This window comes from Sphaeramia orbicularis, chromosome 6 (assembly GCF_902148855.1).
Source record: "Sphaeramia orbicularis chromosome 6, fSphaOr1.1, whole genome shotgun sequence".
Classification (NCBI taxonomy): domain Eukaryota; kingdom Metazoa; phylum Chordata; class Actinopteri; order Kurtiformes; family Apogonidae; genus Sphaeramia; species Sphaeramia orbicularis.
This window is the reverse complement of record NC_043962.1, coordinates 40,133,713-40,192,653: the sequence shown is the minus strand read 5'-3', so window position 1 is coordinate 40,192,653 and position 58,941 is coordinate 40,133,713. Positions and strand designations below refer to the sequence as shown.

The window sequence follows — 58,941 nt, the reverse complement described above, 5'->3', positions numbered from 1 at the left end:
TACCAACTGAGCCACAGCTACCATTTTTGATTAGTAGTAGAATATTTACCTCCGCCAAGGAGGTTATGTTTTTGCCAGGGTTTGTTTGTTTGTTTGTTTGTCTGTCTGTTTGTTTGTCTGTCCGTTAGTGTGCAACATAACTCAAAAAGTTATGGACAGATTTGGATGAAATTTTCAGGGTTTGTTGGAAATGGGATAAGGAAGAAATGATTAAATTTTGGTGGTGATCGGGGGTGGGGGGGCCCACGGGGGGGCCCACTGATCAGCCTTGGCGGAGGTCTGCGCTCTGCGAGTGCTTCTAGTTATTTATTTATTTACTTATTTATTTATAACACGCAAAGAAAAATATAACAAAACAAAGCAAATTAAGACATAAACAAAATAACATTTAAATGGACAGAATCTATCTTCAAGCACATACAAGTCTGAATACTGCATGGTTGAAAAGGAGTAGGAAGAAGTATAAACTTATTTAATCCTACCCCTCAGTGCTTTTACACTTTTATCATTAACTTAATACAACAATCAAACAATACTATTTCCCTAATTTTAGCATTGAACCACAACAATCCATAATCCAGTAACTGAATTATTCACAACAAAATATTTATGGCAGTAGAGTCATACAAACAAACTCAACAATTCAATCATTTTCGTCAATAATTACAGCATATTTATCAGTACATCATTCATAAACAAACAGGCCTCACTGTCATTATTAAATGCTGTACCTCTCAAGAATCAATTCTTTATATCTTTTTTTAAACTGAATTATGTTTGATATTTGTTTATCTCCACACACAGTTTGTTCCACAGTTTTACTCCACAGATGTAAAAGAAACAGAAACTTTTTAACCTAGTGCGTACTTTATGAATCTTTAAATTTAATTCTCCCCTTAAATCATTGCCTCCCTCTCTTTCACAAAACATTTCTTGAATATTGCCTGGCAGTAAGTTAATCTTTGCTTTATACATTATTTGAATAGTTATGAATTCCACAAGGTCGATGAGTTTTAAAGTTTTAGATTGTATAAATAGTGGATTTATGTATTCCCGAAAACCAACATTGTGAACAATTCTTATTGCTCTTTTTTGCAATATATAAATTCTATGTAATGAACTTGTAGATATATTTCCCCATACCTCCAAACAGTAACTTAAATAAGGTAAGATCAATGAATTATACAAAATCTGAAGTGATTTCTGATCTAATATCCCCTTTGCTCTGGCCAGGACTGAGATGCTTCTGGATAGTTTGTTTTGTAGATATTTTATGTGAGGTTTCCAGCAAATTTTATCATCGATTATCACTGCGAGAAACTTGATTTGATTGACCCTTTCTATATCTACACCCTGTACTTGTACCTATATCTCATTACTTGTTTTACAATTTGCCAAAAATCATGAATTTTGTTTTACACAGATTTATTGACAACTTATTTTTGTCAAACCATAATTTAGTTTTATTTAGCTCAGAAGGGATTATGTCCAAAAGTTGCTGTAAATCCTTACCAGTTCCTAGAATATTTGTGTCATCAGCATATAATATAAATTTCATTTGTTCAGGCACTTAACATATATCATTAATATACATTGAAACAGTTTAGGTCCCAACACTGACCCCTGGGGGACACCACACACAATACTCAAACACTCAGAATGACAGTCTCCCAACGTCACAAACTGTTTCCTGTTCTCCAAATAGCTTCTCACCTAATTCAGCACCACTCCCTTGATTCCATACTGTTCCAGTTTGTTGATTAAAATGCCATGGTTTACGGTATCAAATGCTTTTTTTTTTTTTTTTTTTAAATCAATGACAACTCCAACTGTGAATTTTTTATTGTCTATGGAATTTGTGATTTCTCCAATGACTTCAATTAATGCTAGTGATGTTGATCAGTTGGTTCTAAATCCATATTGACTGTCTGAAAGTAATTTGTGTTTTTCTTTGAATGCGTCTAATCTATCATTGAAGACTTTTTCTAGGATTTTGGAGAATTGTGGGAGAAGAGAAATAGGCCTGAAATTTGTGAAGTGGTGTCTGTTCTTGTACAATGGTATGACTTTAGCCATTTTCATTTGACTTGGAAATGTCTCAGTTTGGAATGATAAGTTGAAAATGTAGGTTAACGGTTTGGAAATGCCTAGAATGACCCTTTTCACAACTATCATGTCGATTTCTTCACAGTCATTAGATGTTTTACTTTTACATTTATTAACAGTTTCTATTATTTCTTTTTCATCAGTGGCTTTGAGAAACATTGATTTTGATCTATTGATACTACATTACTCAGATCTGTTGCTGAAGCAGGAATTTTATCTGCCAAGTTTGGGCCAACATTAACAAAGAACTCATTAAACGTGTTCACCACCAGGTACCTATTACTGACATTGAAATAATTTTCAATGAAATAATTTGGGTAGTTCTCTTTACTAGGAGCATTTCTAATAATACTGTTTAATACATTCCATATGCCTTTAATATTTTTTTTTTTTAAATCATTTTCTAGTATTTTATTATAGTATTCCTTCTTGCATGTTCTCATATTAGTTAACTTATTTTTGCATTTCTTGTATTTATTTTCTGCCTTAGTTCTATATTTTATAAACTCTCTATATAGTGTATTTTTCTTTTTACATGCATTTTTTAACCCCTTTGTGATCCATTGATTATCCTTATGTTTTCCTCTTCTACTATATTGTTTGATTCGACAATGTGTATCATATAAAACCTTAAATATTCTTAGAAAACTATCATAGGCCTTATCAGCATGTTTCTCTTTATATATGATCGTAAAGGTCAAAACAGGCTTGTTCTTTGGAGTTTGAGAAAAACTGACTTTTTAAAGATATGTGGTAGTAAATCTACTGAAATAAAATGCAACAGGCAAATGCAAAATGTTTTATTGTGTAAAAAAACATATATAAAAAGAAATACAGTTCAATAAAAAAGTAGAAAGTTCATATTTGTTATATTTTCCAGTTATTTATCATGGGTGCAGGAAATGTTTTACGCGTGTAAATTAGAGTAGATATTTACAAAATACACTAAATAGTGATTGTGTTTGAAATGAAAAAGAGGGACTTTTTTCTATTCACAATTGATAGGAAGGTTACTATGTTTGTCTTGAATGTAAGCAGACAAACTGCAAATGCAAACTGCACGATGAGTAAACAGGGAGTTTCCTTGCTGGTGTCACACATGCTCAAGCTGTTTTAATATTTAAATGTTGGAATGGGCACAGATCACAGATTTATATGCATATATACTCCTGACCAAAAGTAAGAACACACATTTGACCTGGACAAATCCTAGCATTAAAGATATATGAGTGTGGATCCATTAAATGTTAAAAGTGTTCACATAGTCTGTCATAACCATGGGCGACACGGTGGTGCAGTGGGTAGCACTCGTGTCTCACAGCAAGAAGGTCCTGGGTTCGATTCCAACACCAACATTCCAGAGAAAGGGGGTGGGACCTTTCTGTGTGGAGTTTGCATGTTCTCCCTGTGTCTGCGTGGGTTCTCTCTGGGTACTCCGGCTTCCTCCCACCATCCAAAGACATGCACTAATAGGTTAATTGGTTAATCTAAATTGCCCATAGGTGTGAATGTGAGAGTGACTGTTTGTCTCTATATGTTCAGCCCTGAGATGAACTGGCGAAATGTCCAGGGTGTACCCTGCCTTTGCCCATAAGTAGCTGGGATAGGCTCCAAGCAACCCCCGTGACCCTAGTGAGGATAAAGTGGGTTCAGAAAATGAATGAATGTCACAACCATGATAATGATTATATTAGTGTCATTAATAAAATGAATTAGCTTGTCTGTAAAGGTTAATATCACATGCTGCGTTTCAGGTTAGAAAAAAGTGAAATACTGGAATACTGAAAAGTTTTTAAATGCTCGGTACGCGTTTTCTGCCAACGAGCGTCATGTGCAGCACAATACAGATCCACTGCTTCTCTTAGTACCTCTCACAATAAAGCCCTAAACATATACAATGTGACTGAACTAAGTCACTCAGCATTTCACTCAGAGGTAAGTCAATAGAATGGCTTCCAAGTTCACTTTCATTGTTTAGTGTTTTATATTCATGTTATGTGATTTTCTTTCTAGTGAAAAGCTGTAATTAAATGTCAAAACTAGGTTTATGGGGATAAAATACAATTGTAAAAGAATCAAATTACTCATACCATTACAATTAATAAAATGCAAATTTGTCTTTAAAAAGTTGAAGTTAATGTAAGCACACATGAAGGCCCAAGTTGTTTTTAGATATTCTATCCAGAAATGCCACCTACTGTGCATGAGTGGAAAGACTAACATTTGTTGAGCTACAAATCAACAAAAAGAAGAGATTTTCAGTTTTGCTTTTCATCTTCGTCCAGCTGCTGCAAGAGGCGTTTCCTAAATGCTCTCTGGATGACGGATGCTGCCACCTCTTCCTGTTTCCTGTGCAGGGTGCTGCTGATTGGTTCACATGATTCCTAAAGAGAGAATCACATGTGACTGCAGACAAAGTCATTACAGCACACGCATAATTACAAGAACACATGAATCGAATCGAATCGAATCGAATCGAATAGAATAGAACCTTGCATGGGTTGTTGGCCATGAACATTTGGAACTTTTCCTCTACACTATCTTTGAGAGTGTCCAGCTCTGCTGATTCTCCCAAAACCTGCATATAAATAAAACAGTGGGATACAATAGAAACAATAGAATTAAACAGAATGGAAGACATAAACAGTGTTGACAAGCAATGTGATTAGGTGGTTACCTGTGCACTGAGTGCAAAAAGGACGTCTCGACAGTGAATCTTGTCACCAGGATGCAGAGGCAGATCCATGTGGATCAGATTGATGGAGTTTGGTTTGGGGATCCTCAGAGGCTCTTGCAGCGCATTGCAGAAATCTGACAGCTTACTGAAAGACAAAGTTTTATGCTTATTATGTGTGTGGAGTATGTATATATGTGTGACACTATATCAGCTATTTTAACCATGTTCAAATGAATTGAAATGTGTAATTTAATTACTGCAATGGCATGTTTTTTCACATGACAAAATGTAATGATATGACAGTAAGCATAACGTGTATATAATGATCAGCTATTTCACTGAGTTACATCTTTATGAAAGTGTCTGGTTAATTACATGATTATAAAAAGGCCAAGTCTGTATGAGAATTATAATCTCTGATAAACCTATTGGTGCATACTGTATTTAGCTTGTCCTGCACCAGCTCACCTGTAATCAATAAAATGTGTAGCATCAGGATCAAACTTTTTCCAGGTTTTATAAAACATCTTCAGGTTGTTGTTGTTCAGAGGATCCCTGTTTGTCTCTGCAAACATGTTTAAGACTTCCATGATGACAACAATGAAGATGTTTAACAACAGAACGGAGGACACGGCCAAGTAGGTAACAAAGAAAGCCACAGCCAGCCCTGGATTACCACAGTCCCCGGTGACGGTGGTTCCTGGGTGTTGCATGAGTGGATCACAGTCGGGAGGAGTAACCAACAGGGGAAGGAGCATACCATCCCAGCCCGCCCATGTGGTAGCAATACACATATTGATTATACTGCTTCCAAATGTCTCAAAGTTATACATGTCGTCAATATACGCTCCCCTCTTCACGTATCCAAAGTGGAACGTAGCAAAACTAGTGAAGGTATACATGATGATGAAGAGGACGAGGCCGATGTTGAAGATGGAAGGAAGGGACATCATGAAGGCAGTTAAAAGCATCCGGATCCTCTTGGTTCCAGGGATGCGATGGAGGATACGGCCGATACGACCCAAACGGAATACAACGAAGTTACCAGGATGAAAAAAAAGATATAAACTCATTAGGTCCGAAATAAATAGGCCTGAGGAAAGAAGATAAGAAAATCATCCTTTAGTTCAGTATGTTTTTGTGATAAAAAAATTGCTAATTGGCAATAAAGTATTCAGTTGAGTGTAATGTTCATAGTATTGTAGGTATTTGATCCAAAGTCTGATGAATGTATGTTCTAATACAAATGAAATATAAGAGGATCACCAAAGTTAAAACATGTCATCTATTACAAATTTTCCCCGTATTTTCTGCCCTTATTCTGAAAAAGTTAACATTCCATTTGAGATGGAGGCTAATCAAAAGCCAATAAAAATGAATCTTCCACTTATATTCCTATTTACATGCACTTTGATTAAAATATGTTTTGCATGAGTGGTAGGTCTGACCGTTCAAACACCAGAACAAGTTTAGCCTTTCATTGTTTCAATCAGCTCTTTGAAAAGTACATGTTGTGGTATTTGGGCTTTTATAAAAACCTGTTGACTACTGTTGCATCTGTTTGTGACCAAGGTTAATCTGTAATCAGCAGTTTAGCATGTTGTTTCTAGCCATGTAGTAAAGTATACATGCAGTTTTTCAAAAACTTTTGGGAAGTCTTTGGAACCTGATCCACTGAAAGCTGTCCTTGGACTACCTAGACCACAGGTGTCAAACATGCAGTCCAAGGGCCAAAACCAGCCCACCAAAGGGTTCAGTCTGGCCTTTGGGATAAATTTGTGAAATGCAAAAATTACACTGAAGATATTGAAAATCAGTGGAGTCAAAATAGTTCAAATTCAGGTTTCACATACAGACCAATTCAATCTAAAGTGGGTCAGACTAGTAAAATACTATCATAATAACCTATAAATAATGAAAACCACCAATTTTCTCTTTTTTAGTGTAGAAAAAATAAAATTACATGAAAATGTTTACATTTACAAACTATTCTTTTATAAAAAAAAAATGTGAATAACCTGAACAAATATGAACAACCTGAAATACCTTAAGAGAAGTGTCATTTTAATAACATTCTGCTTGTTACTAGATGTTTTGTGTATTTGTCATTGTAACGTAAGTTGTAATGTACATGTGTAAATGATAAACTGAGGCAAAATATTGCAGTTATTTTTCTTAAGACAATTCAGATTGTTCATGTTATTCAGACTTTTAAGGAAACTTTGTAGATGTCAACATTTTGATAATGTAATCTGACTTTTTTTGACTGTTATTATTTTACTGGTCCGGCCCACTTGAGATTGTATTGGGCTGAATGTGGCCCCTGAACTAAAATGAGTTTGACACCCCTGACTTAGACCCTTTGCTATTAGTTCACGTTGGGGCACTTTAGGCAGATTAGTCTTCTTTGCAATGGGGATTGCAAAATAGTTATTGTTATATTTGATTGAGGTGGTGGTGGAATATCAGTGTTCCTGTAAATGGAGTTTGACTGCAGATTGGCCTACATACCTACTATGGACGTGATGGTCACCACAAAGTCCATGACGTTCAAGACGCTGGAGAAGTACTGCCAACGGAAAGCTATGATCTTCAGAATACACTCAACAGTGAAGATGAGAACACAGACGAAATGGAACCAGTACAGGATTTCTTCTGTTTCCCAGCTCATGTGGTATGACTCGATCAGCAGCAACAGAATGTTTACACAGATCACAAGTACCATGAAGACCTCAAAACACGGTCTGGTCACAAGGTAATACATCCAACCCCGGAACTTATTCTGTAGACAGACACACACACACACACACACACACACACACACACACACACACAAAAACAAACACATGGATCAACTGAGAAGGTGAATAAATCCAGTTCAATTGCATTAAACCGGAATCAATACCATTTGTGATCACTGAACTGTGACTTTGTACTTTGGTCGATAGGCAGATGAACTCACCTCAGGCCGTGGAGGATGTTTCAGAGTTTCTGGTGAGCTCAGTTTCTTTGCAGCATTGTAAAATTTCCTCTGTTTCTCAGTCAAAAAAAAACTTATTCCTCCAAAGTAAAGGCAAAGAAACAATTGAGACATAGTTAACTAACTGTGACAGAGGCAGACAAACAGAAACAGACATCATCAGTGAGTGGACACGTATCTTTTCTCTCTGCTGTTTGTATGCATCGAACAAGGCTTTGATGAGGAAGTTGAAGATGAAGAAGCAGCCGAAGATGTGGAAGAGGACGAAGAACACATACACATACACATTCTCCTTATAGTTTGGCTGAGACTCCACCTACACGCGCACACACACACACACACACACCATTACCATTATTGCTATACTAACAAGAGTTAGTATCATCACTATGGTTATTCATAACACTTAATATATCTTATGATGGTTCTAAAAGTCAGCTCTTATACAGTGATGGCACATCTTCTCTAAAATTCAGTTACTATCTTTTAGTTGGTGACACACAACACAGACACAGCTCCGATAATCCAATTCTCCCTTTGGTGTTGATGTGCAGAAGTAATGCTGCTATACCAGTTATTACTTCACTTGAAAAAGAAACTAAAAACACTGTATATACAAGACAGTAAACAAACCATCTCTAATTAATGTAAAAGTATTTCATAATTTTTCATTTTCTGGAAATGATATTTTAAAAAATGTGAATATGCATTATGCTCTTGGGGTGTATAAGGTTATTTTTTCCAGTATTGAATGTTAATGTTTTTGAGAGGTTGGCAGGCCTGTGAGCTAGTTAATAATCATGGGTCACCAGTGGATCATTGTGGCGCGGTTGCACAGGTAGAACTGACCAATTACATCACAGTGGGCTTTCTCAGGGGTAAAAGCACAGTGCAAAGTGTTTCATGGGGACACTGCAGCTGCAAATTACTTTTTCATGATTCTTCATCAAATCTGTTCATTGGATCTGTTTGTAAACAAATGGACTGTTTATGGTGGAGTACACTTCGAAATAGTTCACCTTGAGGGAAAAGTTTTAGGTGTATGATCATGGAAAGACTTACGGATTTGTGATACTTAGGCTATGACTCAGGTTTTACAGATTTGATGAAAAATTGGTCAAAAGTCATACGCAGCTTTAACTGTGGGTCAATTAAAATGACAAGTGATGATTTTAATGACATGTCATTAAAATCAGTTTTTGTCTTAGATATTCAGACAAGAAACACTGAAAATATAAATGATTATAATCAGAGTGTGGCATCTTTGACAAAGCGGAACCATTCCATTAGTTTTCCACAACGCATTCCTGTACTAGGCTGTCAAATAAAAGTTCTATGAAGAAGCAATTTGAGTTTCTGGAAGTGTTACTTATATTATCAGTGTGTATTGACAGGCTAAAAAGTGTATTTTCACAACCTTTTTTTTTTTTTGTTAATTCTTAAGCTAGATGCAAGGAACACCATCCGTTTCCAGATATTCAGTCAGTTATTATAAATACCAAGTTTCATAAAGATTGCTGTACCCATTAATGAGTTATATTTATCACACACACACACACACACACACACACACACACAGACTGACATGACAGGAAAAAAATACAGTTTCCTTTTCTTATTTGCCAGACAGATGGAAAAAGAGTTAATTCTTTTACCTTCACATGTTTCGGCTACAATCTGAAGCCTTCCTCAGAAGGGTCACTTGTTGTTCGTGTGACATGTACTTGTCAGCTGTTTTATCCTGGTTTGCCAGGCAACAGGGGGCGATTATGCCCCCTGTTGCCTGGCATCCCACAGAGGATAGCATCCCAGGTGTGGGATAAGGTTTAGGATCCCTCCTCCCTGTTCATGGTCCTCGGGGCCCGTTTTCTGATTTCTATGGCCTCCCTGATCCATTGGTGGTATTTGCTGGTTTCAGAGTGGATGACCGTGGCCTCTTCCCAGTCCATAAAACAGGCCCTGAGGACCATGAACAGGGAGGAGGGATCCTACACCTCATCCCACACCTGGGATGCTGTCCTCTGTGGGATGCCAGGCAGTAGGGGACATAATCGCCCCCTACTGCCTGGCGAACCAGGATAAAACAGCTGACAATGACACGTCACAGGAACAAGTGACCCTTCTGAGGAAGGCTACAGGCTGTAGGCGGAACATGTCAAGGTAAAAGAATTAACTCTTTTTCCATCTGTCTAGCAAATAAGAAAAGGAATCTGTATAAGTTTTAGTAGACAGTATGAACCTATCTGGACTTGGAAAAAAATAGGCAATGGCTACTGCCACAGTACAGTGGCATGAAATATTGGTTTGTCTATTGCCACAGAGCCAATCAAATGTTAACATTTGTACTAGAGCCAATCACAGACACTGTTACATGAACTCAGTACTAGTGACATATTGTGTATACTTCAGTGCATTCTTTTGTGCATTTTGCTACCACAGTACTGTGGCAATTGATGGAAGAAATGACAAATTAGTGATAGTATGTAGTATAGAATAGGAATTATTGTTGTAAATACTCTGTATGTTGTTTTATGGTGTTCTTTGCTCTGTGCAGTCAGTGAGATTGAGGCTGTAGAGTTTGGGTGGAGCCACATGTTAGATGCAGCAGTGTGCTGTGTTACTTTTCAGTTCTGTGTCAGTTCAGTGTATGGAGTGCAGTGCTCTGAATTCTGCACTCTGAATGTTGTCTCAGTGGCTAATTTGTATCAGTGTTGGATTTTACCTACTGGCACCCTTGGTGCCGTGCCCCCCCCTCCCTTTGAAAATCTACCGGAAATTTTTTTTATTTCAACCGGGAATTGAACCAGAGTCTTTCGCATTGCAGTCCAAAATGTTGCCTATTGAGTGAAATCTCCACTGTCACTTAGTCTGACCTATTTACTATTTGACTGCCTGATACTTTTTGGGCTATAACAAGTTACCAGTCTAGACATGATATAATGAGGGCACTGATTGGCTCTGTGGTAACAGACTAACTGATATTTCATGCCACAGCACTGTGTCAGTTGCCACTTCGAAAAAAAATATCCTGTTTGCCTTCAGTATACAGATTAGAAAGCTCTTCAATGTATGATGTTCTTGTACTGTTAGTACTAATATCAGTATCTATGTCACTGACCATTCTGGAATCTGTGGCTGCGTAGAGAATATCCAAGATGCCTTTAAATGTGGCCTGAAACAACAAACAACATAAAAACACAATTTTAGCTTAAGAGTATTAAAGTCTGACTTTGATTATGTTCATTAGCTGTGTATAATTGAATTACAAGTCCAAGTGATCGCTTTTTCCAGCAGCACTGTGAAAGTTTAACCCATAAAGACCCAGTGCTACTTTTATGGCAGTTCCCCAATTATTTTTTCTCTTTATTTGACCTTTCTTGAGGGATTTTTCTCCATTAATTGTAATACTATTCTCTGTATTTAACATTCTTTCAGTGAAAATCATGCATTTTCCTAGATTTAATTTACTGATCATAAAGATGTTCGTAAAAACTCACAATAAAGTTGAGGGTTATTGTATCAGAAACAGAGAAAACTGAAGAAAAAGTGAGTTTTTCAGTAAAATATCTCAATAACTGAACATAAACCAAGTGTGTCCATTTACTGTCATTGATCCAACTCCATGGGTTTTACTGGTGAATCAGTGTTGTAGAAGATAACAGTGTTTCCACAGTAACTATGGAACCTCTAAAAGTCCAAGTGGGTCATATCTGATGACCATGAAAAGATGACAAACTGCATACCAATTATTTACATGGATTGATAGAATTAGTGGAACAACAGGTATTACACAGCTTACATCAGTTGATGGTTTTGTTCGATGGTGGATGTTTGGGTCTATATGGGTTAATATGTGTGTTCAATAAAGACAAAGTATTTGTTTATGTGATATTAGAACATTGTGTTTGTCTGCACTTGTGACTAAGATCCAGATCGCATCACATTTTATGATGAATTTGTGTAGAAAATTGGAAATTTTTAAGAGTTCACAGAATTTTTCATGCCACTGTTTTATACATTTTGTGCTCAAAATCTATTGTGTTGTTTCACTGCAGTGTGTACTGGTTACTTCCTGTGTTACAACTGACCATATGGAACAGCGCCAGATAAGCATTCGCCACGTTGTCAAAGTTTATGGGTTTGTTCTTCCAGCGAACTTCAGTGAAGTTTGACTCTATCAGTGCGACACACTCGGTCTTGTTGTTCACATCCTCGATGGGGAAGTACTCTTCTGATGTCTCATTAAAACAGTAAAAGAACTTTCCTGCAAACAAGTTCACACCCATGACGCTGAACATAAGCCAGACCACCATAGACACCAGCAGAGCATCGATGAGGGCTGGAACGAGTCTGAGCAGGACCCCAACCGACAGCTGTCAACAGAGAGATGGGCAGATCAGTGAGAGACTGCACCAGAGACAGAGATGGATGAAGATGGTGAAAGTGAGAGTAGGAAAGAAAAAACAGATGCAGACATCTGTTTCCAGTGATGGAATGTTAACTAGTTCTTTTAAGCCTAAATTTTAACATGACTATCTGCTCCATACATTTTCAAAGAAGTCATAGGACTAGTTTTAATGTATTTGAGGAAAGTTATTGATAACTGATATTTTACATGATAGTGCACCTTCTCAACATCAAGACTAATTTCAAACTAAATGGCTGAGTGCGGTGGTCCAGAGGTGCAACAGCTGAAAAAAGAATCCACTATAAGAACAAAAAAAAAAAAAAAAAGGATTGTGATTTATTTAAAAAGAAGTATCTGCAAAATCAATGTACCCCTAAAATAAAACTTGTATAAAAAAAAAAAAAAAAAAACTATCTCCTAAAAAAACAACTTGTAATAAATAATAAATTTGTACAAAGAAATAAAATAAACTTGCGTATTTTTTTTTTTAAATAAAATAATCTCCTAAAATAAAATAGACTTCTACAAAAAAAGTGTCTCAAAAAAATTAAGCAACATCAAAATTAAATTCAATGTTAGGTTTTAAAATATGTTGTCCCAAAATAAATATTATCCAAATAAAAAAGACAATTACTCAGTTAAAAAATACATTTATTAAAAAAAAAAGTGTTTGAAAATATAAAACTTCATATTCCTCAAAAGAAGACCTCTTCTCTTTTTACCTCCGCCAAGGAGGTTATGTTTTTGCCAGGGTTTGTCTGTCTGTCTGTCTGTTTGTCTGTTCGTTAGTTTGCAACATAACTCAAAAAGTTATGGACAGATTTTGATGAAATTTTCAGGGTTTGTTGGAAATGGGATAAGGAAGAAATGATTAAATTTTGGTGTTGATCGGGGGTGGGGGGGCCCACGGGGGGGGGCGCAGACCAGAAAATGTCATCAAAACCTGTCCATAACTTTTTGAGTTATGTTGCACACTAACGGACAGACAAACAGACAGACAAACCCTGGCAAAAACATAACCTCCTTGGCGTGGGGGGGCCCACTGATTAGCCTTGGCGGAGGTCTGCGCTCTCTGAGTGCTTCTAGTTAAATAAGGTTCATCAAAAAAAAAAAAAAAAAAAAAAAGCATCATCCACCTTTTCAATTGGGGGGGGCTGTTTACCTGAAAGGTCTCTTGCTTTAAAATTAAGGCCACCTCAAAAAATAAAAGCATGGGCTGAAAATTTTTAATTTTTAATTTAACCTTCAGCTAATGTGGCTAATGCTAAGGAAGTAACCCACAGGAAGTGGAGGTCAGTGCACTAAAAATAAAGGTATTTTAAAACTGTATACATTAATATAGTTTGCAAAGCAGTTAAACAATTAAATAATGTTCCTGTGTCTGCTTAAGGTTAAGGTCCACCACAGTGCGCACAAAAGGATCCCTCTGTGCACAACTGTTCACCACAAAAAACACAAAACATCTTCTCTGTCTCCACAAAATAGACAGTTGTCCTTCTTGAGCTGGCGTTAGTTAAGTGACTCCGTTTGAGTTGAGAAGTGATCTAACTGAAATAAATGAGCAATGCCACGATAGTGGAGCGCCACAGGAAGTTCCACATCTCCTCCTCAAAATAAAAGAATTTTAGAACTTTTTGTAGTTAATTTTCATCAAAATAATATTAAATGTCAGGCAGTTGAACAAATTGAACAATTGCTTACTTGCACTGGTAGTTCACAAAGTTGCAGTCAACTTTTCGCATTAGCATTAGCTTAGCAATGAACCTTCACACAGTGCACACAAGGGCCATTTACCAATGAAAACTGACCCCAACCATACCCTAACCCTAACCTTAACCATTTAACACCCAGGCCTAACCTTAAGCAGACACGGGAACCTTATTTAATCATTTATCTGCTTTGCAAACTATATAAATGTCTGTATTTTTAAAATAATTTTATTTTTAGCTCACCGACCTCCACTTCCTGTGGGTTCTTCCTTAGGATTAGCACTGATTTTAAAGCAAGAGATCTTTCAGGTAAACAGAGGCCCCCTTAATTAAAAAGGTGGATGATGATGTTCTTTCTTTCTTTCTTTCTTTCTTTCTTTCTTTCTTTCTTTCTTTCTTTCTTTCTTTCTTTCTTTTTTGTGATGAACCTAATTTAAAAAGTGAAGTGTTTTCTTTTTTAGGCATATGAAATTTTATATTTTCAAATACTCTTTGCTCTTTAATAAATGTATTTTTTCATTGACTAATTGTCTTTTTTATTTGGATGATATTTATTTTGGGGCAACGTATTTTAAAACCTACCACTGAATTTAATTTATGATGTTGCTCAATTTTATTTTGAGACACTTACATTTGTATTAGTCTATTTCATTTGAGGATATTATTTTTAAAAAATCATACAAATTTATTTTATTTCTTTTTACAAATGTATTTTTTGTTACAAGTTGTTTTTTTGTTTTTTTTAAGAGATTGTTTTTTTCATGCAAGTTTTTGTTTAAGGGGTACATTGATTTTTCAGATACTTCTTTCTGAAAAATGACAATCTTTTTTTTTTCTTATAGTGGATAATTTTTTGGGCTGTTACCCCTCTGGGCCACCGAAGCTGGGACAAAAGACAAAACAAAAACAAAAACAAAAAAAAAGACGACACAAGAGAAAATGTAATGTTCATTACTTTACAACTTAAATGTTTACATTATGTGGCCTGAGGTACAGTTTGTTTTCAACAGAAACAGCTGGTAGAAATGTCCTAAAGGCTACACTTATACTTTTGTACTTTGATAACATTTCAGAAACTGAAGTTTTATATTTTTACTTGAGTAAAGGGACAAGTGGTTCTGACTGGACAGCAATGATGTTAAGCAGTTAAAATGAGACCAACCTAAAAATTACACAGCATTAAAATGTAAATGGTAAAATGGTAAATGGACTTCACTTACATAGCCCATTTTCTACACCTTCATGGTGCCCAAAGGGCTTTACAAAGCCTCACATTCACCCATTCACGCACACACTCATATATCAATGGGCGGCTGCTGCCAAGCACGGCGCTGCCAGGCCCCACTGGGAATGTGAAAACGTAACATACATATTAATGCAGCAGGAAAATAAACCCAAATGTAGTAAAACACTGATGAGGACCACTTCACAACACAATAATTATTACTTTTACTTAATTAAGGTTCTGAATGATATTTTACCTGAAGCACAGTATTTTCTGTGTGTGCTACTAGAACTTTTACTGAAGTAAAGGATCTGAATACTTCCCCCACCTCTGTCTGTCAGTCTGTCTATTTGAATCATCTGTCTCACCTTTGTGCCCTGGATGTGAGACAGGACCCTCAGAGGCCTCAGAGCTCTCAGGTACCTCAGAGATGGTTCAACTCCTGCCATTTCAGCCGACGTGGACACAAGCAACAACTGGAAGACACAGCGCACTTGGTAAAGTCACACTGACATAATCACACATTCTTATCACTCCTATTGCCATGGTTACCTGTTAACAGATCTTCAGCCTTTGAGGTCAAAGTAAACTTAATCAAAAATACTATCGATAGTTTTATATTTTGAAGAACTGGCTAGTAGTAGTTTATCTTTTTTATTTTGGTAACTTGACTTCCAGAACCTGAAAAATATAGGAGGTGTAACAAATGATGAGTAACTAAAATTGCCCAAAAGCACTTTCTCACTGGAAACTGAGGTATAAAGGTATTTAACTGTGTTGTGTATTGATCCAAATCTAGATCAGGTCCAAACATTATATCATTATATTTCAGTGCCAAATGTTTGAATTTTTAAGTGCTGTTGTAAATATTTAAAGACATTGGGCTTTACAGGTTGAATCCCAACTACTGCAATTGAATTCATCTCCATTAACTAAAGTAACCCTCCTCAAATAAATATTGGCATTTGAGTTAATTATTTGCATTTATTTAATGACAGCGTTCAGCTGTCATGCAGTTTTAAGACACTTCTGTCATAAAAATACAAGCAGTTGAGCTTTAAATGATGCTTGTGACCATTCAGCTTCCTTCAGTAACTTTCAATGTGCTCAGGTCTGGACATTTGAACTGTTTTATTTATTCTGTCCAGATATAGACATGGTATAGCTTTAATTTACCTGAGAGAGCTGTTAACCAATTAGTACAATTGTGTATTAGGGCCACTTAAGGTAGCAAGATTTTATTTTATTTTTTCAGGAAGAAGGGCAATGGAGTCATATTTTGAAAAGAAATTCAAAACTTTGTTGAATAAAGTCATTAAGTGATAAATTTACTTTAAAAAAGTCCCAAATGTATAAGAAAAGATTGACATATTCATGATAATAAACCATAAGAAAAAAAAAGTGGACCACTTTCTAAGATTAAAGAAATAATTTACCAGAGAGAACTCAGAAAAATAGGTAAAATCTTGTAAAACACACCAAACATTTTTATTGTATCTTATTTGATCAAAATGTCCCTAATACACCAGTGTTAGTTTTATTCTAAGTATTTATATTAATCGTGTGTGTTCTTACAATTGTGATAATGAAGTCAAAACAGGACCAGCCATTTGTGAAGTATTTCCTGAATCCATGGGCGACCCACTTCAGAAGCACCTCCAGTACAAACAGATAAGTGAACACCTTGTCTGCGTTGTCCACTACTTCCTTAAGGGTCTCCCTGGACACCAGATGGATGTCCTCAAACGCCTGTTCATACACACAGACAGATACTCATGTCACCATTTGGACAGGTGTTCATAGCAAAATGACACTGAGCAGGTGTGTTCCACTGATGTGATGACATTTTAGAAAACTTTACATTGCAATGGACTCAACTCTTCCTGCACTAAAACCTGAATTGAAGGGAAAAAGTAAAACAAACAAACCCTACTTATTTAATTTATTTAACCGTGCACCACTGATTTTTCTAAAAGTCAAACACAAATCAGGCTAAAAATCTTCAAAAACATTTAAATGCCATTAAATTTTAGTGTCTGATAGTTTAGTTATTCTGCAAACCTGACAAAAGTAACATTATACAGTGTCAATAAAAACTGAGGCTAAGAAAAAGATATAAATGTAAATTTCCAAAACAAGAAAGTTAAATAATAACATATGTTTACCACACAGTCACAGTGAGAGTTTTCCCAAATGCATAATGTTAGTATTTACCAAAAATAAACTGCTCAGTATGATGATGAAGGTGAGGATGTTCTCAAAATATCTGTGCTGGACGATGATGAAGCAGGTTTTCCTGAAAATAGACCAGACCCTCCCGATTCCCTGGGATGCGTCTATATCCAGCAATGGGCAGCAGCTGTAACATTCTGAAATATACACACACATAGTTTATATTTGATCCAAAACGTTAATGCTAGTATCATCATTTATGTGTGTGTCTGTGTGTGTTCATACTGTCACTGCAGCAGTTCTCAGGAGTGTTTCCAGGATCATCTTCACTGTCGTTGACCTTCTGCACAAGTTTCTGCAAAAGATTTCACTCAATATGATTCTGATTCTGATTATAGTAGTAGTAGTGGGGTTTGCAGAAGTACTAGATGTCATGGTAGTAGTAGTAGGACTAGTCGTAGTAGTAGTAGTAGTAGTAGTAGCAATAGTAGCAATACCAGCAGTACCTCTAGTAGTACTAGTAGTCGTGGTGGTCATAGAAGTAGTTGTAGTAGTAGTAATAGTTGTAGTGGTATTAGTAGTCCTAGTGGAATTAGTCATAGAAGCAGTAGTGGTAATTCTAATGATGGTATTGGTATTAGTAATTGTTGTAGTAGTTATAGTAGTAGTAGTGGTACTGGTATTAGAAGTAGTAGTAGTAGTAGTGGTGGTAGAGGCAGCAGTAGAAGTATTATTATTAGTAGAGGAGGTATTAGTTGTTGTAGTAGAAATAGTAATGGTAGTAGCATTAGTAGTAGTGATGGTTGTAGTGGTAGTAGTAGTAGTAGTAGTAATGGCAGTAGTAGTAGTAGTAGTAGTAGTAGTAGAAGTAGCAGTCATAGTACTAGTGGTTGTGGTAGTAGTCCAATTTGAAAACCTGATCTAGCTCATATGCCTGATAATTACCCATGATTCAGTGCATGACCATATCAAAATTGTTATAATAATTCAAATTCACAACTTGTTTGTTCAAATGTATAACTATTGTGTGAAAATCATGTTTTATGACAGATTAGTTTTTACTTGTGAGTTTTGAGTCTGGAGTCTGACCTCAGCCTCTGCAACTGGGAGGGTGCTGCTTTCTTTTCCATTCTTAAAGGTGGGGTCCTTGAGTTCTGTGGGATCCTTGAGTTCTGATGCCGGTTCATCTGAGGGCACAAAGGTCAAGGCCACATACTCCTTCTTCCTCTTGTCCCTCTGACTTTGGACCGCTACAGATGAAGTTTGCAGATACATAATAAATCAGTAAATCACAAATACAAAAAAAATGCTTCATACATTCAACCATTACTATCTATAGTGTTTACTCTTGTATTGTATTTTTACTCGTTTGCTTTTATTTTTATTGTGTGTTCTGCTGCTGCACTGGCATTTCCTAGTTTGGGGTATATAAAGTCTGTCTGTCCATTTATCTATCTGATCATCTGTCCGTCCGTCCATCTAAAGGGACTGCCGGTGGTATTTCTACTCTCAAATACAGTATTTAAAGATTTATCCCTAGCGTGTTGAGAATAAAGAGGGATGAAGCTCAGCCTGAGATGCCAATGTATTGGATTGTAGAGATATGAACTATGATAACACAGACATTCAGGAGGATTTACATGACCACTAGAGGGAGTAGTGAGTCACTCTGCTGCTTTCCCAGGATGAGCAAAACCAACACCATGGGGCCTTCAACCAAAACATGAGACATTGACCAGGGATCCTTTTCCCAAAGCAGGTTCAACAAACTCTGAGTCTAACCCTGAACTCGGAGTTGATCTACTCTGAGACAGGAAACTCTGAGTTTTCTGTTCCAGAACAGCCGATTTGACTTAGTTTGGTCAACTCAGAGTACTTTCACCTTTAGTTAAGCACGTGCACCACAACTATAAAAAGACAGCATCAATGAAGCCCCGATTCGACGAGTCACCATGGCAACAGGGAAGGGGAGGGCTGCGTTTTTCACCCCACTAGAATTGGACATCTTAATGCGCTCATACAGCGAGTGTGAACATGTTTTTAGAAAGGAGTGCAACACTGCTGCAGCTGCAAAAGAGAGGGAGACGGTGTGGGGGAACATTGGGTCAGTGCGGAAGTTTAAATGTAGTTCTTTCAATCACAATAATATTACAGGGAAAACTGCTTAAATGGTAGCATATTAACCCTTTCATGCATTAATTATTAATAAACTAGTGACATTTTTGATATGAAATATAGACTTATGGATTTCTACACTGCTATTCATTTTAGTGGATCTGATGCATCAGCAGTTTAACATGTCATTTTTTTATGCATGAACACATCCATAAAACTCTGTCCAGAAACAGAATATATCACTGATTTAAAAAAAACATATCATTTCAGTGTAAAATATAACTGTCCACAGTGATTATATTCAGGGAAACTTCAGTCACTGAGACAAAATGACAAAAACCATTAGGATTAAACTGAACAAACTATTGCCTAAAATGCAGATTATTAAAGAATTTCTTTGCAGCCACATGTTTTGGGTTCATTAAACAATATATCAGGTTAAGATCGGACTTTATTTATCCCACAGTGGAGAAATTCAAGTGTCACAGCAGCATTTGTGAGCCCAAGAAATATTAGAAAACACAATGGCATAATTAAGAGTTAGAGTCATAACTGCAAATAATGTAGCTTTAATTAAAGACTGAATATCTGTCCACTGCAGTGATGTCATGCATGAAAGGGTTAATTAATTTCATTTAGGTGCAATCCCGCAGGGAAGAATAATGTCCTCCTTATGTATTCAACTGTATAATTTGATGTCCTCCTTATGTATTCACAGGCATAGATATTTCACTCCTCCATTACAGCGTCCCAGTGCATGGGGACATTTGCGAATTCTGAGACTGCCGACAGTTTGGTTCAGGTGAACGTTAGTTAGGATATAGGTGGAAGAAAACTCAGTCACAACCTGTCTGTTATTTCAATTGGTTGGTTGTCCCCCTCAAGGATGAAATTCATTCAGCAGAAGTAGGGATGAAAAAATACTACAAAGAACCCCTTTAAAGAGATACAGTTGAAAAATTGAGGGTTACTTGTGTAATCCCTGGTTCTTTGATAACAGAGTGAGGTGTTTCACTATGGGGGTAACCCTGGATGACACCGTTCCCAGAGGTGTGCCTGACGTCAGCATTGCCGGCTCTCTCCACGGCTGGAGAGACGCAACACACTGCACTGTTACTTTCACTCTGCGGTGCAGATGACACTGAGAGTAGAGGCACAGAGACACCGTCCATCTCTGAAAATCCCTCATCATGAGCAGCCCTAATTGCACCACTGATATAACCAACACCATGAGTCCGAGAAGCCAGAGGTACAGTCTGAATGTCACTCCTTTCCCTAGTTGAAAAAGTGTGACATTTTCTGAAAGCTGTCTCCCTCCCCTCTGACAGCCTGACCCAATAAGTGAGGGAGTTTATACTGAGCCCCAGGTACTCCGTGCACTGTGCCGGCTCCAGGTGACTCTTTACCTCGTTTATTCTGAAACCGAGGTCCCTGAGGTGATTTAACACCATAACAGAATCTCTGACCACCTGCTCCCATGAGTGGGAGCAAATGAGATAATCGTCTATGTATGAAAATATCCTGATGCTGCTGTTGCTTAATGGAAACAGCGCTGCCTCCACAAACTTGCTCTACAGCCTCAGAGCTACAGAAAGACCAAATGGGATTGTCTGGAACTTGTCTGCTCCTTGACACACAAACCTGAGAAATTTCCTGTATGCTGGATAAATGGCAATCTGCTAAGTCGATCATCACAAACCAGTCGTTTGGACGGATCGAACTGCAGAGCACTATTTGTGAGAAGCATTCTGAACATGTATTTCCGTAGATGTTTGTTTAACACACGGAGGTCTAAAATGGGCCACAGGGATGAGCCTCCCATCTTTGGAATGAGGAAGTAACGGGAATAAAAACCCTGATGAATTTCCTCACTCAGGACTGGTCTGATTGAGTGTTTGTTTAATAACAACACAATCTCTTCCTCCAAGACCTGAGCCGACACTCCATTTGCTACAGAAGTTAACATGCTGCTGAATTTGGGTGGCCTTATAGCAAGCTGTAGTCTGTAACCCCTGGCAACTGTTAGCAACACCCAAGGAGGAGCTACGTATGCCTGCCACTGTTCCGCTCATGAAGCTAGCGGACCCAAAACGTTGCACGTGAGTGACGTCATCCACCTGCGACGAAGAGGGCTGTTCCCAGCCAGTGGAGTTTAAGCTCCCCCTACTGGGAATGGTGGACCACAGCAATATTCTCTTTTCTTTTTGATCATTGTTTTGTTCATTAATTGAGGGGAGCATTCTGCCTTTGGCAACGTGCCTGGATGCAGGGATGCATTCTTTGGTACTGTAGAGTGTTTGGTGGCACTAACAGAGACCATGGAATCATGTGGTGACACTGTGTGAGTGCTTAGTGACACTATGTAACCTGCCCCTGCGTCTCCTCTCCCTGAAACTGTGGGGAGAGAGACTGAAGGAGGGCTCCTGAAGAACAGGGAACCATAGGAGCCTCCAAACTTTGTATTAAGGGGCTGAATCCCTCCTGCCATCTTTTTAATGGTGGAGAGAAAGGCTGTGCTAGGTCGCACGCTTCTTCTTCCCCTCGCCAGGGTGAGAAGGTGGCCGATTCCTCGCTCCCACGGCTGCAAAGGACTGTTTTCCCCATGGTTTTGAGCTCTCAACCTTAGACTGGTGGCCTGTCTGCTGTGTTGGCCCCAGCTTATGCGCACAGGGGCCACTGTGTCTCACCCATATAGCTGCAGTTGCAAAGCCAGCACTGGGGGGCTGAGATGGACGTGGCTGGGGTTTACGGGGAAAACCGAGGTCAAAAGCTTCTCCCTCCTGCTTCCTACGGGTGCTTGTTTCCTTCATCTTCTCCAATGCAGGGCCAAAGAGACCCTTGGTGGGGTCATAAGCTGCATCCATGATCTCAGCTTTCTGAGAATCACTGAGACCAGAGAGATTTAGCCACAGGGGTCTCTCACCTGTAACTGCTAGCCCCATAACACAGCCACAACCCTGAACTGCTCCCCTAGAGGAGCGTAGGAGAATGTCATTCACCACACATATCTCATCCCAGAAGATGGGGTTCGGAGCCTGACAATCCAGCTGACAACCCATCTCCTCCAGTATCTCAGCCTGGTATGCAGACAGCAGTGTGACAGCGTTGAGGGAGCATGCTGATTGCGCTGCGTACTTGTACATCCTATGGTAAATCGATGTGGCGAGGCGATCCAACTTACTGGGCAGAAAAATGCTAGAAGATGCTGAGAGTGATTTCCGATTGGGGTGGAGGTGGTAAGCCACTGAAGGCTCCACAGCTGGGGGTTCAGCCAGCCCCAGCTCACTCATCCCCTGGACCTCCAGCTTGGAACAGCCCTTGGTAGGCAGCTTGCTCTTAAAGGGGCTGGGCCAGTACCGACTCATTTTTTTCATACAAGCAGGCACTGCTGGAAGAAGCTTTTTGGGTGGAGGCTGGGCTGGCGGGAGCCTCTTACCATCATTGTCACGTCTCTACTTGCTCTGTTCTCTCTCTCTTTCTCAGTCACACCTCCTCATCTCTGACCCTTCCCCTAATCACTCAACTCTTTTCACCTGTGGGTTCCAGCTGCCGCTTATTAGGCCTGGGCCTACATAACCTCTGCCTTGGACATATTTCGCCAGATTGTTCAACTCTGTTGCAACTCTCCAGCACCTCCAATCCAGAACCTGTTTTGTCCCGACCTGACCCACCTGCCCGGATTCCCTGAACCTCCGCTCGTCTGACTACGCCAGCCTGTCTTCTGCCCCCGGTATCGACCCGCCTTCGCCCAACCAAGCCTGTCTGTCTCTGCCCTGGATATCGACCCACCTTCCGTCTACCGACCATGGCTCAGCCTGCTCCCTCTGGTTCTGTCTTGATTCCCCGGTTCACGACCCCCGCCTGCCTTGACCAACCTGCTGCCTATTCCTTGTCTGTTACTAGTTCGTCTGATAATAAATCTGTTAAAAGACTCAAATCTGAGGTGCTGCTTTTGGGTTCTCCATGTGCTTGTGTCAATCGTACAGGTCCCACTCCATCCCCTCAGCACCCTGGGCTGCTGGCCAGGGGATTCCCAGCTTGGCTGCAGCCTTTTTGCAGACCTCATACAAATTGCTGTCCATGAGTGGAATAACCTCACTAGCACTTGATGGTCTGGACTGCTGGGGTGGGAAAGGAGAGTCATCCTCCTCCTCTTCTTCCTCCATATCCCCCATGTCAAGGAGGTCAGAGTTAGCATCACACTCTGCGTCCTCATCTCCCAGTAGTCCTTGATCTAAACCATTGAACAGGGCTATAACTAGGGATTCTGCGTCCATCATGTCCGCCCAGCTCAGCGGAGCTCATGCCTAATGGATGTCAGCCTTGGGAGACAGGACTGCCAGACAGGGATCCTGACTGTTGGCTACCGCTACTCTCAGCCTCCTTTCCAAAATTTTCTCTGGCATTGAAGCGCAGTGAGAACAGGATAGTGGGTCTGCTAGCGAAGCTTGAGTGTGTTTAGGGCCCTTGAACGCTATGCACATTGGGTGAGGGTCCCTGCCTGAGGTGGTGGCACCACATGATGCGGGACACAGGTGGAATGCAGCCTCCTTAGCCTCCAGCTCTGACCCTTTGGCGGGGGTAGCGGCCGTAGACATACTATGGAAAGGGGGGTAAATATTAGACTCGGCTCATCACAACACATACCACCTGCCCAAGCTAGAGCTAATAGCGCAGCTATAACCTAGCAAATAGCAATGCTATGAGTTAGCTCGTCATAAAACATTAGCTAAGCTCAGAGTAATAAGTCCAGATAACAACCTAATGTCACCCAAACTGGTAAAATTCAACTTGCCTTGACGCATTGGTCTGGTACCTTGTGTGAAGTATTTACTCAGCACGATCCGGACTACAGTGGAAAACTGCGTTTGACAACTTACTCCTTGACGGGATGTCTGAGAACTGTTAAGCAGTTAGCCAAAAGCCTGAAGCACGTTGAGGGAGTTATGTAGTTTCTCAAGGAAGAAGGCACGAATGATTTAGGAGGGAGTGGTCAACCATGGTAATAAGGGGGGGTGGGTCTCCGAGCATGGCTCAACCTGTCTGTCATTGACAGACGTGATGTCATTGGAGCTTCCATAGTTGGTCACGCCTTAGCGATTCCCCATAGTGAAACACCGAGCGAAGTTAGAAAAAGAACCATCAGTATTCTTTTAATGTTTCATTTCAAAATTAACATGAAGAAGAAGAAGAAGGTTCTACCAGATTGATCTGAATTCTCTTGGTTCTTCTTTCCCGCCAACCACTGGATTAATGGACCCACTACCCAATTTAACCGTTTCTTCAGGATCTGCATCTTTTCTTCTTCAGGAGCTTCCATAGTGCTACTGAACCAGCTCATCAACAAATATAGGAATAGACTCAGAACCTGCAACAGAACCAAAAACATACTCACTCACAAAGTTCAAGAACATAGTGAGGACCAGCAGCTTCACAGAATGACAAACTGAAAAACAAGACTTAAACCAGGAGGTGGACTCACAAGTAGGTGCCCGATGATCTTGAGAAAAACGAAGAAGACCAGACAGCTGAAAACACCAGAGACCTCCATACATTCCCATAGGACCTCCACCCATTCTCCATAAAGGGCCCTGTTTACAATCATGAATGTGTGGAAGAAGTCAGCCATGTGAAAACGAGGAAGCTCACAATCCGCAGCGATGCAACAGACTTTCTTGGAATAGTCGTCCTGGAACAATGTCATCCCGGTCAGGGAAAAGAAGAAGACCACTAAGCCCAGAGCCAGGGTCCACACAGTCCTGAATCCTGACCTCACCATCCTTAACCACTTGCTGAAGCTCCCCCACCACCGGGCTAATCGCAGCTACACAGGGGACAAATAAACAGACTCGTAAAGACACAGATAGGTGAGGATGAAGATGAGAATCAGTTACTTAACAAATAAATGACTATTAATATGAAAAAAAAAAACCAACTAATCAACAATATGAACAAAAAAAATAACAAATGAATCAACAAAATGAAGAAAAATTAAAGTAATCAATCCTAAACTAATAATCCTCTACATAAATGACATTGATCCACCTATCTCCAATGAAAATGTTCATTGTTACACTGATCACACTGTAATATACCGCACAACACCCAACCTGACCTTCTCACAGCTGCACACGGATTTTAATATAGTCCAACAAAATGTGCTGGAATTGAAAAAGTTTTATATGTTGATAAAACAAATATGTTCAAATGAATCACTAAACCTGTCTTTAGTTACTTCAGCACAGATATCTGGGTATTATAAGTGATGACTCACATCCCATCTTCAACTAGTTAAAAAATATACTTGTTTTTTTTGTAATACAGAATAAAGTCTGGTCTTTCGTTTTGAGACTGAAAATAGACTGGTTCTAAAAACATTTATGTCAGTGTTGGACCATGGGGATGTGATATATATATGCAGCATACTCTCATCTGCCTCTCAAGAAATTACATGTAGTTATAGTGACCAATGAAATTTTTATTATCCCCAAAGGGTAATTAGTTTTATCGTCAGCAGTTAATCAAAATATAAGAACAATAGAATATATCTATATATCTATATGTGTATTTATATATATATATATATATATATATATATATATATATATATATATATATATATATATATATATATATATATATACAGTACAGGCCAAAAGTTTGGACACACCTTCTCATTCTTTGCATTTTCTTTATTTTCATGACTATTTACCAAGGTTATTATCGTTAACGAAAACGAACGAAATGACGAAAACTAAAATTGAAAAAACATTTTCGTTAACTGAAATAAATAAAAACTCTAATTAAAAGAAAAAAAACGATAACTAACTGAAACTGTATCGTGAGCTTACAAAACTAACTAAAACGTATAAAAATTATGGATACAATTCCCTTCGTTTTCGTCTTTGTCAATGTCGGATTGATATGAAATTAATTTATTTGGCTCCAGCAGTTTGAGCTGGTGACACCATACGACACTTCACAGTCTGTCATGTCTGGTCACTGGTGGTTTCCAGTCGTCTTCTGGTCCCCACTCTACCTGGAACATACAGACTGAAGGTGGGACACAGCAGCACAGTCCTGTCTGGGGTTTACTGTAGTGATACATGGGTCAGGTTTTTTTTTTTTTTTTTTTTTTGGCATACCGTGTGTGTGCGCGTGAGTGACAGACCGAGCAGAGCTAAAGGACAGAGTCAAACAGGACTAGCATCCAGGTTAAAACTGGACAGTTTATCACCATGAAAAGGCCTTCCAAGCCCTGAACTGCACAGTTTAGAAGAGGAGAAAAGAGGAGGATGAAAACTAATCCAATTACAGAGGTATGGAACCTGTTAGAATGGTAAAAAACGTTTGATGTTACTAGCTACAGCTAGCTGAACTGAACTGAAGCAAAGTTAGCTAATAATGGAACTGGAGATGATTAAGAGATGAGAGATCTGCTAAGGTGTGGTTTACTGATGAGGAACTGGGTTAGATATGTTTATAAGTGGTTTATATATGTTTCTGTCTGCTTTAACTGCTGGTTAGCTGGTTTATAATAGGTTCCTATCTGCTTTAATTGCTGGTTAGCTGGTTTATAATAGGTTCCTATCTGCTTTAACTGCTGGTTAGCTGGTTATATATGTTTCTATCTGCTTTAACTGCTGGTTAGCTGGTTATATATGTTTCTATCTGCTTTAACTGCTGGTTAGCTGGTTATATATGTTCCTATCTGCTTTAACTGCTGGTTAGCTGGTTTATATATGTTCCTATCTGCTTTAACTGCTGGTTAGCTGGTTATATATGTTTCTATCTGCTTTAACTGCTGGTTAGCTGGTTATATATGTTTCTATCTGCTTTAACTGCTGGCTGCTTTGTGCATCTCCTCTCATGCTTTGCACATCTTCGCATTGTTTCACGTAAGTGACGTTGTGTATGGATTGCACCCCCCCCAACCTGCTATAGGGAATTTATACATTGTACAGTACATTGTGTCTCTGCTCAGTCCATGAGCCGCCCTAACCCGACCCCCAAATAAAGTGTCCAGGGTAACCCATATCCGCGCCTCACTAATTTCTTTGAATAGGATGATGAGGAAGATAAAATATATGAAATAACTAAAACTAATACTAAAACTAAATTAAACTAAAACTAAGCATTCAGAAAAAAACGATAACTAATAAAAACTAACAAACCTGCTCTAAAAACTAATTAAAACTAACTGAATAAGAGAAATAAAAGTCAAAACTAATTAAAACTAAACTATAATTAAAAATCCAAAACTATTATAACCTTGCTATTTACATTGTAGATTCTCACTGAAGGCATCAAAACTATGAATGAACACATGTGGAATTATGTACTTAACAAAAAAGTGTGAAATAACTGAAAACATCTCTTATGTTCTAGTTTCTTCAAAGTAGCCACCCTTAGCTCTGATGACTGTTTTGCACACTCTTGGCATTCTCTTGATGAGCATCAAGAGGTAGTCACCTGAAATGGTTTCCTAACAGTCTTGAAGAAGTTCCCAGAGATGCTTAGCACTTGTTGGCCCTTTTGCCTTCACTCTGCAGTCCAGCTCACCCCAAACCATCTCGATTGGGTTCAGGTCCGGTGACTGTGGAGGCCAGGTCATCTGGTGCAGCACTCCATCACTCTCCTTCTTGGTCAAATATCCCTCACACAGCCTGGAGGTGTGTTTGGGGTCATTGTCCTGTTGAAACATAAATGATGGTCCAACTAAACGCAAACCGGATGGAATGGCATGTCACTTCAGGATGCTGTGGTAGCCATGCTGCTTCAGGTTGCCTTCAATCTTGAATAAATCCCCAACAGCGTCACCAGCAAAGCACCCCCACACCATCACACCTCCCCCTCCATGCTTCACGGTGGGAACCAGGCATGTAGCATCCATCCGTTCACCTTTTCTGCGTCGCACAAAGACACGGCGGTTGGATCCAAAGATCTCAAATTTGGACTCATCAGACCAAAGCACAGATTTCCACTGGTCTAATGTCCATTCCTTGGGTTTCTTGGCCCAAATAAATCTCTTGTGTTGTTGCCTCTCCTGAGCAGTGGTTTCCTAGCAGCTATTTGACCATGAAGGCCTGATTCACGCAGTCTCCTCTTAACAGTTGTTGTAGAGATGTGTCTGCTGCTAGAGCTCTGTGTGGTATTCATCTGGTCTCTAATCTGAGCTGCTGCTAATTTGCGATTTCTGAGGCTGGTGACTCAGATGAACTTATCTTCAGCATCAGAGGTGACTCTTGGTCTTCCTTTCCTGGGGCGGTCCTCATGTGAGCCAGTTTCGTTGGAGCGCTTGATAGTTTTTGCGACTGCACTTGGGGACACATTCAAAGTTTTTGAAATTTTCTAGACTGACTGACCTTCATTTCTTAAAGTAATGATGGCCACTCGTTTGTCTTTACTTAGCTGATTGGTTCTCGCCATAATATGCATTCTAACAGTTGTCCAATAGGGCTGTCAGCTGTGCATCAACCTGACTTCTGCACAACACAACTGATGGTCCCAACCCCATCAATAAGGCAAGAAATTCCACTAAGTAACCCTGACAAGGCACAGCTATGAAGTGAAAACCATTTCAGGTGACTACCTCTTGATGCTCATCAAGAGAATGCCAAGGGTGTGCAAGGCAGTCATCAGAGCTAAGGGTGGCTACTTTGAAGAAACTAGAATATAAGAGATGTTTTCAGTTATTTCACACTTTTTTGTTAAGTACATAATTCCACATGTGTTCATTCATAGTTTTGATGCCTTCAGTGAGAATCTACAATGTAAATAGTCATGAAAATAAAGAAAATGCGAAGAATGAGAAGGTGTGTCCAAACTTTTGGCCTGTACTGTATATCTATCTATCTATCTATCTATCTATCTATCTATCTATCTATCTATCTATCTATCTATCTATCTATATATATATGTATATATATGTGTATATATGTGTATATATGTGTATATATATATATATATATATATATAGAGAGAGAGAGAGAGAGAGAGAGAGAGAGAGAGAGAGAGAGAGAGAGAGAGAGAGAGAGATGCCTGTTTGTAACATGGTCAACTATGCTGCTTTTATATTGGCCAGGATGTGCTTGTAAAAGTGATTTTAAGTGATTTTTTTTTATCTCAATGAGACTTTCCTCATTAAATAAAAGTTGAATTAAAAATAATCAACAAAATGAGTGAGAATGATCAGGAAATGGTCAAATTAAACATAAATTTGAACATAATTTAACAAATAAGCAACTTCACATCTTACATTTGTTTCATTTTGTTGTTTATTTAATTTCACCTCAAAATATGTTGAAAATGCTTTAGTTATCCTTTAGTTTCTGAACTGGAGGAAGATGATGGCATTTCTGATGTTTAATGATGTGTCTTAGCTGATATCAGAATGTTTTGGCTTGTTTTGCTAAAAAAAAAAAAAAAATTACAAATTTTTGACACATTTTGTTGAATATTTTGATCACTTTGTTCTCTTTTTATTCATTTTATCATAACATCAACTAAGAATGTACAAAATAAGTGCAACATGAGTTTTTTTCTTTTCAATTCTTTTATTTGTGAGACCCTGTGCTCTACCAGAAAGTTCAGATTTGGTCTTTTATGTCTTTTTTTAGCTCATACTAACAATTACTTTTACTTCTGCCGTTATGTTTCCATCAGGCTTTGTCTCTTTGTCTGTCTGTTTATCTGTTAGCAAAATAACTCAAAAAGTTATGGACAGATTTGGATGAAATTTTCAGGAAATGTTGACACTGGCACAAGGAACAAATGATTCAATTTTGGTGGTGTTCAGAAGGCGGGGGGGGCTGATCTGCCTTGGTGGAGGTCTGCGCTCTCTGAGTACTTTTCTAGTTTTCTTTTTTTTTTCATTTTGTCCAACTTTCTTCTTTTTTTCTGTTAATTTCAGTCCTTTTTTACTGCTTGTTGTGTTCTGTTGTTGCTCATACTGGTTTATTTTTTGTTCAGTTTGTTTACTATTTTGTTAATTTTGTAAAATATTACTGAATCAGAATGAACAAAATACATGCAATGCGAATGTTTTGATTTAGTATTGTTTTCATACTGCTGATTTTTGTTTTCATTTGTGATCATTTTGATGATTATTTTGTTAGTTTCTTTTTCACTTTGTTAGTTTTCAAAATTTTTGTTCATTTTGTTGATTTTTTAAATTTATTTTTACTATCATTCAATCACAATTGAATTTCTTACTTTTAGGTATTGTTTTAGTGCTGTTTTATTTCATACTGTTGATTGGGGAGGTTTTCGATCATTTTGATGATGATGATGGTTATTATTATTAGCATTATTATTATGTGTCTTTTTTCTTCACTTTGTTAGTTGTCTCATTTTTGGTTATTTTGTTGATTATTTTATTCATTTTAAACATTTTTAGCAGAAGGAGAAAACAACTGTGTGATGTAGATCTAGGGATCCCAAATGTACAGAAATATTGCACTTGTGATTTTGATCATTCTCTGGAAACTTTGTACATGTGAATAATGTAATTGAGAAAATAATCAACACATTAATCAACTATTAAAGCTGTAGTGAGGAAATCATACTGACCATTCTGGGCACTTCGTGGAAATAAAACACGTGAATGTCAAGTGCCATTTTCACCCATAAGACTAAGACGACGATGCTGTCAAAGATGTTCCACTTTCGCTGTAACCATGGAAACCGAGAGAAAAAACAGTTATCACCTTGGAGGCAGCCATTGGTCATCATTACTGAGTTGAAAATAAGCAAGAAGACTGACCTGGAAGAAATTGTACGGATCCATGGCTATGATTTTGAGTAACATTTCAGCTGTGTATATGGCCAAGAAAACCTGCAGGAGGTCAGAGGTCACAGTCAAAAAAACATTAAACACAGTGTATTTAGCATCATGAGTTCTCTGCTGTTAAACATTCAGTGTGTAATGTCTAACAGCCTGGCTAGAGCTCGTATTTGGTTCGTTTGCTCAGGACATTTGAGACAAAAGCAGTAAATATTTTTTCTATGACTCTGCAACACAATTTATGCAAAACATCATATGGTCTTTTTGTCACTGTCACAGTCTTGATTGATTGATTTTTAGTTTATATTTGTTTCCTGATCTGAAACTGACCAGTTCTCCAGTAGCCAGCATTGAATCAAACTCCTCTGTCATTGGGTAGTGAATTGCAGCCATGAAGATGCAGTTGATGATGAGGGTGATGATGATCGCAAGGTCAAAGAATGGATCGTTGACAAACACGTACAGCCCCTGTTTGACCTTCTTCCAGCAGCTGCAGCAGTTCCACCTGCAGAGGAGGCGGGCGGTGGCGGAGCAACATGCAGAACGTCCACATTTTTTGTCCGTCTTAGAGTCTGAAAGGCAGCACAGCAGAAGTCTGAATCAATCAGCTGAGCAGTTAAAAAAAGTTACTGCTTTACCTGCTGAGAGAAAGGTTTAAGTTTATGTCTTTGATATATTTTATTAATTTATTTTATTTTATTAATTTAAAACTCATTGAGATTAAAAATATCTTCTGCAAGACAGCCCTGGTCAAGTCAGCAGCAACAGAACGACAGAAACTTCAGCCATACATCCACACTACAATGTACATAAACCACAAATAAAATTTAGCACTTAAAATATACATAACTCACTTCGGCGTCAGTCATTTATGTGCAATATAATAACACAATGTAATATTCAGCCAGGTTTATTACAATACAATGTCCAATAATATGTTTACATTTTCTAGTCACTTTCTCCTCCTCCGTGTTCATTTATTATTATTATTATTATTATTATTATTATTATTAGATATGTCCTTTGCTTTTGTTGTTTTTCTATTGTCATTTCTATTTAAATGTGTGTGGTTCTTTTAAATGTCCGCTTCACAATTGATCCTGTGGATTGGAATTTCGTTTCCATGTCACATGTTGAATGACAAAGAATCTTTAATAATTTAAAAGGTACTAAAAATGTCACAACAATGTTCCTCAAAAGCATCTCAAAGTGGAACCCAGTGTAATCAATCAGAGCGACATCTACATCCAGATTTAGCATTTTCCCATTCAGTTAAAATGCCTTTGAATGTATTTAACCTATAAAGACCCAAACATCCACCATCGACCAAAACCATCTACTGATCTAAAATGTTTAATACCTGTTGATCCACTAATTCTATCATTCCATGTAAATAATTAGTGTAAAATGCAGTTTGTCATCAGATATGACCCATTTGGACGTTTAAAGGCTTCATACTGAACATGGAAACATTGTCATCTTCTGCAACAACATTAATTCACCAGTAAAACCCATAGTGTTTGATAAATGCCAGTGGATGGACACACTTGGTTTATGTTCAGTTAATGAGAGATTTGACAGAAAAAGTCACTTTTTCTACAGTTTTCTAATATAATAACCCTCAACATTAATTTGAGCGTTTAGGAACATCTACATGACCAGTGAATTTAATACAGGAAAATGCATGATTCGCACAGAAAAAATGGAAAATACAGAGGGTAATATGATAAATCACTTAAGAAAGGTTAAATAGAGAAAAAAATTTATTTGGGAACTGCCACAAAAGTAGCGCTGGGTCTTTATGGGTTAAATAAAACCAGCTCCTTCATTTTTAGCTCCTTCTGTAGGTTTTTCCAGCCAGTGAGAACACAAAATCTAAAAGCTTCGTTTCATTTTCCTTCTATGTTTCAACTTTTGAAACACACAGAGAAAACAGATCTTGGGCCTAAAGATTATAATTATTTGAGTCATTCAGGCAGATGTAAACCAGTAAATATGACAGAAGCGGAGTTAGAATACAAATACATGCATAACACTTTAAAAGCAAAAAAAAAATTAAATTAAATTAAACAAAGTCCTTCACAAAAGAGAAGAACAAAAAGTGTTCAGGAGAGATATTATGAAAATAAGACATAGTGAAAAAACAAGTTTAAAAGACTCTGAAACATAACTTAAAAATGTGCCAAAGACAATTAAACCCTACAGAGTAAAAGTAGGTTTTCTTAAAAGCCTTTATAGACTCAGACTGTCTAATTTCCTCCAATAGGCTGTTCCAGAGCTGAAGGGGTGCCACATAGAAGCTCTATTTCCACAAAATGTAAATTTGAAACAAAGTTTTTAAAAAAAATATGTAAAAAGAAAATGCAATTAATGTGCATTTCCATAATCTTGTTTGAAGTATATAATCCAGGCTCAGGTCGTCACTCATCAGCAGTATGGACGATGCTATAGTCTGCATCAGGTTAAAAGTCCAGTATGCAAGATTTAAAAGATTAAGGCAGGATTTACTAGGGTCTAACTGCAGAAATTGTATATAATATTCACAATTATGTTTTCATTAGTGTATGATCATGTCAAAATAAGAATGGTTGTGTTTTTGTTATCTAAAAAATATATCTACAGAGCTGGTCCCGATGGTGTTGCACTGCAGATTTTATCCAAAGTTGATGCGTATTATTGTCACCTACTATTTGTCTGTTTGTGTCTCAACCAAAAAAGTCCAAAGTGAACAAAACAAACACTGACAAGGGCCTTTTGTGTTGTAACAGCCATAGTTCAGTTGGTTGCAATCTCTAATTTCACCACTAGATTTCATCTTTAGAATCTAATGCGTTACAGTCACATAACCAGTCAGAGTTCAAACATGATGTAACATCTGTGCTATGACTAATAATCTTTCTGAAATGTTTAATTCTTTAAATAAACATAATTAAAAGACCATTTTCTGTTTGTCCTGTGTGTATCCAGAATCTTTGATTATATAAGAATTATTCATGGTCAAAAGCAGGACACCAGATGTCTCCTCTTACTCCTCAGTGTACGAGGAGTACTGGGGGCTTCAAGTTTCCCCATTTCTCTGTGGACATTAGATACTGGAATATGATTCCTGTCAAACACACCTCAAACTGGGGGTTAAAGTCAGCAGAGAGAGATGGATTTGAAAACAGGAAGTGGAGAGAAGTGAAACTCTAACCAGTAAAGAGGGAAAAGAGCAGAGAAGAGGGACGACAGCTGGGGAGTCATGGAAAAACATATTTGTGTACCTTTATTAATGTCTTCTTCCTCTGCTCTCTGAGAGTCCTGCAGAATAGTCAATAGATTTAGTTCTTTTTATTCAGACAAACATTAATCATTCATCTTTTCACATAATTGGAATATGGAAGTCTCATAACTTTTATAATATTTATGTATTTATAAGGTGGAGACTTTAAAACAAGCCATTTTAGGCTTTCTGCCCCTCCCTGCACCTTTACTGTTTGATGATATCTTTGATAAATGTTATGTACAGTATGTGCAAAAAAAAATAATAAAATCAATAAATTAATAATTATCTGTGGAAAAAATTAAAATGGGATTCCTGAAAAAAAAAAAAAAACATAAGTTACTCTTAAAGAACACATGTAAAATGAGTAAAATTAAAATCTTGTAATAGAACATTATTATAAGTTTGGTCATTTTCAGCTTCATAATGAATATCTGATAATTTTAGATAAGGTAAATATTTTTATTTTCTCAGAAAAACTACCGGAAAAAAAAGTCTCAAAGAGACAGTGAATTGGATGTTCTTGTGGAACAGGGCTTCAGGTTCTTTAAATTTATTTGTATCATATATGATTTTATTTATTGTTTGCAGAATCTACATCTGATTCAGTGTAACTTCACATGATAGAGACTGATGGAAGACAAAGAAGAAGTGAATTCACCTTGTCCTCTCTGAGCGCGCCCAGTATCTTGCTGAAGTCTTCCTGCTTCTGTTTGGCCTCAGCAATGGTTGCTTCATCCTGCTTGATGAACATCATTGCAACTGTTGCTAGAAAAAGGGCGATGAGGGCGAAGGAGATGAAGAGGGTGATGATGAAGAAGAGGAGTGTAGGTTTACCGTCTGCACGCATCACCTGCAGAACATAGACAGTTACCTGCATCCCCAGTGTACTGTACTGGGACGTGTTTGTGCATTTATCAAATGTACTTGGATCAGTTTATGGAATAGGACCAGTGTGTGTACCAGCATGGCGAGGTTTTCCCAGAAGTCCATTGACAGCAGTCTAACCGCAGACATCAAGGACCAACCAAAGTTGTCGAAGTTGGTATAGCCATAGTTTGGGTTTTCACCTCCTCTCATACAGGTGTAACCCTCAGGACATCTCCTAATTACATCAACAAAATTATCATTATTAGTATTAGATGTTGACAAATAATCAAATAACCAAATAATACTAATAATAATAGATTCGAGCAAAAAAAACCCAGTAACAACTAGAAAAGCACTCAGAGAGCGCAGACCTTCGCCAAGGCAGATCAGTGCCCCCCCTCGATCACCACCAAAATTTATTCATTTGTTCCTTGTGCCAGAATCAACATTTCCTGAAATTTTCATCCAAATCCGTCCATAACTTTTTGAGTTATCTTGCACACGGATAGACAGACAGACAGACAGACAGACAGACAGACAGACAGACGCCGGCAAAAACATAACCTCCTTGGTGGAGGTAGTTAATTGGTTCATATCACCCTGTGATGGAAATCTCTGAGAAATCAATTAATCTTAGAACTGGACGTCTAATTCAAAGAAATGTACACCTAAAGTAACTCAATCTGAAACACTGAACATCACACTCAAAGCAAAAATAATAAATCTGGAAATGAAGAATATAATTGCACAAAAAATGCAAATATATGTATTGTTTGTGTTTTTGTAAACATACCCAGCAGTAGATCTATTTCCACAAAGCAAGGGATCCAGTTGACCTGGCAGGTAGTAGTAGTTTGCTGTTAAGGAGGAGATAAAGAGAAAGGTGATGAGATGACAAACTACTTTTGCTGCTATTTTAAAACACAGACAAGCAACAAATTAAAGGAGAAACCTGATGGAAGCGGGTGTTTTGAGGATGACCATGCTATGGATGCTATGGACTATGGATGAGTATGAAAATGATCTGAATCAAATGTTGTGGCCTTCAAACAGACTAACTGAAACACAACTGAACAATATCATAAAACAACCCACCACTCTTTTGGAAGAATGGTACTCATCCCCTAAGGATGTCAGGAGGTCCTAAAGTCCTAAAATCACTGTAGACGATTACTGACGCTGTTCTAGTCTTCACATGATAGTGGAGTTTTGAAGCCTGATAAAATAACAATTGTTTGGAGAGAAATATATATATATATATATATATATATACACACACACACACACACACACATATATATATATATATATATATATATGTATATATATATATGCATGTATGTATATATATATATGTATGTATATATATATATATATATATATATATATATATATATATATATATATATATATATATATATATATATATATATATCAAGATTAAAAATAAAATAAAAGAGTTATGTGGCAGCCATTTATCAGCTTTGTTGAAGGTATGGTAACTACCAACATATCTGTGTAACTCCAATATTTTTCTACCTTTTACTTTATTTTTTAATTAATTTATTTTTAATTTTCTTTCCACTTATTTATTTATTTATTTATTTATTTATTTATTTATTTATGTATGTATATGTGAACTTACAAATATGGATTTGTGTAAATGTGTACATATTGGGGTGTGTGTGTGTGTGTGTGTGTGTGTGTGTGTGTGTGTGTGTGTGTGTGTGTGTGTGTAAATATATTATGTCTGGCTGTATACTAATTGAACAAAGATCCAGTACTTGGAGTGGGTAGGTGGGTGGGTAGTTGGATATGAACTGGATACAACATATTCATGTTCAAGATGTATGTTTCTTGTTGTACATTTGAAAATTGAAAATAAAAAATACAAAAAAAGAAAAAAAGAGTTATGTTGCTTGTCACAATATTGTGACATTGGCGCTTAAAAGGGTTGAACGTCTGAAATCAACATCTATGTAAAAGTGATACTGATTAAGTCATGTGACAGCTCACACCTCAGGGAGATATAGTACTTAATGATTGTTTTCCCTTTCATTTGTCATTTATGAATAATTCACCATCTGGATGAAATTACTGAATAATATACTGAAATGGAAATCTAACTGTAAACACAACATTGATGACATCAATATAAAAATGATCAATTTTGCTGGTCTTAATATCCTGTTCTCCTTACACATATTATCTATGTACGATTTGAAGTCAAAAGACTGGTCATCTTCAATGTGGTCACTGAGATTCCGCGGTGGCAGTGATATGATACACTTATTCCTCAGGCTTCCCATGAAGGCTTGCAGGCCAGCCATTGCGATGATGGTTACAAAAAACAATATAAGGATGAAGACATCTGTCAGCTTCTTCAGTAATTGCAAGACCGTTCCAATCGTCTTCTTCAGATCTGATGATGATAATAAGGGGTGGGTTTTTAAAACATACTGGTGAGACAGACGGGGTTTAGAAATCACTGAACCATGCACACACTCACCACAGACTAGTGGGATAATCTTCAGTATTCGAGGAGCGCTCACAGTAGGAAACATACGCAGATCAAAATGAAACACTAGATTCGCCAATCTGAAACACAAAGAGGCCTTCATCATCAGATGTTCATAAACAGTGGTGAGATGATGTGGTGTGTAAAGACCAGTTCACATCAAGGATTTACAACAAAACCAACCTGCTCCCACACTCTGTCAGCTGAGATCATAGCAGTGTAAATGGACTCTTTTCAGCTTTACCAACTTAACCCTTTAACCCCTGACACATAATTTCAGGTAAACGTGCTGCTATAAGTGTCATAAAAGCTACTGAGAGCATGTGCTTGTGTTCCTTTTCTTCAGTGGTTTTGTTTTACTGTGTTTTAGAGTCAAAACAGGTGGAATAACAGAAAAAGACGAAAAGAGGAATTAAAGTTTGACAGGTTTTTACTAAATAAGGCACTCAGAATGTACATCAATCAGAGATTTAGGATGTTTAATATGAACTGTGAACTGACACACACTGAACAATAACTAGTATTTGAATTTGGGCCCAGTAGTTTTCGTTTTGGGGTTCTTTTTTTCTAAATCAGTCCAGCTGTTTTTTGGCACCTGGTTGAACTCCAAAAAGCAGTTACACAGTCAAACTCAGTAAAAATGAAGTAAAAAAAATTAAGTAAAAATCACGTCAACACTGCAAACAAACGATAAAAACAAAAAACAACAAGGAAAAATGGTATTTAAAGAAAAAAAACAAACCGTCTATTTTTATAGCGAGTCGGTCCCACTGGTCTGTGTTTTACCCCCCATGTCACAGGCGGTGGGGTGCGCACTGAGCATGCTCAGATGTCTATGGAAAGCATGAGGTCTATTCTATCTGCACGTTTTGAAAATTTTCTCATTGAGCAAATGGTTGAATTTTTATGAAAATTTAAAATAAATTATACATTCAGGACGAGTGCCACAAACACATCAGTGGTTAAAAGGTTAAGGAACCAGTCAAATGCATGCTTTTCCTCAGTATTTGTTGGCTTTCGGTCACCTGTAACCACAAAGTGCAGCAAAAACATCATCTGGTAAAACCTTGTGTCAATAATCCAGCTTTTCTCTTCTCATTAGAACTGACTCCAACTCTAAACAACAGAAAGCATATTCCTATCACTGTCCTCATTCATGTTGTAAAGCACTACAAATTATGTGAAGTTACTACATAGCTTGAAAAGTTGGAAGTTAAGAGAGTTGTTGTCTTGTTTTGTCTTGTTACACTGGTCTGAACTGGCAGCTTCCAGTTTTATTGTTTTATAATTTAAACAGATCCCCATTAATTTCCATTATATTGGTAGCTACTCTTCCTGGGGTCCGTTAAAATACAAATACAGTTACAAAATACAAGTTTACAATTCATCATTATCATCAGCCTGCTGAACATTTTATCTCAACAAATAAACCTAAAAACATTTAAACTTTTATCTTTACAGCAACTTGAATTGCGAGAGTCAAAACAATTCTTTGCATTACTGTATTTCCTTGAGTAGTTCCTGTTTGACTGTTTTTGTTTTGTTTGTTTTTTTAAATATAAGCTTTTAATGTGTTTGATGCATGAAGGTTCCAGACAGACTTCACAGTTCTAGTTCAGTTATCTGTGCATCAGTTGCATCCATGTGTCTCCCCCTACTTTCCCCCTTCTCCCCCAGTCTCTTTCTATCTCTCTGTCTTTTTCTCCTCCTTTACCCTCTCTCTTTTACCCCAACTGGTCAAGGCAGACGTCCATCCTCCAGGAGTCTGGGTCTGCTCCAGGTTTCTGCTGTTAAAAGGAAGTTTTTCCTTCCACTGTCACCAGTCACAAGTGTTTGCTCCTGGAGAATTCTGTTGGGTTTCTGTAAATTGGCTTAGAGTCTGGTTTCAATCGGCTCGATATGTGAAGTGTCATAAGATAACTTTTGTTATGATTTGGCGTTATGTAAATAAAATTTGATTGACTGATTGACTGAAAGTAACTTATTCCATAGACTGGAGGCCCTGTAAAAGACAAAATTTTTCAATTGATTCGTTTTTGGTTTGGGAAGTTCCAGGTGACCCATGGTAAACTGTCTGGTGCCACGATTATGTTTCCCGTTCACAATACACTGTAAAAAAAAAAAAAAACAAAACAAAAAAAAAAAAAAAACATCTTAAAAAAACGTAATATTCCAGCAGCTGGGGTGCCAAAAAAAATACTTTTAAATAACGAAAAATAACCATCTCATAAAAATATGTTAATTTTCCATAATTAAAATACAGTTTTTTGCGCTAACTTTACATGGGATTTTCCTTTTTTTTTTTTTAATGTTTAATAAAGAATATTTACAAGGATTAAAACAATCAAATTACCTATAAATATATATGTAAATAATTTTCAGTGAGACTAAGTTGCACAATCCACTGATAAAAACTGTATTTTGACAGTTTATCAGTGCTTATACATGTTATACATTCACAAAAATAATTTTTATTCAGCATTTTTGTTGTGAAACCTCCCATAATTACACAAGATATTTGTCAATTAACAAACAAGTCTGGTTAAACTTACAGAACAAATACTTCTTTTACGGTTAATTGTTAATAATTTTATCTCATTTTATTTTTTTATTTTTTTTTTTACAATATTAAACTTTAAATTAACAGTTTAATCTCATAAATAGAAAAGAAATATTTGTGAAATTATGATACATTTGCAAATGTATTTTAACTGTATTTTTCTGTGAAAAAAAGAAAAAATTTATTCTAAAAAACAGAAATTTCATGGTTATTCGCAGTTACAGTTTTTTCATGTTATTTTACATTTGACATGTAAAATTACGGTCTATTTTTGTAATTTCATTGATGTTTTCCTGTATCTTAAAAATACAGGAAAAATCTGTAAAATAAACAGTGAAAATTCTGTTAAATTACAGATTTTTTTTACAGTGTAGGATTCCTCATCAGAAGGAGGAGGTCAAATTGAATTTTTGCTTCAACAGTCAACCATGATAGACTGCAATGCATTTTTGTAATGTTTGTTCTGAAGGAACATTTAAGAGCCAATCTAACTGCTCTATTTTGGACCAGTTGAATTTTTCTAAATTCTGTTTTTGCTGCACAGGACCACTCAGCCATGCAATAACTTAAATGTGACAGAACCAATGCCTGACTCACTTGACCTCTAGTTGATACAGATATGGAGCTGCCTTTCTTACTAATGAAATTCCCCACCCTATTTTTGTTACAGCTGAATCACTATGATCAGACCATGACAGTTGACAATCTATAATTACACCTATAACTTCACTTCACTGATCTGCTCTGTTGGGATTCCATCTATAGACAGATTGAGAGATGAGTCACTTGCACATTTTTTCCCGATTAAAATACATATTGTCTTGGATATATTCAGGATTAGTTTGTTTTCTTTAATCCAGTTTGATACATATTTTATCTCTTCACTTAATATTTCATTTATCTCTAGTGTTTTCAAATTAGAACTTTACAAGTTTTCGCTCCTCTTATGTGAAATCTTTAGTCTGAACTGGACTTTAAAGATGGTGATGTGACAGATTTGTGTTTATAGCATCCATATACATCACTCTATACTGATGATGACACTCTTTTGTTGACTGGATGTGTGACAGTTGAGTTCAGATATCACTCTTTGCTGATGATAACATTCTTTTGGAAACACATGCATCCATTTTTACTATCTGATTAAATTTTTTCAGCATCTACATATCCTTCCCTGATTTATCATGTGACTTTCATGTGACTCTTTCTCACCAGCTGTTAACTGAAAGTGGACAATAAATCATAACCAAGTCTATTGTTATTTTTATTCAAAGTTGTTAAATTCTGGTAATTCTGCTTTTCAGTATTGATTACATTCACAGACAAATAAGATTGACCTGGCAGACAAATAACATCTTGAATAAACAGGAATGTTTCATTCAATGATAAATCACATTCATTTTAATCCAGCATCCTGTTAAACAATTGAGGGAACATTTATGCATTTATTTTCCTAAAACTAGTGTGTATGACTGCTATTAGCTAAACTTACAGGACCATCCTTGACAAACTTAGTAAAGAATTGGTTATCTTAGCTACAATTGGTTATGTGAATAAAACCCTGTTAACATGGTACTAATATCATCTGTGAACTTCTGGTAATTTAAAATAATTGAAAAAGTCATCAGTGATCTTAAAAAACAAATCGGCCAAGTCTGTAATAAAAAGTAAAAATGTATCACAAATGATCTTTCCTATTTCAGCAAACACAGAGGTCATGTGATGATATTAGTCCTGTATAAAATGACATCTCTGTAATTTGGGGGGATATGCAACATCTTTTCACATTTATTCAGCCTATTTTATGGTTGAGGATGATCAAAGCTGTGCTGACTATGATAAACCAAAGTTTTAAGTGTTTTAGGAAGAATTTTTTTTTTTTTTAAATTGAGACTCACATTGCAATATAGCATGGATATCTATATTTCAGAAAAGTGACATCTACAAAGGTGGACGGATGAAAAGCAGGACAGTTACAGTACAGAAGATTTTTCTGTCTTTGATGTGATTCTTCACATCAGAACTGAGGAATAACTGTCAATAAATTTGAGTAAAAAAACAGACTTTGAATACAGCACATGAAAAACAGAGGCTAGGGGTTCATTTTCTGTTCCAATGGGGCTTGAGTTGACTGAACAGGAATGAGTGAAGGCCACACTTTCTCAATCACACACTCCCTACAGAGAAAAATAAACTCCACTTGCGTCACAAAAGGTTAAGGGAGAAATACTTGGACTCACACTTTTTTCAGCCTGAACTGCATCCATCCATCCACCCATCCATCCATCCATCCACCCACCCATCCAACCATCCATCCATCCATCCATCCACTCATCCATCCATCCATCCATCCATCCATCCATCCATCAGCTCCCCCTGATAAGGTTTAACTGTTAATGATGTGTTTTCATAGGAGATAGTGATCTTCTATTTTGAGGAGAAATCTTTGCTTTCCTGAAGAATAAGCAAAAGCATGTGTTTTTTGGCTGTGTACCATTGGTGATATTCTACATGTTTATACAGTATGTTCTTACGCAATCACTTGTTATGTTTTTGTCTTTCCAAAAAAAAAGAAGTAGTACCCTTCCTTTGACCCTTTGAAAAAAAAACAGAGGATAGTTGGAGCTCTTATTTAAAAAGTTTGTGTGCTGTTGTAACCTGGAGATGTGTTTGATTTTCTTTTCCGTTCTCAGTCTCTTGAGTGTTCACCATGTCCCTCTTTTCCTGCTCTGTCATCTAGGATGGATGGTAGTTTAGTAGAAACTCTTTCAGCGACGGATTCTGTTATTTTAGTGACTTTGGGTTGAATGATTTTTTTTGTAAAATTGCTCTCTCTCATTTTGGGTATGCATGTGTGAGAGGAGTGGGAAAAGTGATTCTCCTAAAGGGACTGTATGTAGTATCTGTACTTTCAAATATGTAGTAATATTAATATATAAACTCTCAACATCAGGCAGAAGTCAAGTACCAGAACAGACAATGGACCAAAACCACCAACAAATCAACACTATGTATCCACACACTGTCTGAGTCACTGAATAAAGTATAAAACTCATTATTTACACATATCTGTATTATGGTATCATCAAGTTTTCATCTTCAAACTATGACTCATATGCGATTATTTTGACAGTCGATCAAAATAACACTGTGTCTTATAATCCTTAGATAGTTTACATTACAGTCTCTGTTAGCTCTGTTTTTCGACAGAAAACAGACACAGTAAAACCACACAGACCTCTGTTTTCTGTACAGTTTGTGTTGTCAATAGCTGAACTAAAGATCTGTTTGGAATCGAACAAATAAGGTGAGAACTGTCACAGTTTAACCGTAGACCAACAAACGACCAATTTAGCAAAGATATTACCATCACATAACAACTTTTTACCTTCATAAGGCACAAAATACAAGTCACCATGTTGAAGAAACACCGCCATTTCAGCATCAAATTCCATTCTTTTATTTAGAGCTGTGATGAAAACAACAACAGTGCTTCTAGTGTTTATCACTTTGTCACTTTCTTTGACACTAAAAGTTGTTTCTTAATGGTTCTGATCCCATCTAGTCACTTTCTGATGCTTTAGTCAAACAGCATTCGCACAGCACTTCTGTTATGGGAATATTTCACCTCTGTTCCAAAACGATGTCTGCGTAAACAAAATGGTGGGATCATTTGGTCCTACCTTTATTGCGGCTTTGTAACACCTCTGGAGGTAGTAACAGAGCTGTGAAGGTGGAATCATGATTCCGGAATGCTACATTAAAGGAACACCTCTCGTTCCGCACCCAAGGTATCGTTTTGATAACGTATTGCATGTGTGACCCCCGCGCCGGGGGGGATTTAAAAATGAGTGCAGGCCGTGTACAGTAAACAAACATATCAACGTGACCAGAAAGATGTCGAGCTGGGGAGACGCCGAGATCCACAAGCTGTCGTCACTTCAGGCGGAGGACTCTATCCATGCTAATATTTGTGGAACAGTGAAAGACGGGCCAACTCTGGAGAGGTTAGCAACACCGTTATGCTCGGGGTATTTCCGATGCGAAACTTACATGTCACACTATGATGCACTGTGTCACCGCCCCTTTGATTCCGAAACGCAGGTCCACTGTGTAAAAGTCCAGCCTGTCTCTCCTCTGTTACTCTTTTGACTTAGCTGTGGAAATCGATCAATAGTGGAAAAAAGGTGGGATCGTCATCTCACCTTTCTTTCGGGATCTCTGTGTAAAAGTGTCTACAGTCCCTGTGATATTAGTTTTCTTCACTATGGGAGATCAGCAAAGTGACTCATTACTCCCTCTAGTGGTCACATAAATATGTTGAACTGTCAGAATGAATATATTCAGTTCAAATCTATAAAGTCCAATACTGTGTCTTTGGCAGAACTTCATAGCTCCATATTCTCAACACTCTAATGATAATTTCAGGTAAATTTCTAATAATTGAAAGTTGAAATATTACATATAGCATCTATGAACGGATGTATATCAGGCGTGTGGTTGTTTGTTACCCCATGATGATGATGATCATATCCAGCCAGTTCCAGGGGTCTCTGATGTAGGTGAAGCTTCCCACACAGAAGCCTCTGGACATGATTTTAATCAAGGCTTCAAGTATGAAGAGTCCCACGAACACATGTCTATTCAAGACAGGAGAAAAACAGCACTTTAAAACATAAGATAAAATCAACCATGGTCGTCAGGCTGGTAACATACATCATATTCAACTAAGTTTGTTTTCAGAACTGATCCAGTAAAAATATTTTAGGTTTTATAGAAACACCTAAAAACACAAAGCAGGTCAGTAATAAATGCTGACTGAATGAACGTATCAGCAGATCAGTGTTAAAGGAATTACACTGTCACTGTCCATGTAACCTGCATGTCTGTATTATATTTACCACCTATGCAGATGTATTAAAAAAAAAATGAGAAATACAAATATAGAGACTGTTATCATTTATCACAGAAAATTTTAAAACAAGTGAGTTTTTTTGTTTGTTTTTTTCAGAGAAATGTACTGTCAGTGAAGTATGAACCACAAATGTGAGCAATGCAACAAATAGTGAAAACAGTCTTCACAAACTTGTTCACTCTGAAGGACAGATGTCAGGTTAACTGGCACAGATAGGCCATTTTTTGGCTCCAGTACCAATACTGATAACTGAACCTGGCTCTAATAGTGGCTGAGGGCTGACATCTGGCTCCTGAACTACACAGATATTTTACTTAGGTACTCGTTACTTGGACTTAGATGTTGAGTTCAGTGATTATCCAGTTTCCAATTATCCACTTGGCCAAGTTCTGATTGTATTTTGGCCTTTAATCCTTATTGGTGGACCTATACTGTGCATTTTCTAAATGACAAATTCCAAGACTTTTTCACTCTTAAAGACATAGAACGATTTTCAGGGCAACTTCCAAATTATGTTTTCTTGACAGCTAACTTTTCCGAAGTTATTTATTATTTTATGCTTTCATACTGTTATTCCGTGCATTTTGTATTTTTCAGTGAAAAGAAAACATTTCTATATTTAATTTTGTAAATATTTAATTTTGTGTCTTTCTTTCTTTCTTTCTTAACACTCTAGCAGCAAAAGTATTGGATTTAAAGAATTGGGTTTATAGATTGCCAGTGACCCAGAATAGACGTCACTACATTTTGGGAAAAGTTGGTCAAAGTTCAAATTTTTTATGAAATTTTAAAATCTTTTTTTCTTCTCCCATTTACATATAATGGGGGAAATTTGAAATGTCTATGAAAACATCAATTTTGTTTCAATTTACTTCAAACTTGGCACATATATAGAGACAAGTGATATGCTGACATCAGCACACGCATAGACATGATGACATCAGCCGGATCAATGCCACAATAAGCTACAATATGTACAAGGGGCGGGGTTTGCTGTGCCTTGAACCAATAGTTGATCATGTAGATGTTCATGAAGGCTCAGAAGTTATTTATCAGTTCAGAGAAAACTGAAGAAAAAGTGATTTTTTTCAACAAGGTACATCATGAACTAAATTGAAAAACAATTACTGTCATTAGTGAAAACTACATGGGTTTTACTGGTGTTGCAGAAGATGATGGTGTTTTCACATTCACTTTGGAGCCTCTGAATGTCCAAATGTGTCAGATCTGATGACCATGAAAAGCTTCATCATTTTACCTGAATTATTCCAATGTATTGGTAGGATTAGTGGGTTAGAAGTTATTAAACATTTTAGACCAGTACATGCTTTTGTGCGCTGGTGGCTGGTTAGGTCTTTGAGGGTTAAACCTTAAGAATATCTTCTTTTTCGTTTGATGCTCAAGGCGATAACACTCCCTCACTTTTATAGTAAGTTATTCTTTTATTCTTTCTGATCCCACATCCTGTGCATGTGAGCCGCAGATGCACTGGCTAGAAGTGGTTGCAGTAATCCCAGAAGTCTTCAGACACACCCTGATGCACTGGGCACTGCACATGAGCCACATGCATCCCAGAATGTAGAAAATAACACCCCTTTGTCTGCGTTTCCTATGAAGACAGCTTTATCCTCTGTGGATGTCTCAGAGGACACACAGACTCTGTGTGTGTTTGGCCTCAATGGGATACTTGACTTAAAAACCCAGCTTTCTGTTGTGACTCACATGTCTGCTATTTCCCCCTTGTCTTTTTCATTGTGGCTTGTTTTTTTATATAATGTTGCGCAAGTGCTCTGTATGTGGTCGACATAAACATGTATGAGAACAAGACTGAGTAAGACTGTTTCGGTAAAATGAGGACATTTGGATCAGTTGGGCGTCTTTACAAGGATAATGGACTTACAAATGTATAGTCCTGTGCCTATTTTATTTTGTTTCACATACAATAAACACCAATCACATGAAAGAGTCATCATTTTAATATGTATGGCAGGAGTTTTTTCAGGTTTTTTCTCAGTGTTTTTACAGACAAACTTCTAAAGTTTTTCATGACTGTGAATCAGTAATATAATTTTCTATGACTGTTTCTAAATGTTAGTACATGAACTAAAGTACACTTTAATGTACACTATGTAAATAAATGAAAATAGCTTCTTTTTTAAAATTTGTTACTTGTCAGTTATTTTCATATTCAGCTGAAAAAATTATGAAACAATAAGGTTTTTTCTATGGATTCTAGTCATATGGGTGAAAAATTAAGCAAAAAAAAATGCATAGTTTTAGTAAAATTTCAACAACAAAAAGCCATGAGATCTACTCAATTTTAACATTTCTCTTCGGTGTCTATATCCAACAGCTGTTTTTCATTACATCCCAAAACATCTGCATTAGTGCTGGCCAAGCCTTAGATGAGAAGACAACTATCTCCTGGACGTGTCCTGACTTTTGGCTGTAACACACATTATTGGACAAAAAGCAGGACCCTTGAATCTAAAAGAGATAATTCAGCGAGACACATACTGATAAAAAAAAAGTCCTGAGAAAATATACACCGTGAGAAAACTTCTGTTTAGAGATGACAGCTGATTAGTGAGTTATTACTAATGCCTTCTTCTCATAGACTGGGGTTCAGTTTGTATTCTTTGAATGGGATCTACTTAAATATTCACTGTAACACTGGGCTTCCAAAACAACAGAATACACAGTTCACCTCAGATCTACTGCTTCTGTTATATGAAAACCCAATACATACATGTAAATGTGTGGCGATCATGTTATTCATTTATTACCTCCGCCAAGGAGGATATGTTTTTGCCAGAGTTTGTTTGTTTGTTTGTTAGCAAGATAACTCAAAAAGTTATGGACAGATTTTCAGGAAATTTTCAGGAAATGTTGATACTGGCACAAGGAACAAATGATTACATTTTGGTGGTGATTGGGGGTGGGCAGATCTGCCTTGGCGGAGGTCTGCGCTCTCCAAGTGCTTTTCTAGTTTATTTTTTTGATCTGTGTTGCTCACTGCTCATATAGGTTAAGCATATGGGACTGTTTTTATACTATGTGTTGAAGAGGACACTTACAGGTCCATAGGGAGTAACGGAAAGCTGCGATCCAAGCTTTCATTGTTTACATGGACCCCATATGGTGATGTTGTGCATAAATACGATCACTGCTGTGCTTGTCTTTAGTCAACTGGTATCTGTCCATCAAAGATTTGTCATTGTGAAATCAACTGATACCACGATAAATGTAATATCTTACTCAATCACATTGCATTTGGCAACATATATTTACACTGTCATTCATAATAATAATGATAATGACAATAAGTGCTAAATAATAAATAATATTACAGGGAATAAATTACATTTTGAAAATTGTGGATTATTTGAAAGGTGGGAATCCCTCTTTCTCACTATACATACATGCATACATACACACACACGTATACATATATATACACATATATATACATACATATACATACATACATACATACATACATACATATATATATATATATATATATATATATATATATATATATATATATATATATATATATATATATATATATATATATATATATATAATGGATTAGATCCGGCCACCATCAAACATTCACACACATTCATACACCAGTGTGAGTGACACTGGAGGTAAGGCGGGTCAAGTGTCTTGTCCAAGGACACAATGACACATGACTAGGACAGCCGGGATTCGACCGCCAACTCTTTGGTTATTGAACAACCCGCTCTACCTGAGCCACAGCCGCCCATTATTTGATGGTTTGTATGAAAACCAAACAATCACAGGTACATTGTCTATATTAGTGATCAAAAACTACACATTTAAAATAACTGGAGTTAGTGTGTGTCTCTGTCACTTTGCAGGAACTCACTCTGCAGTGTAGGTCCACACTGGAGGATCTTCAAACACCATTAACACACAGTTGAACAGAAGTGCCACCAGGATTAACATGTGGAAAAAAGTGTCAGTGTTAAGGAAAAAACATCATCAGATGATCATGGATACAATACAAGACATCAGACCTTTAAAAAGCTCCTCCACCACCAGTCAAATAATAGCATTTATGTTTCTGTCTTTGTTTTTGTTCTTCTGCAGTGATTCTGACCTTGTTCAGACTGACTGGGAATCCAGATATAATTTAGAATGTGTGGACAGCAAAGAAACTGACAATAAGTACAATTTATGCAAATCAGATCCAAACTAAATCTGAATTTCTACTACAGTATACATTTTCATTTATCATTTCATTTTTTTTTATGTATTTAGACAGGGACAATCCACAATATACATTAACCTTAAAAAGGAGAGATGTAGTATGCCAGGTTCTAGCACTAGTGCTAATTTCCACCTGTAGTCCCTGGGCAGGCTGATGTTATCATAAAAAAACAGACATTAATAAAAACTAAAACATTAAAAAACAGTAAAAAATGCATTTCTGTAACTCCATCTGTATAAAATATTCATTCACATCCAACCATTCACTCTTATCCGTCCCGCTGCAGTCCGTCACACACACTCTAAACATGTTTACATTACATTACATTATGGCTACAGGTTTGGTTTGAGAATAGCTGTTTTTTCACCATGCAGGAGAATGTGTGATAGTTTGTAATTGTATAATAATAATAATAATAATAATAATAATAATAATAATAATAATAATAATAATATGAACACATTTTATGATTTTTTTTTAATGTATTTAGACAAATTTGACTGGAAATCATTGTTTCATGCATCCATTTTCTCATTTTCTAAACTGATTAATCCCTTGGATGCACAGATGAACAAACACTCATACCTGCAGGCAATTTTGATTGAGTAGTGAACATTTTGCAAATAGGTAAATAATATGCACATATTTACAGAACAAGTAATATAAATAGACTATTTTCTTTTATATTACCTGTTTCAGTCTTCAATGTTTCTGCCTGTCTTTCTACATTTTGTTTTTTGTATTTTTGCTGCTATAAACACTGTTATTTCCCTACAGTGGGATCAATTAAGTCATATCTTATCTTATTAAGGTGTACTGTCTTCAAAGAGCCCACGCAGACATGGGAGAACATGCAAACCTGTCACAGTAAGACCCCAGACAGCCGGTGCTCAGATTAAACCCAGGACCATCATGCCTGCACCACCATGCCACCCCCTACTGTAAACCACTGAACACGTAATAAATCACATCTAACCACTAAATCTGCATTGATGTGTTGACACTGGATTTCAGTGGCCATCCTTCCATCTTCTGTAATGGAGGTGGGCAGAGGAGAGCAGAGGACATCGTAAAGGATATGAGTGATTGAGCGTCTTGATGGCGATCCTCCTCAACAGGCTTAAAGGACTGAGCTGGAGACAGACCGACCCAGCGTCAAACCTGGAGATGATGTTTCCTTTACGCAGCACGATGAACGTCTGCAGGATCACAGACACAGGTCAGAGGTCAGGCCATTAATGTTTCAGTGTAAGTATTATATACTGTTTCCTATAAAGGTAGAATAGTTTTGTTTTTTGCTTACTTTTGTATAAGCTCAGCTTCTTCCTGTTGTTAGAATGTTGTTAAAGAGCCACAATGCAATAGTTGTACACTGTGTGGGCTTTTTTTTGTTGTTGTTGTTAATTTATTCTTTCAATATTCTGGAGTGTTCTGTTTAAATTGGTAAATTCTCTTGGCCTTTTGTACAAATTTATATTTTATTCCTTCTTATGTTCGAAAAAAAGTTCATCATCATCATCATCATTCCTTTTTATTCCTATTTCTGCAGATCAATAATCACCTTTGACCAGGTGCAGTGATCACATACTGAGTCCCAGTTACCCTTTATCTATCAAGAATAAATCACAATGTCACAATCCTTTCATGAGAAGAGGTAAAAATATTTTATTCCAACTTTATGGACAACATTAGTCACTTTTCCAGTGGATATCTGTGCAAAACTTTACCAATATTTACTAAATGTTGAAAAAACAGAAGCGCGTAATGTCGGTTTTTCCATTAAATCGCAAATGCAATGATTTGTTTACTTATTATCGTGAGATGACACAAGAAGTCATTCCATAAACATGGCCACAAACGTAAATATGGTGTTGATTTACACATATATTCATTATTATTATACATTACCCCTCTGTCTTGCACTAAATTAAAAAATGACTGGGTTTCCTGGTGTGTCCACACATACTGCAACATGTTTCTTCTTCTTCTTCTTCGCTTGTTGTAATGTACGTCAACATCCAGTTTATTAATTCAAATGACTCTAGTTGTGAAAAAAGGTCTTTCCATTGCAGTTTTGCATGATATACCATTTGCGCTAAGCCCAAAAAACCACCTCTTGCCAGCACAAAAATTTTTTAATCGAAAAATGAGACTTTTGGCGAAATTGTCATTTTGCCATTAGGTAAATTTTTATGTGCAAGTTATATTTGAGGGTCAATGGAAAAGCGACTAGTGTAGATATAGTACTGCAGAAATTAGACTTAAAAGAACTTAAAACTGTGGAGCTTTTGCTTCAACTGGTTTCAGTGGGATTTTGTTTAGATGGCTGCAACCTAAATAGGGTTTCATGTTGTGTTTATAACAAAAAAATGCAATAAATGTAATTATTACTTGTGCCACATTCTTTGTTTCCTCCTCGCTCCACTCACCAGCACTTTTTTCCTAATCTCTACATGCAAATATATGGATCTATTCTATATTTGTACTCATTTTGTACGCCATATATCTTTGCTAAAGAGAATGAATCTTGAAATGCCAAGTGAATATCTCCCCAAGCCTTTATATGACTTAGAAAAAGACAGTTGCTAAGAACTTGCAGACATTAGACGTCATCACTGGTCTGTTTTTATAGCCTTCTTCTGCAGACTACTGGATTCCTTAACTGGATCAGGTGAGTATAAGAGCAACGGTTTTCATAGAACAGAAACACATCAAATAAACTTTTGATAAATGTCAAAGTCATGCGACAACAGTGCATCAGCATAAAACTGGTTTTCACCTGGGAAGATTCTCACGCAGAACAAAATAAAAGTAGTGATTTCATAACCCTGTGTTTGCCACAGAGTTTATGGAAAAACCCACTACCAACAAATAATAACTTTTGACTTTTTTCTTCTTTGAAAATGTTTTTAAACTGATGGTGTTCCTCAGGTGCAAGGAATGACTCATTGTTTAGTTAGTTTTTAAGATATATTTGGGATTAATGATGAAATGAAGCCAAATGTGCTTATGTCTGAGAAAAACTATGGGAAAGTTATTATTGAAAGAAGGTAAATGTATTCATGAAGAAATGTGAAAGGTGACTGCATGACTCAGAGCATTTAGATAATCATAGACTGTCACTTCTTTTGTCTACCCCTGTCAACTGTTTGGCAACTTATACTGTATAATTATGAACTGCACCTTGTTTTTATACAATCTGAAGAATATGGGTTGAAACAATTTACCAAGGGATTTTCAGTTTTTACACAGCAGTTTGTCTTGGTATTTTTGGTCATCACCCACTGATCACAATTTAAAGTACAGGTCCAACCTCTGCTTTTTTTTTTCTTTTCTTTTCTTTTCTTTTCTTTTCTTTTCAATTTACAGTTACATGTGTTAAAGAACAGGAGCAAACCAAAAAAACATATATTTTTTTTAAACAAAGGCTTAGTTTTAGCAATGGTGATTCAGTGAGCCCAGCCAGTAGATTTTGTTGTTTGTAAAAGTAAATAGATCCAGATCCCGAAAGAATGGATTGCAAAACACAGCATCCGTTAACGCTGCAAGGTTTTTGTGCCAATTATATACTGGCACAAACTCCTGAGTGCAGTTTATGTGTTGTTGATTTGCATTTCAGTCACAGGTTGGTCCATAATAAAAAACAATCAAATTGAGTGTCACTAATGAACAGAGACATGCACACACATAACTCTCCAAACTCATACAATATTCATACTTCTACGGTATTTTCCATCTATGACCCAAATCTACTGAAATGTCCAATAAAATGCACTCCAAATGTTAAGATGAGCAAGGCAGATCTGAAACACCAGCTTTCGACAGTTGATATTTGCACCGGCCAAGCTCTGTGAAGGAGCTTGTGCTAGTTTCTTGTTAATTAATTGTAAGGGGAGGGAAGGGGGATTGTTTTTGGTTCAGTTTGTTTGTTTGTTTGTTAACACTCTAGCAGCAAAACTATTGGTTGAATTCGTACCAAATTTGGTTTATAGACCCAGAATAGCTATCATTACATTTTGGGCAAAGTAGGTCTAAGTTCAAAATTCTATAAATTTTTAAAATCCTTTTATTTCTCCATTTACCGGCGACATTTCAAATGTCGGTAGCAGTAAAACTGTTGGTTGAATTCATACCAAATTGGGTTTATAGATTGCCACTGATCCAGAATAGATGTCATTACATCTTGGCAAAAGTCGGTCAAAGTTTCAATTTTTTCGGAATTTTTTATTTTTTTTTTTCACACATTTACTTATAATGGGCAAAATTCACATGTCTGTAGCAGCAAAACTGTTGGTTGAATTCACACCAAACAGACTTTATAGATTGCCAGTGACCCAGAATGGATCTCATTACATTTTAGACACAGTAGGTTGAAGTTCAAATATTTTATGAATTTTTAAAATCTTCCCATTCACTTATAATGGGCAAAATATGTGCAAGGGGTGAGGTTTGTCACCACTGGCACCACTTGTTAGAATTAGAATTTGCACCATGGCTGATTTTAACTGAATGAATATTCCATAATTTATATCCACACAAACGACACATGCAAAACACTGGTGCTATGAGTTTGGCCGTGCAGTTAATTCCACTTTTTACTGGTGCTTTGTCAGTTCCATGAAATATTGTGACTCATTTGCATGTGTTTTGCCATGCAATCCTTTTGTGGATCTGGCAGTGCTGAAGTGTATCTTCAAGGTTATATTAAAGTTCTATAATATATTAAAATGATCAGTGCAGAAATGTTGCACATTTTGAACTAATGATCAGTAAATTTTAAGAAAAATTAATTCAAGTGATTAAGTGTGCAGAGACCTTCTTTGATTGGTAGTAGGGATCCAGATCCTCCAATGGGGTGTTGAGGAGCTCAGGGGGCGGGTCTCCATAGAAGAAGGGAAGGGTCTTCTCAGCCGCCAGTTCAGGGGCTGGTTCAAGGAGGTGTTCCTCCTCAGCCTATTGACCAGAGAGAGAGGATATGGTTGTAAAATTAAATTTTAAAAAATAGAATTACATTTTTTCAAAGTAATAACATCCAATAAGAAAAATTCATCTTACTTTCTGGCATTTCATCCACACGTCACTCATAAGGGGATATTTTTTATTATTTTTTGTCATTTCTTGACACATCCCTTGACACGTATCTTGCTTCAGTGTTTGTAGTTATTGTGTTATTTGTACATGTATATAAGTCTTTATATACTGTTATACTGCAGGATAATGTATTCTATAGGCCAGAATCTTCTTCAGTCATATGTGGGACGTTTGTCATTCCAAGGTGCATTTTGTTATGTGTTGTTAATTCACATTTTGTTGTTTGTTTTGTCTTTCTTCACTTGTCCATACTTAAAGGTAATCGTTGTCACATGATAAACTTGCCTATTATCTCAGGATGTAACTGACGAAAACGCGATGGTAATAGGGTAATGGTAATCAACCCTATAGGTCATAAATCTATTTGTCACAACAGTCCCTTTTTAGCTCTTGTTTTTATGTATTCTCTTTTCTTGATAAGCACCTCATTCCTTTATACACATTTTGTACTTTTTTCGACCCAGTGAAACACCTACTATCAATCTTTTTTCCTCTGCTTAAAAGTTATATCCACCACAAATCTGTTTAGACTTTAAAGTGTTTTGGTTGACAGCTTGAAAACCTGCTAGAGGCATGAAAACCAGGTCTTTTTCATTCAAATCATCAAATCAAATTTTATTTATACAGTGCCAAATCATAACAAAAGTTATCTCATGACATTTTACATATAGAGTTGGTCAAAACCAGACTTTTTCATTGTATGCAGATGTTTTTGTTTAATCTACAAATTAACCCAGCATAGACAGTAGTAATTTGCACCTCATTGTTCTTCCGCCTATTCTTTTGGATGTTGTGTTGATGCTCAATCTTCTCCAGTGAGGCAGGGGTGAAGGGTCTGAACACATCGGTGCCAGCAGGAGGCAGCAGACGTGCCAGCCTGCTGTTCTCCAGAGCATCTCGTACTCCTCTGTCGCCTAGTAACCGTGTCCTGTGGTGAGACGGAGCACAAGTGGCAGACCTGCAGCTCACATGTTGCATCGGTCACACTGTCTCTAAACAAACTGAAGACCAGCCTTTAAACATCATCAAGTTTATATGAAATATTTTTGTAAGGACAAATCAGCAACAGGTCAGTGATGGGTTTTACTTACTTAAAAAGAGTTGAACTCTAACTTGGTCAGGTTACAGATTCACAAACAACACTATGAGACTAAGCAACTGCTGGTACTAGTCTGCACATACTATTTGTTGACAATAATAAAAGCACATGCTAAATTAAAGGTAACAGGTTATTCAGTGTTGTATCAGACTTACAGCTGAGAAGGAGAAAGTTTCAGCTGGTTACTTTTCTTCACATAGTCTTGTTTCTCCTTTCTGCTTGTCCAAATCTCAAAAAAGGACCTTTTCATGGCTGCAGCTTCTGTCTGACTGCCTGCTTGTTAGTTCTTGGCTCTGGTGTTTCTGGTTTCATCACTGTTTTTATGTTCATGACCCTGATCCAGAGTCTTACGTCTGTGGGGTTGGGCCATAACATTCTGCAGTTGTCATCTGTGTCAGTAACTATGTGAACCTTGTTGCAACAGCAGTTCTGCATGGCTCTGCTGTCTGCTTTTTTTTTTTTGTCCTTTCGGCTCAATGTTTTCTTCTGTTCTCAATCTGCAGACCGTCCTGGCTCACTGCAAAAATTTAAGCCCCTGCCCCCTGTCTCTTTTTCTCTCTTTAACGCACAAATCAGTGGCAGGCTGACTTCCTGTTGATCAAATTTCCCAGAAATTACATCACTATGTCCTCTGTCCCTGGAAATAGAGAATGCATTCCCTGTCTTTTTCACCCACTCTCACACATGTACAGCTGTGGTTATGTCTCCCTGTGGGTCATTGCACTAATGCATAGCAAGTACTGGGAGACTTACTTTAAGTTAGCTGTAATCCATAACATGTCTACACTTAACCCTAAACACTACATGAAAAGTGGGGTTTTCGTCAGTTAACATCGCTGTAAATTACTTTGGAATTTCAAATTAACACCTACTAGTGTGAATTTAAAGTCAGCACAGAATAACCCCTCCCCCAGCCCCTTGGACTATGTGAGGTTTTTGTATATAAATGGTCCTGCTGTGAGGTATACAAATGCAAATCGAGTCGTACACAACACAGTTTAAGCTTTACAGCGGAGGTGAGACAACAACTCATTGACTTCAATACCAGGCAGACTCTGCTGGATGAACAGCGAGACTGTGACTGTGGACAAGAACCAAAAAAAGGCTTGTGCACTATCCAAAAATTGCGTTAAGTACATATTCAATTAATTGTGCTATGTGTGTGCTATTTGGGAGGGAATTTTATCTTTGTGTGACTTTCTTAGTTAATTGCACAATGTATGAGTGTGATTTTACTTGTGGAACTGATTAAAGTAATGAATCTGTCACATTGACCTGCTTGAACCTGGAGGTATTTGTTCCTCAAAGTGATTTATTTTTTGTCTTGTGTTTTTTAGGAAGCAAGGGTAAGATTTGAAAGAGCCTGGATCCATTCTGCTCTATAGAAGTAAATGTATGCCTTTTCTGAACGATTTGTAGTTTGTTTTCACAGACTGAGCTCACCCCACAATGAAGCAGTGACTTCTCATTAGTGACATGACGTTCACGAACAAATCGAATCTTTTGAACGGCTCTTTGAAATGAACGATAGGAACCGAGTCTTTGTAAAGAGCTGTTCACTTTTTATTTTTTATTTTTTTAAGGAGGGAGTGTCCGATTGCCTGTCAATTTAGCGTCACTGGGGAGGCATTAGGCAGGAGGAGAATGTTCGAGCAGAAAAAAAGAGTGCTTGCACACTGCGCATGCTACATGCGCATCAAGAAGTTAGCAAAAAAACAACAGTTTGAAGCGTGAGGTGAGCATACTGGAGGAGGTGGAGCTGGAAGACTGGTTGAAACCGGAGAAAAGTTTGAGAGTGAGCGAGTAATGTGCCAAAGAAAAAGGAGTAGTATTTGGATGCACTTTTCAGAAAGAAAAGATGGGCATACACACATTTCTTGTTCTTTTTTTGAGGAGACTAAAATGTTATTTCATAAGAAAATGCTTTATTTTCTTCTTCATCTTTAGGCTACAGACTAGTCCACATAATGTACTGTAATGTTTTTGGTCAAATTCCAGCATTTGCCTAATGTCACCTCTCATGTCATGTATTTAGCCCACACATTTGAACTAACTATCCTTTTTTACGATAAGATAATATTTACTGCCGCACCAATTAACCACCTTTAAAATGTAATGTCAATCATCACATGTAGCCTATTTAGTCGTTAAAACATCGGCATTTCAAAATAACGCAAAAAAAATAAAAGAGCCAGTCTTTTGAACGGCTCTTTTCAGTGAACAGCTCCTGATTGAACGACTCCCTTCAAAGAGCCAAAAGTCCCATCACTACTTCTCATTTAATGGCAGCTCTAGCTACAAGTCCAGGCTTGAATAGAGTAGAAGGTGGAGTCCTGTTGATTAAGTAACTTTAATAGTTTTTCATGTTTTGCTTCTTTATTGTTATAATCCCATGCATCTTTTTTTCTACTCTTCCTAACTTGTATATTTTAATTCCAGTGGTCTGTAAGACATAATAAAACAGTCTGATGGAACTACAGATACAGCCAACCAGGTCTTGCAGTCCAGGGAGAAGCCATGAAAATTTCAGCCCACAGCAGAGAATAAAGATGGTAAGATTTGTAAGAATCTGTTTTTAATCTTAATCTGTCACAAACTCCACACTCTACTACTGTCAACCTCACAGCGCAGCACTGATGGTACTTCCTGTCTTTACAGCAGCTGGAGGCAAAGAAGGGGTGAACTGGCCAACAAGGAGGAGATTTTTGGCAGGGGTGTCACAATTGATATGATGTCCAATGAAGAAGATGCACTGCTGATGGGACATCTGGGTTGACTGTAAGGCCTCCATCGTTCCAGAGTCTGGAGCTCTCTAACCTTTGTGCTGCACTCCAACAGACACTACAGCAGAACCAACACGTGTTCTACCACCACAGACACTACAGCAGAACCAACACGTGTTCTACCACCACAGACACTACAGCAGAACCAACACGTGTTCTACCACCACAGACACTACAGCAGAACCCAACATATGTTCTACCCACCACAGACACTACAGCAGAACCAACACGTGTTCTACCACCACAGACACTACAGCAGAACCAACACGTGTTCTACCACCACAGACATACAGCAGAACCCAACATATGTTCTACCCACCACAGAAGGCTGGACTGGGCCACCCTCAGAGAAGCTGGCACCAACACTTATCTTACTTTTACTTACATTTTAAATTCTAAATTAGTTTTAATTTGAAAATGTTT

The 58,941-nt window shown here is 37.2% G+C and overlaps 1 protein-coding gene across 1 annotated transcript; it reads right to left on the bottom strand.

Moving 5' to 3' along the window:
- Positions 1-3,923: 3,923 nt before the first annotated feature.
- On the bottom strand, positions 3,924-56,042 carry LOC115421550 (sodium channel protein type 4 subunit alpha B-like). The gene is made up of 31 exons (XM_030137481.1): positions 55,891-56,042; positions 55,396-55,564; positions 54,361-54,498; positions 50,626-50,744; positions 49,201-49,290; positions 44,899-45,027; positions 37,819-37,907; positions 37,510-37,731; positions 36,103-36,166; positions 35,403-35,544; positions 35,101-35,292; positions 34,441-34,477; positions 31,508-31,749; positions 31,157-31,228; positions 30,964-31,062; positions 24,875-25,216; positions 24,595-24,760; positions 18,367-18,527; positions 17,563-17,632; positions 17,320-17,474; positions 16,681-16,854; positions 15,474-15,581; positions 11,852-12,136; positions 10,882-10,935; positions 7,942-8,079; positions 7,746-7,850; positions 7,295-7,565; positions 5,252-5,876; positions 4,784-4,928; positions 4,598-4,684; positions 3,924-4,490 (listed from the first exon to the last, which is right to left on the bottom strand). The coding sequence occupies exons 1-31, from the start codon at positions 55,983-55,985 to the stop codon at positions 4,365-4,367; spliced, it is 4,911 nt and encodes a 1,636-aa protein (XP_029993341.1). The 5' UTR covers positions 55,986-56,042; the 3' UTR covers positions 3,924-4,364.
- Between the last annotated feature and the right edge of the window lie 2,899 nt (positions 56,043-58,941).

Excerpts from the sequence above, each read along its gene's own strand:
- LOC115421550 (XM_030137481.1), bottom strand. The coding sequence starts at position 55,985 with ATGAAAAGGTCCTTTTTTGAGATTTGGACAAGCAGAAAGGAGAAACAA. Across the intron at positions 37,732-37,818 it reads GATTATCCCACTAGTCTGTG|ATCTGAAGAAGACGATTGGA; the intron begins GTGAGTGTGTGC and ends TATCATCATCAG. Across the intron at positions 7,851-7,941 it reads ACAAACAGCAGAGAGAAAAG|TTTGGAGGAATAAGTTTTTT; the intron begins ATACGTGTCCAC and ends CTTTGCCTTTAC.